Source organism: Glycine max, chromosome 6, assembly GCF_000004515.6.
Source record: "Glycine max cultivar Williams 82 chromosome 6, Glycine_max_v4.0, whole genome shotgun sequence".
Taxonomy (NCBI): domain Eukaryota; kingdom Viridiplantae; phylum Streptophyta; class Magnoliopsida; order Fabales; family Fabaceae; genus Glycine; species Glycine max.
The window spans coordinates 44805477-44872479 of record NC_038242.2 but is presented as its reverse complement, the minus strand read 5'-3'; the positions used below and the strand labels follow the sequence as shown (position 1 = coordinate 44872479).

At 31.6% G+C, this 67003-nt stretch overlaps 4 protein-coding genes and 2 long non-coding RNA genes across 13 annotated transcripts; 1 reads left to right on the top strand and 5 right to left on the bottom strand.

Moving 5' to 3' along the window:
* Positions 1-20319: 20319 nt before the first annotated feature.
* On the bottom strand, positions 20320-24523 carry LOC100786193 (disease resistance protein RPV1). Of its 7 annotated transcripts, XR_005892086.1 has the most exons (6): positions 24061-24523; positions 23928-23964; positions 22934-23457; positions 21773-22255; positions 21199-21270; positions 20320-21102 (listed from the first exon to the last, which is right to left on the bottom strand). XR_005892086.1 is itself a non-coding variant. In XM_041016679.1 (5 exons), exons 2-4 carry the CDS (start codon positions 23937-23939, stop codon positions 21222-21224), a joined length of 585 nt encoding a protein of 194 aa, XP_040872613.1. In that variant the 5' UTR covers positions 23940-23964; positions 24061-24523; the 3' UTR covers positions 20320-21102; positions 21199-21221. The 7 variants fall into 7 exon arrangements, 4 of the variants coding, with proteins under 4 accessions (XP_040872613.1, XP_040872614.1, XP_006582233.1 ...); XR_005892087.1 differs by having other exon boundaries at positions 21199-22255; XR_005892085.1 differs by having other exon boundaries at positions 20320-21270.
* Positions 24524-34646: 10123 nt separating this feature from the next.
* Positions 34647-36317, bottom strand: LOC121175077 (uncharacterized). The gene is made up of 3 exons (XR_005892083.1): positions 35562-36317; positions 35303-35395; positions 34647-35212 (listed from the first exon to the last, which is right to left on the bottom strand). It is a non-coding gene; the product is annotated as an uncharacterized lncRNA (long non-coding RNA).
* A 704-nt stretch (positions 36318-37021) lies between these two features.
* LOC100500236 (uncharacterized) lies at positions 37022-42960 on the bottom strand. 2 transcript variants are annotated; one of them, NM_001416244.1, is made up of 11 exons: positions 42611-42960; positions 40552-40656; positions 39819-40055; positions 39584-39632; positions 38800-38904; positions 38549-38671; positions 38298-38388; positions 38072-38195; positions 37788-37945; positions 37563-37683; positions 37022-37485 (listed from the first exon to the last, which is right to left on the bottom strand). In NM_001416244.1, exons 10-11 carry the CDS (start codon positions 37652-37654, stop codon positions 37284-37286), a joined length of 294 nt encoding a protein of 97 aa, NP_001403173.1. In that variant the 5' UTR covers positions 37655-37683; positions 37788-37945; positions 38072-38195; positions 38298-38388; positions 38549-38671; positions 38800-38904; positions 39584-39632; positions 39819-40055; positions 40552-40656; positions 42611-42960; the 3' UTR covers positions 37022-37283. The 2 variants fall into 2 exon arrangements, with proteins under 2 accessions (NP_001403173.1, NP_001403174.1); NM_001416245.1 differs by having other exon boundaries at positions 39584-40055.
* LOC121175076 (uncharacterized) lies at positions 40587-42735 on the top strand. Its single transcript, XM_041016676.1, has 2 exons — positions 40587-40653; positions 42608-42735. Exons 1-2 carry the CDS (start codon positions 40587-40589, stop codon positions 42733-42735), a joined length of 195 nt encoding a protein of 64 aa, XP_040872610.1.
* Positions 42961-44119: 1159 nt separating the features above from the next.
* On the bottom strand, positions 44120-47332 carry LOC106799107 (disease resistance protein RPV1). Its single transcript, NM_001416246.1, has 4 exons — positions 46671-47332; positions 45284-46400; positions 44842-45177; positions 44120-44681 (listed from the first exon to the last, which is right to left on the bottom strand). Exons 1-4 carry the CDS (start codon positions 47189-47191, stop codon positions 44349-44351), a joined length of 2307 nt encoding a protein of 768 aa, NP_001403175.1. The 5' UTR covers positions 47192-47332; the 3' UTR covers positions 44120-44348.
* Positions 47333-60752: 13420 nt separating this feature from the next.
* On the bottom strand, positions 60753-63695 carry LOC100785672 (uncharacterized). The gene is made up of 8 exons (XR_414945.4): positions 63378-63695; positions 62749-62871; positions 62197-62327; positions 62016-62106; positions 61761-61912; positions 61505-61662; positions 61285-61405; positions 60753-61207 (listed from the first exon to the last, which is right to left on the bottom strand). It is a non-coding gene; the product is annotated as an uncharacterized lncRNA (long non-coding RNA).
* Between the last annotated feature and the right edge of the window lie 3308 nt (positions 63696-67003).

Below are 67003 nucleotides of genomic sequence, written 5' to 3'. Positions count from 1 at the left end.
AAAAATTTTCCAACATGCTTCTGGCGGAGATACATATCTAATGATTAAAGTAGCATACATATATTGTTGAAGATAGAATCAGATGTTGGTAAGTTTGAGTTAAATATATAAGATCAACTAAATTAATTTATGTTAAATGATTTTGTTAATTGAATCAGGTGAGAATAGAAGGATACCTATAATCAAGATATTGTTTAATTTCATCTTGAACCTGAGTGTTGTCACCATTGCTATTGTGATGATTTCCAGGAGCAGCTGTGATACGGTCAGAACCTTTGTTGATGTATTTTAACAGATATTTAATGGATGTACTTTGATTACACCATTCCACATTTAGGTGTGTTTTATACTTTAATAAGAGTTGTGGATTGTATGGTACAACAAATCTGTTATCTAGTTCAATTCCATTTTTCATTATTGTATGTCCATCATTTCTTCTCCTATAAACTGGGAATCCATCCTGGTCAACAATTGTTGCTCCATGGAATTTTTTTGGAAAACATCTAATGCACTTTCCATTGACCATACATGGTGATTTTTTATTTGCAAACCCACATGGTCCATGCATCATATGGTTTGAGACAATTTCAAATAATTATGGCTGGGTGTGTTTGTCAGGTATTTCTGCTGAAATGATTTGATTAATATTTTCTGGATTTGGTAACTTGTTTGAAGGGTGAAGAAAGATGAAAATGTGGGCATGTGGCAATCCTCTTTTTTGTCACTCAATTGTATAAATATCTGTAATAAACTTGCATCAGTTATATTATAAACATCAATTTAGAAAGTAGGAAAAAAGTCATAGAATTTTTTATCACTTACATCCAATAATGTTACCAAAGATATTGCCATGTTTTAAGTCATCCATCAATTGATTGAGTTTTATTTTGAAAACTCGTGTGATAATATCAGGGCAATTATTGGGGGTCAGATTGGATTGTGTGACCTTGCGTTGTATTTCTGGCCATGTTGGATTACATGTCATTGTTAAGAATAAGTCTAGAAATCCAAGATGTCCACAAATTGTCATGCCATCAAAATACAGTTGCTTCATATATCTTTGACTACCAACAAAACTACTTGGCAGTATGATTCTCTTTCCTTTGTCCTTACCAAGTGTTTCAGGATGATCATTAGAGCCAGTTAAATTTATGTATTTGTCAACCCTAAGTTGTTGTTGATGCTGTCTGACATAATTTAGTTTTTGAGATTCAATCATACAATATCCATCAACAATCCATTGCTGAAATAATCTTCTGGAATGAAGTATAGTCTGTGCTTCGTTGGTTCTTGACTGTAGCCGGTAACAAAAATATTTGTGCAATGTGACTTGTTTCCTCTTTGCAGTATGTATATTGGCATGATCTTTGTGAGGTATATTTAGTTTGTAATCATCTTTTTCATTTGGGTATAAAAGTGGATATTGCAAAGGCAAATATGCAGGATGAAGTTCATGTATTCTCTTCAGAAGTCTGGATTGTTTTTCTATTATAATATCTCTTTTATCAGTTTAGTGTTCATCACCAACAATCAAAGCAACAACTTCAGTGGTAGTTGGTAAGTTATACAACCTTCCGTCTGTTTGTCTTTGACTAATCAGTTTGATCTTTAGGTCTGGAACTGCAGTAGAATGCAATTTGTCCCTTGCCATTCGAAACTTTTGGGCATAATGATTGTGATGATCAAGCATGTCTTTGATTGCAATGATAATCTGTTCATCAAGTATATCGTGCATCCTGTAAATAAAAAATTAGCCAGAACAGTATAAACATCTATTTGAATATGTAAATTTTTATATGTGTGACATAAGTATGAATACTAACGGGTTTTGTGAAAGTCTATTGATGATCTCATTGTCTGTATCATAAATATATAGTTGTGCAAACTTAGGTGGGTTATTAGGAATAGGGAGGAGGCTTCCAATAAGATGATGCGTTTGTCCATGTATACGGAAAGTTGGAGGTCCTTTTTCAGTGTTATAAGATCTGTCAAATTTGATACCAGGAGATGTGAAGGCAAACATTAGATTATATGTTCGTATGTATTGCTGGAAATTCTTAGTTTTAGGATCCTGGTTATTGAAAAGTAAGTGATTCAATGGATGGGGTGGTTCATGCAACAAAGACAAACCTTGGTTTGTTCGTTTGTTTGTATTTATTTATCCTCTCATCATACCACATCATAGCTTTACAATGTGGGCATTCCCATACAGGATCTCCAATATCAATGTAAGTACCACCTATAAATAAGGTATGAATAATAATTAAATATATCAAACACATTTGAATACATTTTATAGTTGAAAGTTCAAACCTGTATTTTGGTATGCATATGAGGTAGATAGAAAGGTCTGTTCATCATAATCATCAAGATCATCTATTGTTGGGTCATTTAATGAGTATTTTATATATATATATATATATATATATATATATATATATATATATATATATATATATATATATATATATATATATATATATATATATTGATATGGTATAACACACATCAGCCGAAAATATTCAATTTATTTATTTGATGATGGAAGAAACAAAATATAAATAAATATAAATAATGGATAAATACCTATATTAATGTTTTCCTGTGTCATATTTACATCATTATTGGTGGAATCTGAGCTGTCATCGCTGACAAATTGATCATCCTGTGTAGTGTTAGTTGGTGTCTAATGTTCATCTGCATAATAAACAGGCAATTTGGCATTCTATATATAGTTGACTGTAGAAGAAAATATGAAAAGGATGTAATAATAAATAAAATGTGTGCATGTAGATATTTGATAATAGCATAACAATAAAAATTACATGTATGAATGTCTGACTGTGTCATATTGGAATAAGGATTACTGATTTGGCATGTGGATGTAGAAGCAGTTGTTCTATTCTTTTGATTGTCATATGATGACATCAAATTTCTCTAGATGGAAGAAACATTGACTGTATATCTTTTTGAGCAATGTCCATAATCATTTATAGATAAAGTCCTGTGTGATGGTGGTGTACATTGGAAGCTTGTAGCGGGGTTATTATTATGGTTAATGGTTGGACTACATTGTGAGATACACTGCAAGTTGTCTATAACAATAGTTTTTGTAAGTATAATATAATATTAATATGATATGAAAAATAGTAATGTATAAATGAATTACAAATTACAAATTACAAATTTGTATTAAGTATTACCATTAGTAGCTGAACGTTGTCTTTTTCGTTGATGTAAAATAGTTTTCCTACGCTTCCTTCTTTCAGTATATTTGTCCATGAGTAGTTTGATTTCTGCAACAACTGCCTTATAATTGCCAAACAACACTAAAATCAAACGTTGAAATTGTGTTAAATAAGTTGCTAAATATCTATATTGATGTTTTCCTGTGTCATATTTACATCATTATCGGTGGAACGTGAGCTGTCATGGGTGACAAATTAATTATCCTGTGTAGTGTTAGTTGTTGTCTGATGTTTATCTGCATAATAAACAGACAATTTGGCATCTTATATATAAGTTGACTGCAGAATTAAATTTGAAAAGGACGTAATAATAAATAAAATGTGTATATGTAGATATATCTGATAATAGCATAACAATAAAAATTACCTATATCAATGTGAGACTGTGTCATATTGGAATAACGATTACTAGCTTGGCATGTGGAAGTAGAAGCAGTTGTTCTATTTTTTTGATTGTCATAAGATGACATCAAATTTTTCTAGATGGAAGAAAAATTGACTGTATGTCTTTTTGAGCAATGTTCAGAATCATTTATAGATAAAGTCCTGTGTGATGGTGGTGTACATTGGAAGCTTGTAGCGGGGTTATTATCATGGTTAATGGTTGGACTACATTGTGAGATACACTGCAAGTTGTCTATAACAATAGTTTTTGTAAGTATATTATAATATTAATATGATATGAAGAATAATAATGTATAAATGAATTACAAATTACAAATTACAAATTTGTATTAAGTATTACCATTAGTAGCTGAATGTTGTCTTTTTCGTTGTTGTAAAATAGTTTTCCTACGCTTCTTTCGTTCAACATATTTGTCCATGAGTAGTTCAATTTCTGCAACAACTGGCTTATAATTGCCAAACAACACCAAAATCAAACGTTGAAACTAAGTTAAATAAATTGTTGTAGTAGGTTGACTTTAAAATGATACCAACATTATAGTTATTTGCATTTGCATGAGCGAGTAAAGGATATGTATTTGCAATAGCAAAAGAAGAACAACATAAAACAATAGAAAAATTTGTATTCAAACACGCATTAAATTTCATACTCAATGGTTTAGTGTAGTATGAATAGTTTGCTGCTCTAAAATGTTAGGTTTACAAATTCTCTGTTGTCTGAACATTTATGATCATCGTCTTTCTTATTGAAGTCGTAAACATGTAATTTTTTATGAGGGAGGAAACAAAATGTTGGAAAATAAATGGTGCATTGCCAGATGAATTGGAAGTAACAAAAGTTTTTTAACAATTGTTTTGATACCAGTAATATTGATATTGATATTGATTGATCGACATCAATGGGGATTGACAAAGGCCGTCGAATGAGGGGAATAAGTTTATAGAGTTGGTGAATTCAGCTAACGAATGAAGCTTAGTTAGTGTTGCTAGTAAAGGTGTATTTATATTTGCTTCATTAAATGCATTGAGCGTGGCATCCCAAAAAATAGCCGCCTATAAAACATAGAACAATCATACCATATGTTTTTATAGCTGTACACATTAACTGCATTTGCAGATAATGAGGTTAGTAACAAAATAATAATAATAATAAGTATTGAAAAAAATCAGAGAACAATAGACGTATATTAATGCTATTATTGTCCGTGTATTGTATATTGTATATATGAATAATAATATATGAATAATAATAAATTTTGGAAGTCTGGGATACGTTAAGCATGAGTTATTTTTAAAAAATATTATTATAATATAATTATTATTATTTATTATTTATTATTCATTATAATTATTAAAATAATAATAATAATATTAATACTAATACTAATACTAATTGAATTAAAATTTAAAACCATACATAAATATATAATAATATTGATTCCAGTGTAATATGCCAACATATATGAAAGCAAAAAACAAAGAATTGTTTGTAAAACGTATAACCGTGCATTAACATTTTTGCTTCCCTGTTATATACTTGAAAAAGGAACGAAACACTACTATAAGTGTTATGCCTTCCCTGTTATATATAATTATATATAAAAACATAAATAAATATGAATATAAGAATAAAAAAAATTAAACCATTAAATGACATAAGCTAATATTTGGATATATCCCAACATTTGAATATTGAATATATAATAAAACAGTAAATATGACAGGAGGATATTTCATGAAACCAAGTATTTTGTTCGTCATACAATAGAACTTGACTTAGTAACATGCAAACAAAGCAAACCGAATCGATTTATATGTTATCGTATGGCAATTTGAATAGTTAATTGATATGGTTATATGTTATTGATTTAATAATTGTAATGGTATTCGTGATAGTAAAGAGTATGAGACGGATGAATACCAATGAAAAGTAAAACTTTAATTAAATATTATCATATATATTTGATATTAGATTGTTTATACATCATTTGCTATAAAATGATGGTGGACCGCACAAAATATATTGTCATATGTACTCAGTTAGCAAATTCAATACGATCAAATTGATGTTAAACAAAACATAGAAGCCGAATCCACAAGATTGTGGAAGCCCTAATTACTTAGCTTTGATATGTTTGTTAGTTGATAACTGATACTATGTATGCTCATCAGAATCAAAATTAGAACTGGTTTGCTGACAATTAATCCTTTTGGTTGGAGTTAAACAGGTGGAGTTTCCGGGATCGTAATCAGAAGACTGTGACAACGATGGCTGTGAACACATTTAGCAATATATATATTAAGAACAATATCATAACTAAATATTTGGCATCATGCAATATTGAAACAAAAGACCCACCGTGGGAACAAAAATTGGTGGTGAACTTTCTGGCTCAACAGCTATTGCTTTTCCCTTACTTGATTGTTCATGCATGAAAAATATTAACACAGGAGAAACACCATTTATTGTTGTTGACCTTATATTGTGATAAACTTATTTAGTTATTACCTTCAACCCAAGGGTGGCTATCAATGATTGAATATGATGGAGTTCTTCACTCACATCCAACACAGATGATTGGCGTAATTGTGAACGAAACTTAAATCTGACAGCCTAAGTTTTGGACAGGATTTCATCAACACACGTTGGAAACACCTTAATATCATCCCTAGCCTAGACAGGTGAAGTAAATGGTATCAATGACAAATCACAGAATCATTATTTAATCTATGATTGTATTGTGTAGAACATACCGCTATCAACTCATCTCGACATTCTCCAGCAGTCTTACCAAATAGCTTGATACATGTTGCATCCCAGAGAAGGAAGTTTCCTTTGTCCCTATTATGCTCCATCCTAAAATTTAATTTATACCTTGACATCCATAGAAGTTTAAGGGAAATTTGCTAAAACAGGAAAGCGTGTAAGTAAATAATTAGTACAAAAAATGATCATGGCTAACTGTGGAACTGTATCGATCACACTGGTATGGCAAGAACGACAAGCTGGGCCACCTTTTGATGGATCAAATGTGGTTGTACAGTTAGGACAACTGTCATAACTCCATGGAGCATCAATGATGATTTCGTCAACTGTTCCAACAGTTAAGCAGTAACAATCCTGTAACATGGTAAATAATAGATGAAGAAAAAAACATGTGGTAAAGCTCATATTAACGAAAGCATTGTTCAATTATTAATCTGTTTGAGATTGTTGATTTCACCTATACTGACTACCTGAGCATTCTGCAAAAAATTTTCTACCACATTACTCTGGCTAGATTGGGACTGAGAACCATCTTTATCATGGATTATCCCACCAGAATAAAATGGGACAGACAAACTGAATGGACGACAATATAAAAAATTAGAATCCGACCATTAAAGCGTATAAAAAATGCAAAGAAACTGAAAAACATGAACATTGTAGTATTCCAACACTGTAAAAATGTAAATTTAATGACAAACCTTTGACGAAATTGGTGTATCTCTGTAATGTCAGCGTTGACATACAATTTAGATCCAAATTTGATATTTTGCACGCTCAGGGGATACTTGTCTAGAATGATATCCATCAATATCATCAACAACATACATATTTATCACCCAAAGTGAATAAATCTACATAATAAAGACTAACCAACACCAGAACCACCTATAGCATCCTTGATTTTACCTAGGGTCAACATAACAACCAATGGTTCTTGAAGCAGAAGGTTTTTGTCAATAGCATCATGTAGCTGAATAGCATAGTCCTCCCAAACAGTTATTAGAATGTCACAGTTACTATGACCAAACAATCACAATCAGTATGTTAGTTGTTGCTAACCTATTCATCATATATCATCATATAAAATAATAAGGACAAACTGGAATGGTCTGATTTGGTTAGTGTGAGAACATATATATATATATATATATATATATATATATATATATATATGTGTGTGTGTGTGTGTGTGTGTGTGTGTGTGTGTGTGTGTGTGTGTGTGTGTGTGTGTTAAATTGGGAGATTTGAATACCTGTTATCCCTAAGCCCGATTGTCATCCTGTGAGGGGGATTAACTGTCTTAACATCGATCAGATCAGCAACCACACCAACAATATCTTGTCAAAGATGGCTAGGCAAGACAAATGTTAGTCTGAAACAAATATGCATATCAAATTGTTGGTTAAACAAAAAAACTAAACAAACTGACCCACTAAAGTATGGCGGGGTGCGAGGCCAGAGATTATATCAGTAAAAGGAGTAATGAGATAAATATTAGAAGGAATTTCTGGACGGTGGATTTCCTTGACAGATGTAGTTTTTAGGAAATAAACAAAATATGGAACTGGGGTGACTCTGTATTCAGATTGGTTGTCAACAATCCTCAGGTTTTGAATCAAATACAAAGAACCACACTGTAACTTGTCCTGTAATTCAGTGAACAGTTCTTGCCAGAGAGTAGCCCCAATTTTTGAACCCTGAAACACTTAAACCATAAAATGAAGTGACATGACATACAATACAAATGAGTAATAACAACAATCAGAAAGAACACAACAATAACCGTTTGGTCCATCAACACCATCTCAATTATTTGTTTACTATTTTGCTTTTGAGCTTGCCAAAGATCAGTGATACGGACAACTATTTTCCATGTTCCTTTTCTGGTGTGTAACTCAGATATCAGATTTTCTTTCTGAGACATGGCTACAACACGGATAATAAAGACCACTGGGAATGACAAAAAGAGAGACAAATACAAAGAAAATAGGAATCACATTGAACAGGAGAAAATAGTTGGAACAATACCAACATTGAAAATCTTTTTGTTATTGCAAAAAACCGCGGCAAACAGAAATGCATAACTCAAAACGTGGTTAGAACAAAACAACAGCAGACATTAGCAAACCTTTTTTATTTTTCAAACAGTGGCAAACAGGAGCAATCCGGGAAAAAAAGTTGGACGAAAATAGAAACTTGCATATAAGAGAAGAAAATAGCAACACACGTCAGTAAAGCCCAACAAAAAGGTAAAGGGTAACAGAAAAGAAGGATGGACAAAAATAGAGGAAATAAAAAAAAATCAAATACAAAGGTAATAAAAGATTTTTACACATGAATGAAAATGGACAGAAACACAAAAACCAAATACAAACCTGGAAAAAGAAGAACCAAATGACAGTTCCAGAGCTGGATATAGAAGAAGTTAAACAGTACTAAAGAAAATGAGAGTGACAATCAGACAAAGGTCACATTTGTTTTTAGTCCAAAGCAATATACAACCAAACCAAATGAAAATCAAAATGAGACAACATTTGTTTTCAGTCCAAAGCAATATACAACCAAATACAACCAAACTAAATGAGAATCAAAATGAGACAAAGCTCAAGTTTTTTTTTTCAGTACAAAGCAAATATACACAAAAAAAACCAACTACAAAGGTAAAGCTTTAAACATGAATGAAAATGAAGAGTCCAAAGCAATACACATAAAAAACAAAGACAAAGGTGAATGTTTTTTAACACATGCAAGCAAATGAACATAAAGGCCAAAACGAACCACATACAAACGTGTAAAAAAAAGAACAAAATAGAAACAGTTGTAGGCATCAAAACGAACAGAAAGACATAAACAATAGCAATGTAAATCAGAATCAGGCAAAGCTCACGCATGTTTTCAGCACTTCAGTCCAAAGGAAACCGAAAAAGGTGAACAGACAATGAACACATAACTGGAAAAAAAATAAGCAAATGCAACACAAACCAAAAGTTAAGAAAGCAAGCCCAAAGGAGAGAAATAGTGAACGGAGTGAGGACAGGAGAGGTGGAGGTACGGGATGAGAATGACAAAACAATGACAATATTGGGAAATGGGAAAAGAAGAAATGAGAAAAAAACCCCGACAGGACAGCTATAGGTACGGGCAAAAAAATGGAAAGCGGAAAAGGGAAGAAGCAAAAATGGCCAGGATGAACATAAACAAAGGGGCAGGACACGTGGACTGAAGTGAGCAATGAGTAAAGAAGCATAAAATAGGGTTTTTTATTAGACAGGTGGCAACACATGGACTGAAGAGCAAAGAAGCATAAAAGAGGGTTTATTATTGGACAGGTGGCAACACACGACAATGAGCAAAGAAGAAGCATAAAACACGACAATGAGCAAAGAAGAAGCATAAAAGAAGGCCTATAATTAGATAGGTGTCAACATGATAGGGTTCGGAAGTGGGACAGGTGGCAAAAGGACAGAGCTCCGATAGTCCGGGCCTTGCTTGTATAATAGATAGAGATTATTAAGTCAAGTCAGCTAGTGGAGTTTTCCCCTCTTTGCCATATGTGGGATCCGCATAAACCGCGTCACTTATTCAATGTGTAACTTGCCACATAGGCCCATTGCACATGCTACAAGATTCATTATCATCAATTAAAGTTATGAAAGAAAGTTCAGAGAATAGAAAGATAAAGTCAAAAGTAATAATTATCGGAATGACATTATTAGTCTATTTAAGAAAGATAAATATTCTAAGACCATGATTTCCTATTCTTCTTGCTCGTGTAGAATATTGTAAAATTCAACTTTAAAAATTCAAAATTTTTTATGTATTGTATGATAAAAAAAATTCATTTGTTATTAATGTTTTTGAAAAAAATTAATAACAAATGATAAAAGATATATTACCCTAACATAAATATAAGTAAACTTAACTGCTGGCAAATGTATGAAAGAAGAAATTCAATTAGTAATATTTAATTCAATTTTTTTTCTAAAATTAGCCTGGTTATTACAAGAGATAAAATTTTATTAAATGAAAGACAAAATAAAAATATTATTATTAAATATAATATAAAAGCTATTTAATATTTGATTATATTTAAGTCTAATTTTTTTTTTGTAGCTTAAATTTAGATATGAAGGAAATATCTGAGAACGAATAAAATTCATTTATTAGAAATTTAAAAATATCAATAAGTAAAAATAAAATTATTATTTTATTTGATACTCAAGGTAAATATAAAATTATCAAAGAATAAAAAAATTAAATATTTATTAAGGATCACAGATATATTTTAACTAAAAATTATTAGGAAAAAATATAATATTTATTAATTTATTAAAGACTAAAAAAAGTGTCAAAACACCAAAAAATAAAGCTTTTCTTTTACCAAAGAGTAAAAATAAAAAAATATAGAATTTAAATATTTATTAGAAGTTAAAAAGATATTTTATCGTAAATTCAATTTATAAGCTAAATAGTAAGACTTTATTTTCCACACATCCCTTAGAAGTTAATGTCAATTTTCAATTCGCTCGCAGAACTGTCAAGTTGGACTAAGTTTTCCTCTTTGTTGTAAAGCTAGCATGAACATTATTAATGCTAACGCGTTTTTATTGTTCGGTTTTTTCCTCTTTGTTTTTTCCATTGCCCGGTTTTTTCTAGTGAAGACAATAGATATTAATGCTAACGCGTTTTTATTTTTATTTTTAGGCATTCAAGACGAGACTCATTTATATTTAATTATATTATTATCATTATTATTAAAAATATTTAAAGTTTATGTAAATTTGGTTGTGTTTGGTCTTAGCTAGTCTTTGTAGAAAAATAAGATAAAACATTTGCAAAAAATAATAATAAATTATATTTTTGTGCCTAAACTTTTAAGATTTTTTACTTTTAGTATTTTTTATATGTTTCAACCAAGTAATTTTAAATGTTTTTGGATAGTGGTGTTAGAAGTCATTGCTATTGCAGAATCTGAAAGCGAGGACAATTACTGTCGGCTGTTGGCAGTGAAGAAATATAAAGCTAATAATTGTAGAATCTTAGAATTTTCATTCTTCAAGCCTTGTGGGTCTTAAGCTAATAATTTGTTTTTGTACACTTATTTTAGGTTTCCTATTTTTTTTGCCACTGAATATAATAATTTATAGATTGTTGCAGATTATTATTAAATCAAGTCAGCTAGACTCAAATCTTCAGTATTAACACAAGCTCTTGGAAGAAAATACTTACACATTTAGAGAACTTGGATGCTACAATTAGAGAAGATACTTACACATTTCTTATCAGTAATACATTTGATGTAGTCTAAGTTTTGCCATTCCTCAATTTGACTACACTTAATGGTCCATTACGAATAGAACCCTGAAAGTTATTATTATAATACTGCAAGGTTTATAAAAATTATTCATGCAGGAGGGAACTTGTATTCAAATAATCATCGCATCAAAAGTGTTTCCATTCCATAGAATGCAAGAGCTGAGACAAGGATGTGAAATGTGTGATGAGATCCGGTGAATGGATTATTACATATCACCATGAAGAAATTAAACTTGGGAGATGTTCAATATAATGTACTGGTTGGATCATGAACAATCTACGTATCCAATTCGACTAAAGTTTAATTGCAGTTTAATCATAAATTTAACTGTATTGGACCAATCAAACAATGATCCAGAGATCTTCTTGTATGCTTGCGTGCTAGCTTGTATAATTTATGGTGATATATTGGCAGTTTGTAGCTTAAAATAAATGGTTGATGTAGGGTCATTCTATAGGCCCAAATGCACGAACTGATTAGGCCCAAGTTACCATAATGCCCAGATGATAGATCCTCAGGCTCCTTCATTTTTCTCAAAAATCTTGCTTTCTTCCTTCATTTTATACTCCTCAGGCTCAGCTATTTTATTCCCTAATCTTTGGGTGCTTTAAATTAGGATCTTCACCAATGAAAAATTTATGTTAGATGGAGATCCCAATATCTGAGTTTGTTCACCAAAGAAAAATGTGCTCGAGGTACATATTAAGGTGCCAAGCAGAAATTGAATGGGAACAACTGTCTATTTTTAGGTGATTACCTGTAGTACAGTGCATGCAGCATCTGCAGCATATTTAAGAGCAAATAACACGAGCAGAAAAAACATTAAGATGAAACTAGCTTTCCATAAATGATATAGTTTTAGTCTCATGCTTAAGACTAAAAGCAATAACATTTGTAATTTTTACAAACTAAAAGATGATACAAAGTAGGTGCTCGTACAAGAACCTTTAATATTTAATATCAAATCAATTATCAAATATCCTGAATTGGAAGGTGAATCTTTAACATTTTCTTCCGTCCATTTTTTATCTTGCATCTAAAATTGATGGAAACCTCATTAACTGAGCACAATATTGGATTTGCTAACAGAGAATTTGCTTCGGGTGTAACATCTATTTCATTGTAAAAGCCAGGAACTTTTGGCTTTGGCAATAATTTATCATAATTCAACATTAAAATTTAAAAACACTGAAGACATGTATGACCTATCTTCTGGTCTTTGTTGCACGCACATAATAATACTACTTGTATGTATCGTATGACTTCAGAGAACATGCACTGTTCTCCTAATACTTCATCCAACAGTTCAGCTTCCTCTCTTCTCTCCATAATTTCCATGCCTAAGATGGCAAAAGTTAAAATTATTTGGTCAGAAATAACTGTTTATATAAATTAGCAACATAGTCATACCAATTTGGTTACATGTCCTAGAACGTTATTGTAGTGGTCTGGGCATGAAAATCCTCTCTTTACTCTTAAAATCTCTTCTCCTTCATGAAGAAATGCTGGCACGCAGCATACTCAGGAGGCATTTAACCATTGAATATTAATTTCAAAACAAAATAATATAACCTTGACAGAACAATATCAAAGAATCATAACCAAAAGGAAACTGACATACTATGTCCCAACAACCCTGTTTGTGTTTGTCTCAGCTTGCAATCCACACCACTTCATATTTGAACTCATCCAACCCTTATCCAGATTTGTTTGAAATCCTTTTCACAGCTAACTCTTTCCTTTCTATCAGTGAGCCCTGAAAAATAAGCATGGACTATATATATATAGCTAGAAACTTCAAATCTTTTCAAGGAAAATAAAAGTTCTAGATATCAGTTTTCTTTATCAGTTGTGTCCGCACTGGTATATACAAAGTTGCACAGAAAGATGTTCAAAATGTGAAAAAAAAGACATATATAGCAGTTATAATCCATATAAACTGTTGAGAGATTGTTTTGTAAAGAACGAAGGAGAACTAACCAGCACTATGTTGTTGACTCTTAACCACTACTCCTTGCACCCACACGGAGGCAACAGTTTTAACCAAGCCAGATTCTTCCTAATAACAACCTACAAACCTTTAACAGAGATAGTAATAAATAAAAAGACACTGTGGCAGCCTGCGTCTTAGAATTTATATATTTTGTAAAATAGAAAATAGATAGAACATGGAGTGGGGCAAACTTCAAAAGCATAAATTGGCCGATCAGTTGTTAGTGTCCCATTGCATGGTTTTGACAAACCTTTCTAAGAGAAATTATTGCTAACGATTTTCTGTCTAAATAGTTACATATCCCTCTCATTATAACATTTGCCACCTTTACATGACGGCATGTTGCAAGGTGCACCGGCAGAGCTTTTCTACAGAAATCGTGTTAACATACATTTATAGATGGTGATAGAAATATAATACAAAAATGGAAAATATATTGTGAGAAACTACAATTAAAATTCGAAAGAAAAAATACCTTAATAAAGTAATCGACATATAAAATAAGGTAATCCTTCCTCTAAATGTAAGTTGTTAAGAGTGGAGACCAGACCATATTTTCGTTGTCAAATTTGAAGCAGCAACGTAATATCAGTAAGAAACAACAACACATGCAATAACAGAAACCCTGCAGCAATGCAAAACCAGAAACAATGCAGCAACAGTATGAGACGTGTGGAGGCACATTGTCCTTAAGGATTTATTTGCATGGCGCAAGAACCCTCCAAGATTTAATAGACCCGTCTCAGCCAAGGCTCAGGTAGCAGAGCAGCAAGGAACTCTTTTTGTATAAGATATGTTGTGCCCAGGAAAATGAACCAACCAAAGCAGAAGAAAAATCAGGTTTTTGAAAAGAAAGAAGATAAAAACTGATGTGACATGATAGTCTCTGTCCTTAAAAATATAGAGCTTCTGTTTTTAAATTAAAAAACATGTATGGTACTTCAATTTTTAAATAGAAAATACATAAATAGATTTACTTGATTAAAATGACACCAAAATTAGAGAGCCTTTATGAATTTAACTAATGTCAAAATATATTTTTTGAAAATATTGTGATTTTCATCACACACATATAGGCATGCAACTAATTTTCGCTGTATGTGCATTGTTGTTAAGTTTGATAGTTGTTGATCCTGTTCATATACCCAACTATAACAATATTTCTTCACCTCAGCATGAAAATATTGATCATTGATAGAAGTGGGTCTGTTAGTAGTGAAGGTGAAGTATTGGTTAACAAAAAGAATGTTGAGCCCAAAATTTGGCGCGTGTATGAAAGAAGGATTAAGAAAGGAGTCACAAAGAAAGTGTGATAGCTGAGGTGGCATTCGGTTAGGATATTCCCTCAATAAGTAGAGTAGTGGGAATTAGTTATGGGGGAGATTATTCATTTTGCTTTCGCCCTTGTGGTTAGGCAGTTAGAGAGTTTGTTCTCTGCTGAGGAGCTTGGCTCTGGTTTGTATTTAGTTTTCCATTATTCACACATTCAATAAAATACCTTATTACAATCGTTTCATCTCTGCTCTATCAATTGGTCCGACCTACCGTTGTTGATGCCCCGAGCCCCAAAGATGGCTGATCGTGTCACAGCAGTGGAAGATCGTTTGGAACGCGTGGAAGCCAGTATTGTATCGTTACGCGAGTTCATCGGCGCCGAGATTCAGCGTGCGATGGCGAGTCGTCCTTCTCCTCCACCGGGTGGTGACTCAGTTACCTCACCCCTGGATGAATTTCGTTTATCTGCCAAGAAAGTTGAGTTGCCGTCGTTCAACGGCGACGATCCCGTGGCGTGGATTACCCAAGCTGAGACGTATTTTGAAGTGCAGCGAATTTCTGAGGAGGTGAGTATTCAATTGACCAAACTCAGCATGGAAGGCCCTACTATTCACTGGTTCAATCTCTGGCGTGATTCAACAGAGGAGTTGACATGGGAGAATCTGACGGAGGCGATGATGATTCGATTTGGCGGTGGACGTTTGGAGAACCCGTTTGAAGAACTCAAGGAGTTGAAACAAAACGGTTCGGTGGAGGAATACGTCGCGGAATTCGAACTGTACTCCTCCCAGTGTGGACGGTTGCCGGAACAACAGTTTCTGGGGTATTTCATCGGAGGGTTGCGTCATGATATTCGTTCCCGTGTGCGTACCTTCAAACCACGAAATCGTTATTTGGCGATGCAGTTGGCACGTGATGTTGAACGTGAGTTCGCTGACGTGTCGGGTCAGGGAGTCGGGTCTCGCCACAAGCCGGGTCAAGCGAGTTGGGCTCGCCCACAGAAACAGGTTTGGACCCAACGTGAAGGGGATGGAAACGGGTCATCTAATCCGGCCCAATCTGGCGGTGGTTTGGGGAAATCCAATTCAATTTCCCGATCTGTTTCTGGGTCCACTCTATCGACAGGATCGACTCGTTCATCCGCACCATCCTCCGGTTCTCGCCTGAACGCCGGTGAAGGTGGTCGTCGCAATCCCCGTGGTGTCCGTCATCTTCCGGCAGCAGAGATGAATGAGCGTCGTTCAAAGGGTTTATGCTTTCGATGCAATGAACGTTGGGATCCGCTCCATCAATGCGCTACGAAGCAGTTGCGAGTGATTATTCTGGGTGATGATGAGGCCATCAACGATGAGGGTGAAATTGTGGTGTTGGAAACAGCGGCAGAGGAGGACACAGAGTCTGACGAAATGGAATGTAAAGGACTTGGGGTGTTTGGTGTGTCTTCTACCTCTTCACAAGTTCGTACCATGAAGCTGGAGGGTGTTTTGCAAGGGGCAAACATCTTGGTTCTAATTGATAGTGGTGCAACACATAACTTCATATCTCCCAAAGTGGTGGAAGCTTTGGGTTTACAGCTGGTCCCTTCCAAGCCCTTGGGAGTCAAGTTAGGTGATGATCATCGTGTTTTGACTATGGGTAAGTGTGCGGCAATTTCCTTGGTATTGGGGGAAATGGAGACTACCATTGATGCTTATATTTTGGAGTTAGGAGGTGTGGATTTAATTTTGGGAGTAGTTTGGCTTGAAAATCTTGGCAAGGTCACTATGGATTGGAAGGAGATGTCTATGGTGTTCAATTACAACGGGAATTTGGTGAAGTTGATTGGTCAGCCCTTGGAGGAGAAAATGGCCACATTCCAGAGTGCCGTGACCACTTCCAGTGTGTTTGCTAATGAAGGGTCTCCTACTTTGATGGAAGTAAAGGGCAAGGCTGAAGCTGGGCTTAGTGAGGTGCAAAACAGAGCGCTTCAAGCGTTGCTGACTAAGTTCTCCAGTGTTTTTTGTGAAGTAATGGGTCTGCCTCCAGCAAGGAACAATAGCCATTCAATTGTGTTGTTACCTGGTGCTGGGCCTGTGAGTGTTCGACCTTATAGGTATCCTCATCATCATAAAGATGAGATTGAAAAACATATTCAGATTTTGTTACAACAAGGAGTAATTCGAAATAGCACTAGTGCTTTTTCGAGTCCGGTCATTTTGGTCAAGAAGAAAGATCATTCATGGAGGATGTGTGTTGATTACCGCGCATTGAACAAGGTCACCATACAAGATAAGTATCCAATTCCTGTGGTTGATGAATTACTTGATGAATTGCATGGTTCTGCATACTTTTCGAAGTTAGACTTGAAATCGGGTTATCATCAAATTCGAATGAAGGAGGAGGATATTCATAAGACTGCTTTTCGAACCCATGAAGGTCATTATGAGTTTATGGTGATGCCATTCGGTCTGACTAACGCTCCAGCTACCTTCCAATCTGTGATGAATGAGATCTTTAAACCTTATTTGAGAAGATTTGTCCTCGTATTCTTTGACGACATCTTAGTATACAGCGGTGATTGGAACACTCATTTGCAACATTTAGCTGTGGTGCTGCAAGTCCTCCAACAGCATCAGTTTGTGGCGAATAAGAACAAATGTGCTTTTGGCCAAGAAAAGATCGAATACTTAGGCCATGTCATTTCTAAGGCAGGGGTGATGGTTGATCCGGCCAAGGTGCAGAGTGTTTTGCAGTGGCCAGTTCCTACTAGTGTAAAAGGGGTGCGTGGATTTTTGGGTTTGACCGGATACTATCGGAAATTCATTGCCAATTATGGGAAAATAGCTAAACCCTTGATAGAGTTGACAAAGAAGGAAGGGTTTAAGTGGAATGAAGAGGCGGAAAAAGCATTTCAGACATTAAAAACTGCTGTTACTTCATCGCCTGTGCTTACCTTACCCAATTTCGAACTGCCCTTTGAAATTGAATGTGATGCCTCCGGTAAAGGTGTTGGGGCTGTGTTGATGCAGATGAAGCACCCTATTGCTTACTTCAGTAAAGCATTTACTGCCTCTAAACTATCCAAATCAGCTTATGACAAGGAGTTGATGACATTAGTTTTAGCTATTCAACACTGGCGACACTATTTGTTGGGTAGGCGCTTCGTGGTATACTCTGACCAAAAGAGCCTCAAACACTTACTACAACAACGTATCACGACGGCTAACCAGCAAGAATGGATGGCTAAATTGCTGGGCTTTGACTTTGAAGTGGTTTATAAGGTAGGAGTGGAGAATAAGGTGGCGGATGCGTTATCAATGCAACACGAAGAGGCAACAATACAGACCATGTTGTCATTTCCGATCTGGACTCAAGGGAAACAGCTGCAGCAAGAAGTTATGCAAGATCCAGTCCTCAAAGGAATCATTAAAGCTATTCAATCGGACCCTACATCGAAGCCAGGTTTCGTTTTAAAAGGTGGGGTGTTGTTCTACAAAAATAGGTTGGTCATTCCAGCTAAGTCTCCAATAATTGATGATTTACTGCGCGATTTTCATTCATCTCCTAGTGGAGGACATTCAGGGTACCTCAGAACATATAGACGAATGGCTGGAACGTTGTACTGGCAGGGCATGATGAAGAGAGTTCAGGAGTTTGTGAAGGCTTGTGATACTTGTCAAAGGCAAAAATATGCTGCCACCACACCTAGTGGTTTGCTGCAGCCCTTGCCTATTCCTGTGTTGGTATGGAGTGAAATTTCTATGGATTTTATCACTAACTTACCTAAGAGCAACGACTATGAAGCTATTTTGGTGGTAGTTGATCGCCTCTCGAAATACAGTCATTTCATTCCCCTCAAGCACCCTTTCACAGCCCGTTCCATTGCTTCTATTTTTGTGAAAGAGGCGGTGAGGCTTCATGGCGTTCCGGAGTCTATACTCAGTGATCGTGACCCTTTATTTGTGAGCATTTTTTGGAAGGAATTGTTCAAGCTGATCGGGACTGTGCTCAAAATGTCTTCAGCATACCATCCTCAAACGGATGGTCAAACGGAAGTAGTCAACCGGTGCCTTGAGGCTTATCTTCGTTGCTTCATATCTGACCAACCAAAGTCATGGGCCCATTGCCATGGGCTGAATTGTGGTACAATACTACCTTTCATATCTCTACTGGTTTCACACCATTTGAGGTGGTTTATGGCAGAAAACCACCGGTGTTGGTGCACTTCTTAGAGGGTGAAACTAGAGTTGAAGCGGTGGCTCAAGAATTGAGGGATAGAGATGAGGCATTGAGACAACTGAAATTCAATTTACAGAAGGCACAAGAGCAAATGAAGATGCAAGCTGATAAAAGAAGGAAGGAAGTGCAGTTTGACGTGGGAGATTGGGTCTTTCTCAAATTATGGCCTCATAGACAACAATCTGTGGTGCAAAGAATTCATCAGAAACTCGCTCCCAGGTTCTTTGGCCCTTACCAGATCATTCAGAAGGTTGGTCCAGTTGCATACAAGCTTAAGTTGCCGGCAACATAAAAAATTCACCCTATTTTTCATGTATCACAAATTAAGAAGGCAGTGGGTAACTACACAGTGTCTAATGACTTGCCTGCCAGCCTGGAATTGGAGAAAAAGGATGTGGTTCCTGCCAAGCTGTTGTCGTGGAGAGACAAATTTGATGCTGGAAAACATACTAGGGAATGGCTGGTGCAGTGGGAAGGCATGGATATTGGAGATGCCACATGGGAAGAGGAATTATTGTTAAAGAGTCAATTCCCAGATTTCAGCCTTGAGGACAAGGCTGTTGTTGCAGGAGGGGGTGATGATAGAAGTGGGTCTGTTAGTAGTGAAGGTGAAGTATTGGTTAACAAAAAGAATGTTGAGCCCAAAGTTTGGCGCGTGTATGAAAGAAGGATTAAGAAAGGAGTCACAAAGAAAGTGTGATAGCTGAGGTGGCATTCGGTTAGGATATTCCCTCAATAAGTAGAGTAGTGGGAATTAGTTATGGGGGAGATTATTCATTTTGCTTTCGCCCTTGTGGTTAGGCAGTTAGAGAGTTTGTTCTCTGCTGAGGAGCTTGGCTCTGGTTTGTATTCAGTTTTCCATTATTCACACATTCAATAAAATACCTTATTACAATCGTTTCATCTCTGCTCTATCAATCATCATGTATTCTAAATTCAAAATCACCAGAACGTTTCCCTCCCAATTTATATAATTCAATGAAATCTTGTCGAGTGATATAAAATAGCCACATGTGATCTGAATCATCCATGACTAGATCTCCATGGAAAAGAAGCGGAATATTATGTTCCCATTTCAAAAGACAATGAGATGGCCTTGAGCATGTGATAGTGCTTCACGTGTTAGTGTTTCATAATCACTCTCAAGTCTCAATATAATAACCTTTGAAAGCATTTATGCAAAACAACTGAACGGCTTCTTTATCCAACAACTTGACTTGGTGCACATCATCTACGTATTCCATGTGTCTTCAGTATATGTTCATCCCTAGAAATTACAATGATTCTACTCCCTCCACCTAGGCATTGCCGTAATAGAGTCTCTCTATTACCAGTAAACAAATTTAGTTGTTCAACTCGATCAACATTATCAAGTAATATTAGTGCTCTTGTATGCAAACCTCTACATTTTTTTCCTTTAGGCACTGAGAAGGCAATTGTTTTTGTACACCTGATGTGTTGAAAATGAGATAAATTTTACCCACAACGTCAATAAAACAATGAACATTATACTGATGATAGATTCTTTCATACAAAGAGTTGTCTCTCCTATTCCACCCATCCTACTAAATCCGACAACTCGAACGACATTAATTGATCTGAACATTAAAAGCTTTTCTAATTCTTCAATACGGGATTCCATCCCAACAAGATAATCATTTGGGAATGCATCCTATTCCACAGAACGTGTTGAGGTCACCACAAGTTTGTCCTGCCAATTGCTAGCTCTACCTTGAATTCTGACTTGCCGCTCAGATCCAACCAAAGCGAAATGAAGCATTGGATCTAGTCCATACTCAGGCTCAAAATTTGCAATATTTCAGTAACTAAATGTAATTAATCATCCAAACATACACTTAATGCATTTGAGTTTGTCCTGTTAAGATTGTTCAGAGCCAAAGCTATGTTTATTGAAATGTAATCAAATCCACAGTCTGGATATAACATGTAAAAATAGTAAAAAGCTTTTTACCTAGAGTAAAAGATACCCAATGATTAAAGCCTCATGATTTTGCATTGAATGAGGGTGGTCTGGCACCAGAGTCTGAGGATACAAGAGGAAATAGTTATTAAAATGGAAAAAATGATGCAAAAAAAAAAAAAAATGAAATATAGCAAGCACATATCAGTAAAATTTAGAAATTATTTTCAAGTTGTAGGTAGAAGATCCTAAAGAAAAAAAAATCAAGGACCCATGTTGCTTGAGATAGGTTGAAGATAAAGGAAAATATTCTCTTCCTCCTGCACCAACTCATGTTTTCTCAACCGAAATTTGCCACACAACAATCCCTGAAGAATTTCTTTCACTTCCTCTGGACCCTCAGGTCCTTAAATTGTACTCAATATCACGATTTCAAAAAGAGACAGTGAAACTTCACAAAAGAATCATATTCATCTTCAGTCAAGATTTCAGTAACACAAAGAATAGGAGAATGTGATAGAGATGTCGGTAGTCAAAAGCTAAAAATCACATACGAATCAAAATTAAAAAAGAACCCCATAACCCCAAACACAGAAACCCAACTGGAGCATAAATTAGAGAAAACCTTCACACTACTGTAGATCTTGCAACCTACACGCGCGTGACGATATGGGGAGGCTTTGGTGAAGTGACGGATGAGTTAAGCACCAGTTAGAGTAAGCGTGGACGGCGACAGTAGCATGTCAGAGAGACGCTAGTCGAGCTGCCAACGAAACCATGAAGGAAAGAAAAACATCGATCTGAATAGTCTCAGAACGCATGAGAAATAAGTATTGCGTGGTTTCCTTTCTCGAGTAACAAAAATAACAAGAAGCTTCTAAGTTTTGAATCTGAACATGTCTTTGATGAAGTTGTTCACATGAAGGCAATTTGTCCAGTAACAGTCTCCATGAAAATACTAGTCAAGCCCTCAAATGTAAGAGTCAAAGAACAGGGCATAGTCTGTTCAGATAAAAATCTGAAACAGATTACTTGAAAGTAGGAGACAAAGATGACTTTATCAGATTGGCTCAAATGAAGAATCCTTTTGTTTCAACTTCTCTTCATGCTGTCATGTAGAGTTAAAGATCATAATATTATACATTAATAAATTGATTCAAATAAGAAAAAGCTTATTAGACATAAATTCACAGGCTATGTTTAAGTTTCATAAAAAAGGATCAGAAATTGTATCATCCTATGGCAAACATTACATCCAAAAGAAAAAGAATGATATCTAACACAAGTATCCTATGACAACCAAAACAATAATTTTGTGCAAGTATACTTCTTTGACAATAGATTTCATCCCAACTAGATCATCATTTGGAAGACTTGAAGATTAGAAATTCAATATATTTATTATCTCTTGAAGAATTTCTTCGATCTCTGCCTGTTGTAAATGTTGTAGACTGAAAAATTAAAGAGAATGAAGAATTCCAAATCATCACCCTAGCAAACCAAAACAAAATGTACATGTGTTGGACAAGAAAATAACAGTACATTTTATGTTTTAAAATATTATTTGCATAATAAAAGTATTTCTTCTGTTATAAAATACTATTTGTATTAAACATGTGTAACATGTTATCTCTTCAATATCTCTCAAGTCTAGTTTAGAAAGGGATAGTAAATTCATGAAAACTGCATGACTGAGAAGCGAGGAAATATATGCACATGTAGATAACTTGGTGCATATATATGTAAGAAATGAATTTCTTTTGTTAAATGAGAGAGGACTACTTACTCATTTTGGATATGCAAACAAGGGAGATGTGACACTTGTTTCAGACCTTTTCTCCATCTCCATACTTGCTCCCTCTCTTTAGCTCCTCTGAATCTTTCTTCGTAATCCATAAAGGCTTTCTCATAACATCCACTCTGCTTTTGCACTTTTAATGGATCAACAACATAAAAAATGGGCAGAATTCGTCTTGTTGATGTTTCAATGTTCATGCAGATCCGTGCTAGTTCGTGCAAGCACCAAGTTGAGGAAGCATAGTTCTTTGTGAAGACCACAATGAAATTGCGAGACCCATCAATGGCCATATACAGCTCGGATTCAATGAATTCACCTTTCATGACATGTACATTATCGTTGAAGGCATCAATGCCATTCCTATGGAGAGCTTGAAGAAGAAGAGCAGCAAAATTGTTGCGTGTGTCTAAACCGTGGAAGCTCACAAACACATCATATGTCCTTATTGCATGCATGATGGTGCTAGAAGCCAATGCAATTCCAGAAGTTGAAGGAAGCAGGGACAAGTGTTTCTGGATACAAACGAAGTGGGCAGTGAAGAAATATTAGGTTAGTTAATTACTCAACTTTGCTTTCTCCCAAGCTAACATAACCATATATGTGAAGTTGATACGATTGCACCCACACCTTATTTTCCAACTTTGCTTTCTCCCAAGCTAACATAACCATATATAACATTCCCTGTTTTCAGTTTAGGCATTTTTTATTTTCTCGTTGCAGCTTTCCAATATACTTAGCATTTTTGACAAAACTAGCTTACACCCTCAATAAAACAGCAAAAATATGATTGACGCTATATTCTTTCATAAAAAGCAAGACCCATAGTTATGTTTCCTATTTGAGAAATTCCGACAACCTGAACATCATTAACCAACCCAAAATGTAAAACCTTTGCTTATTCCTTAACTCGAAATTCCATCCTAACCAGATTATATCCTTTGGAAGACTTGAAAATGTGGGACCAAATTTAATATATTGTTACCTTTCGAACCATTTCTGGAATGTGTACACAGTATGACCTGAAAAGATTTAAAAAAAAAAAAAAAGAAATATGACTAAGAGCAGATATAGATAATAAATGAAAATTCAGCATGAAATGAGAGAGGATTACTGACTCATTTCCAATAACCCAACCAGATCGATTAGCCACACGTGTGAGAGCTTCTCTCCATCTGGCTTTCCCAAAGGCTTTCCCAAAACATCCAATCTGTTTTCGCACCTCTGATGGATCAACATCATAAAAAATAGGCAGAACAATGAAACAGAAGCACTTTCCTCTATTCTTCTTCTTCTTCCTTGGAGGTCCTGGCCCTCGAAGCCAGTTTGCCTAAGCTGAGCCTATCAGAAACGGCTATATAGATTGCAATGGTGTTTAAACCATGGAAGCTCAAAAACGCATCATTCTTCGCCATGGCGTGAGATGAAGAAGCCACTGTTTGCAATTGACAAAAGTGGAAGAAAATTTGTTGAAATGAAATATAAGTCAAGTCAAGTCAATTTTAAAAAATAGCAAAAGGTGAACGTCTCTTTCTTTCCGAAACTTCTTCACACTTTCTACGGAGCTTCTTCTCAGTGAAAGCTAAGTGTTCCCGCGAGTCAAATTAGAAATTACTCAATCCATTTTTATACTGTGTTTCTTCAATAAAATAAAAATTTTATTTTTATTTTTGTCATTTTTTAACATTGCTAAATTATGGAACTTTGTTCTCTTGCAAAAATATTTCATTTTTTATTAGTCAGAACTAAACTATTTTTTTTAATTTATTAAGGAACAAATATAAAATATGTTAATTTATTAAGGATTAAAATAAAATTATTATTTTATTAGAAATTGAATGCAAAATAAAAATTTATCAAAGAGTAAATACAAAATTAAATATTTATTAGAATAAAAAAAATATTTAAGCATAAAATTTAATATAATATTATAACTAGTATATAATATGCTAAACTTCTTTAAAATATTTAATTGATATACTAATTAGTATATATTAATTTAATTATTTCTTAATTATACTATGTTTTAAAAATTTGTAAACGTCAATAAAAATGTTTTTAAAAATATCAAAAATATATTCTAAATATTTATTAATGTAAGTAATTTAATTCACAATTAAATACAATTGTTAAAAAGAATACATATCATCAATAGCTATTAGAAAGTTATGGTTTTGATCAATCCATCATTTGTTTTAATTAAGTCTCGTTTAACATAAATCTCCATATCAGCTGTTTGATTGTTTACAGTCCCTCCACTCATTGTATTATCGTTTCAGTAATTACAGGTGAGACTCCAAAAATTCCATTCTCTTTTGTTCTTTGGCACCAATGCCCAATTGTCATAAAACCGTCCACTCATCCGTGACAGTCAAATGGCAACTGGTATGGTCTATTCTGTTCAAGGATGTTCAGATCAGACCATTTCTAACAATATCTACTTGCCGTTGTTCCTTTGCTTGATTATTCTCAGATGCTTAAATTGATTATGCATAAACTTGATTATATTCCCAGGGAGGGTTTGGTAGCATCCTTTCACCATTTTGCTTTGTTCCTTCATTTTATTCTCTATGATAAAGATTTGAAGGTACAAGAGCTACCATTCACTTAATGTTAACTTGACACGTGAAAGTTAACGCTTGGAGTGATATTCCTAAATTTAGAAACCAAATAATGCTACTGGTGCTTCTCTATTGTGCATCCTTTTTTGGTTTGAATGGTGCAAATCTTGTATCCATATTCAACACTGCCTCCGATTCTTCACAATGAATTTTCATTTTTGTTTTGTCGTTTCTACTTTTTTTCTTTAATTGCCAAAAACTTGCGCTTACAAGGCATCGAATTTCCGTATTGCATCATTGTTAAACTTGATACCTGAAATATGCGGTGGTCACAACAACCTACAGCATTCATCATGCTTGTTTTGGTGGTCTGCCTAGTACCACAGATACAACTATATGTTAGTTCATGGGTTCTACACCACCAAAAGAGAGAAAGAGAGAAAGAGATGGGAGGAGGAAGAAATAATATGCGAAGAGCCAAAGACAAATTAAATGACAAGTTAGTGTTTGTGACAAAATAACTAGCTAGAAATTACCATAACAATATTGAATCTCTTAAAAAATAATAAAGACCATGAGCATATCTTTTCACCTTATTCAGACAAAGTAGAATTTACTATAACAATATTGCATCCTGTAAAGAGATGAATGGACTGTCTATCCAAAACCAGAAGTGATGGTAAAATTGATTGCTACTTGCTGCTTCTACTGTGCATCCTTTTTTGGAATGTTTGTTGCAAATAATGCATCCATATTCAACAATGCTTCCAGATCTTCACTATGACAGAAGTATAGTCGAATTGCAGTTGCTACTACCTGTTTTCTTCAGTTGCCACTACTTGTAATTTTGTTAACATCAGAATTTTAAAAAACAAATATTACTAGAAGAAACATAATATCGGTTTTTGAAAAACCAATGTTACTAACAGAAACTCAACATTGGTTTTTGGAATAACCGATATTGCTAGTATAATGTTAACATCGGTTTTTCAAAATTCGATGTTGAGTCACTTCTAAAAACAATGGTTTTATTTAAAAACTAATGTTATTAGATCTTTTATATTAATGCAAACTTTGACTGCTCCTCCACCGGGTTCTCCCTCCAGGCCATGGACTCCAGTCATATCACCCTCGTCTGGCTCCTCCTTTGATTTGAGTGCTTTGAGCACTATCGCTGTGACTGCAACATCTCCATGGGTTGGTAATGATGACATCATAACCATCAAGGCCGACGACAATAGTGACAATGTTACTTTCATGTTCAAAATCCCTAGTATGTTACCTCTTTTCTTCTGCATTCTTTTCAATTCTTGAGTTTATTTCTGATTTTGATGTCACATATTCCCTCTGTTACTAGATCACATTTTCATTTTCTTCATCAACCTTCAAAATCCTAATCCCATTTCTCTTCACCATTCTCTCACCTTGCGCACAATGCCAGTCATCGACCCCAAGCGCACATTGCGATCTTACCCTTCCTTGCCCCCTCTCAAATCCCCCTACTGATGCACCACCGCAACCCCTAATTCCCAGTGTTCACTCTCTCCTCTCTTTCAATACCCCTAATTAATTGATTTATGTTCACTCATTTACAGAAAAACAGATTTGTCGCCGACGAAAACCAAGCTAATCCAGCAGCTATGAAACCCAAGTAGAATCCCAAAGGTGAGATTTTAGATTCGTTTCTTTTCTTTCTTTCTTCTTTTTTGTTGTGGTAATTTTTATTTGTTTTTATTGTGGTAGGAAAAATAATTAGATGGTGAGCAATTGAAGAGGACAAAGATGGCACTGCACTTGTCCACTGCATTGACTTTGGTTGTGTGTCGCGCGAGGAGCAGGATATGGTTTTGGAATTGCAAGGGGTGCGTTGAGCACAAGAAGGCTGAGAGTCTCTATATATGCGGGTGTCCTGGGAAATCATTATCTATGGAGAAAGTGAAAGATAAATTACTCAATTGGGCTAAGGAGGTATGATATACTTGCTGGTTTCATGCTCTTAGTGATGTTATGGATTGATGACTGTGAACAAGTTGCATAGATATCGGAAGTTATGTTTTTATCTTTTTAATTGGATGCTAACAAAGAAGTAATGTACCTTCATAGTAACAAATTCATAGTCGCTGATGAATTAGATTATTTGATAACCAAAGACAGGATCGTTCTCCATGATCATTTCATGCTCACCACCTTTCCTTTTTCTAGATGTATGTTAATAGGTAAATTTCTTTAAAATGCAAAATTGTTCATGGCTAGTAAATCATGACCACCGGAAGAAAATTGAGTTATATGGTTGTGCCATCTTCACCTTGAATCATGACCACCGGAAGAAAATTGTCATTGTGATGCTTTGTTAAATAGTTTACTCACTTTGTGGAATAAAAAATGTGAACCAAATATTGCATTTTTTCTTGTTGAATATTATTGTTAATAACTTTTTGTTTCATCACCAGGAACTTTGTTACACTGTTTTTCAACAGCAAGTCCTGGAACTATGTGCTATGAGTCCATTTATATATTTGAAAAAATAATGAGATGCTATCATTTTTATTCTTAGGTAAAGTGCATCAAGTCCCATTTTACTATGTTTTAAATAAATTAAGGAAAAGAGGAGATTAAGAAAGTGCTATTGTAATTCATCTTGAATATAATATGGAAAGCTTAATTAGAACGGCACTTTGCAGAAAGTTGTTGCAGCTTCTAGAGACCTACGGAATGCTCTTTGTATACGCGGGTCAGTCATTTATTATTATGATAATTTGGTGCATCTTATTATTATGATAATTTGGTGCATCCAACTTATTCATCTAAAGTGTTCATTTTATTTATAGAAAAAAAGTTGAAATGAAAATTTATTACAATTCCAGACCCCATCCATAATTTTGTTGATTAAAATTAAGTCACAATATTTGAACTTGATTTTGGAACATATTTACAGGGAATTAAAACTTAGTTATAATAAAAACTGTCCAATAAATATTTCAATGTATTTGATTAGATGAAATAAATTATGCAAAAAGAAGTTAGTTAGGGGGTGGGGATGTGTGATTGAATTGAGGCTTCGGTTGGAAAATTTTCATGTTTCTAATACTGGAAGGGTTACACTTTCATTTGATTCTTCATGTATCTTGTTGATACTTAGCTAGGGATCCAGGAAGTGCCAGAATAGAAATCTTAGTTCATTTCTCTAATTTGGATCATTCTTATTAGATTGCTGTCACAATTTGCTTGTCAATTTAACAAAAGCATTGTTAACCGTGATGCTGCATTGTTGGTTAATAAGGATGATGATCCTGCCTACATTGAGATATGGAACCTTGTCTTTATTTAGGTATTATGATGATTTACAGAGTGTCTTGCTGCCTTCTTTATTCCGAAAATTTGGAAGCCTATGGACATGAAATTAGAAAAAAAAAATCATATATAAAATTTAAAAATGAATCTAATAAATGCTTAGCTTATATTTGCACTGCATTAAATTTCTAGATGCTTTGAGCTATGGCTCCCATTGTCCGAGTTGCATTACCATATATGGTAAGCCTTCCTTAGAGATATTATGTCATGCATGGCACCCGATGTACAACCTTGCTATCAACATGGCCAATTTGTTTGCTTCTGTTTTAGAGTTTGTGAAAAACACCACCTGGATGAAATATATAATAAACAAAGACAAAAGGTTTATTGTTTCAAATCATCATTTTCACGAGCCACTTTCACTCATTAATATTCATTTTTTTATATCTTTAAATAGCACATGCTTGTTAAACATTCAAAAAGAAATTAGTCTTCCAGCCACATTATCTGATTCTATAATATATATGATATGGTAATAAACTAATAAGATAAATTCATATTGAATGTCAATATAAAAAGTATTTTATGTTTATATTTTATGGTAATAAACTAGTAAGATCCCAACACCACCATTCGTGAGATTTCTCTCTTGAAAAAAAAAAACAGCACGGGAACATTATTGTTAGGTATATTAAATCTCTGCTAAGTATTTCTGAAGAATGTGTTGTTCTTCAATTGTGTGATTCATGTCTTGAGCAAGAACATTCTATGGGCGTAGAGATAGAAAATAGAAAAAATGAAAAGATTTAATGTTCGGTGATCTGACTAACTACCGGAAGCCAAGCGCTTGATGAATTGCTAGGAGGTAGCTTAACGCTGGGAATTTCTTTCTTACTGTCTTGAAATTTGACGGTGTAATATGCTATAAATATTTTGTTTTTGAAATTTTCTTTTTAAAAAGGCGGGGTTGAAACATCGGCAATTACACAATCGTTTGGAGAATTGCTGTGAAAACACAACTCATATGTTGATTCAGATAGATTCGGCTCATTTTTAATTTCATAAGTTCACCTCTGCATTGTGATTGTTTTTTCAAATGATGTCGTCCAAATTTGTGATTGTTTTTTCAACTCATATCTTGATTCAGATAGATTCCACTCATAACTTATGAATTGTGATTGTTTTTTCAACTAATGTCGTCCAAATTTTACCAATGTTTCCTGTTCATTCACAAATAACTGTAGCCGACCAGACTGAATTGTTCCCATAGCTGAGAGATTTGGCATGGATCCTGGGGCAGTATAAGTTTAGTTGGTTTCATATATATCATAATAGGTTCTGAAGGAAAGTAGTTTGGTGTTGACACCTAAACATATTCTGTTTGTGATTGTTATATCTGCTCGTGCCTATACTTATCTTTCCTATGCACTATGCAGTTTGCAATATCATGGGATATGGACAGTTGACCAAATTTATTTTTGGCAGATTGTGGATTCGGTGATTGCTCTGTTTCGAGTGGACTTCTCAAGATGGAGAGCTTGCAAATCACCAGGTCTGCCATTCACATGCACTTAAAATAAACCGCCCCTTCTCAGTATATAGATCTGTGCGAATTGGTGAAGTATTTTTATGAGCTAGCTAGGTTCTTGCGTAGGATTAGCTACTTATCTAAGGATTAAAATGTAAAAGAAGCAAAAAGAAAGAGTAAACAACTGATTTCATTTTTTAAGTATTATGTTCTTAACATAGAATGAGAGCGAGCCCTGGTGCAGCGGTAAAGTTGTGCCTTGGTGACTTGTTGGTCATGGGTTCGAATCCGGAAACAGCCTCTTTGCATATGCAAGGGTAAGGCTGCGTACAATATCCCTCCCCCATACCTTCGCATAGCGAAGAGCCTCTGGGCAATGGGGTACGAAGTTTTATGTTCTTATCATAGAATATAAATTACTTGAGCAGTTCTATAGAAGTATCAGAAATCCTCTCAGTGTAATATTGAAATGAATTTACCTGAACTTATATAAATTCTCTAATAAATTGACTTCTAATGAAACATACCAATGAGCCCAATGAGAGGGGAGAAATTTAGGAGGAAGAGAGGGCAGAAGCCTCAATGAGCATGAACTTGCTAAATAAATATCTCTCCATGGATTTTTCTATGATTCAGGTGAATGCATTTGGTTGGAGATCATAAGGGTTAAGTTTGATGATGACATTGGGCCCTTTTTATTATCTTCGAAAATTTATAGGTAGGCATGGAAGTATTCAAAGTTTCTCTTTGTTGGTAGGTACATTTGGTCGTTTTATACAGTACAATTACAAAGTGAACATTTGTGGTAGCTGCCTCTGCTCTATTTAAAGTTAAACTTCATATTGTTCTGAGAAAGTTTATCAAAGACATGAAATCTTAGAAATCATTTTGTAGGGAAGTTGTTTGAGATGTTTCCAACTTTTATCTCAATTACGTTGCTACTTATGTCCCTATTTGAATTATGTATCGCTGCCAATCATTCATGTCCTTATTTTCGCTTCAAGAAATTTCAAGCTATATGTTACTTTGTTTCCAGCATGCTCTCTCGGCAGAGCATGAACTATTTTTGGGCAATTTTGATTTTTCACACTCATGCTGGTCCTGGGGTTATCTCCAATATGTTGTGTACATTGTAACTTCTCTTAAATTTGTGACCAGTTCTTATTTCTTTTTTCATTTTCTTAAAGTGCTTATTGAAAAACTTCTCCAAACTAACTCTATATCGTTTTCATGTGTAAAGATGGATATTTTCAGGTGCTTGAGCCATCCGTAATTTCTTTATTTTGATCCTTTGTCCTACGAGACTCTTTGACTGTAGTTGTTTTAAATGCCTGTAGTTGTTTTAAAGGTGTGTCTGAAACGGTGTTGGTGGCTTGAGAGATTAGGAAGCAGGCAGTCAGAAAGCATTCTCTGGACAAAAATCTATTGGCTGTGAATCCAATGGCCTTGTTGTCTCGAACAAGGTGCAGAGCAATTTCAATAGTTTATTTTTATCTGTAATATTTTTTATTTCATGAAGAGTTTGGGATTATTTGTGAAGAAACTGTGTTTCATACTATTGATCAATAGGACTTATATTTAATTAGAGAGTTTTGAACCAAAAAGGTAAAATCTTCTAAATAACCTAAACTCTAAGGTTTAACAAGCTTAGTGCAATGGGTTTGGGAAAAGTTAAGAGTGGGATGGCTAAAACATCAAGAAAGCTTAGAATTGAAATGGTTAGTGGTTGCTGCCAAATTTTGACACCAGATAAGCTGTCTTGCAGAAGTTTGTGTGTTAAGGTCTGGCAGAGTTGGTCTTTGGTATTTTTGTGAACTTTAGATCTGGAAGTCCTCTTTGCGGACTTACTGGTTCCATAAATTTTGAAGTTTTGTAGAATATTTGTTGAATATTCTTGTCAGGTAGGTTTCAACGCCTGTTATGCAGATTTATTTTTGGCACAACTGTTGTTTTGGCTTAAATGGATGAGGTTTGACTTAAACTAATAAAGAGAAATGCTTACTCTAGTGCTAAGTAACAGAGGGAGCCTCAAACTTTATATTTTCCAGCTTATGTGAATTCTGTCATAAGAAGCCTGCTGAGGTGCTATTCAGAACATTATAATCTTGTGGAGAAGGATGGGGCCATGCTACTGGGATGGAAGGAGAGAAATTTGATTTCAGCTTCAGCTTGGCATTGATTACATGCAGACAGGAAATAATGTAGTGGTACAAACATGTTGCTGACTGAGGTTTATGTTGATTTCCAGGGCCATGTGTTAGTTATAATTGTTTTAAAGGTCACTATTTCATAAATTAGTCTATGGAGTATCATGTCATAGTGATGCAGAATTGCAGATTACTGTATACCAATTCTTTTATGAGTTGTTTAGGTATGCACAGTGTTTTGATCTACAAATATTGTACCTGTACCTGAAACTTATCCTTTGTATCCAATACAAAATTAAATGAATTCACAATAAGATTATTGACAGTTTGCTACATTCTTATCCGATACAATTTGGTGCATTACCATTTTGTATCAATAATATTAATTTTTGCATGGACGGTTAATTTTCATGTTGGGGCCGGCATGGTTGGTTTTCCATGTTCCTTTTTGGGCACCGGGATGATTGTTGTATATATATACTCGTTATTCTTTCGGGATATGTCATAACCAATACAACTAGCTATACATAACCACAATTACACACTGGTCATTTGGTCTATTTACAGTCAGAAACACAAGATAAGTACATGGAAGAAAAAGAAGGAACTTCAATGCTATCATAGAAACTTGTGATTGTAAAAGTAACTGAGCCCCTTCACTCACTATATTCTCGTTTCAGTCATTATCTGGTGGGACTTCAAAAATTCCTTTCTCTTTTGTTCTTTGGCACCAATGCCCAATTGTCATAAAACATTCCACTCATCCGTGACAGTAAAATGGCAACTGGCATGGTCTATTCTGTTCAAGGATGTTCAGATCAGATCCTTTCCAACAATATCTACTTGCCATTGTTCCTTTGCTTGATTATTCCCGGATGCTCAAATTGATTATGCATCAACTTGATTATATCCCCAGGGAGGGTTTGGCAGCATCCTTTCACCATTTTGGTTTGTTACTTCATTTTATTCTATGTGATAAAGATATATATGAAGATACAATAGCCACCATTCACTTGATGTTAAATTGGTTGGCACATGGAAGTTCACGCTTGGAGTGATATTCCTAAATTTAGAAACCAAATAATATGCAAAGAGCCGAAGACAAATTAAAAGATTAAATGACTAGTATGAAATAGTGTGAGGATGGAATAGCCAGTTTACTATCTACTTTTAAAAAATAACTAGTCAGTTACCATGTCTACGCTCGGTTGTTCCGCTTCATTCCTTTATTTTTTATTTTTGTTTTAATACTTAGATTAAAAATTAAAATATGCATAAAAGTATAAAAATTCTAAAAATAAGAGTATAAAAAAATATCTTTATTCTGTTAGACTACTTTTTGGTGAATGAAAAAAGTTGAATCCTCTACGTTATTTGAAAAAAATAGAAATATTCATTTCTATTTTTCTTCATGTAACAGTCATGCTTACGCGAAACACCTTGTCACATGTATATTTCTTGTTGTTATCTTTCTTATTCTAGTTCTTACAATTCTTAATTTCTCCATGTTTAAGCAAAACGTGTCAACGATATATGATAACTGGAGTCATGTAATTGGATCAACAATTTATTTATTCAAAAAAGAATGAAAATAAATTATAAACTTTGATAATTTTAACTTCTCTAACTATAAAATAATAAATGAAAAACATGTGCACAAATTTTATTGTCTTGTAATCACAAAGTCATCACATATGATAATTTTTTATAATAACTGTTTTATAAGTTAAAATTTTAATTTTTTTGATTGATTAATGATGCAAAAATCTTTGACGGAAATCAAACTTTAGAATTAGCTTTCATCTAAAATTTCTTATACTACTAAACTATTTTAGATATTATGGCATTTTGTCTGTAGTTTGGAAAAGGAGGTCATCCTTGGGTATTAGAAACTCTCTTGATATTAAAATGTCTTAGCAAACTTTTTATTTATTTATATACTCTTTTAAAATGAATGAAAATGACTTGTAAACTTTGATAGTTTTATTCTCTTCAACTGTAGCTTATTAAATAAATAATATGTGCACAAATTATATTTTTATTTAATCACAAAATTTTTATGTATGAAAAATCTATTAATTTTTATAATAATTAATGTATAAGTTATATTGAAATTTTTTTATGATTGATTAGTGATACAACTACCCTCGATGCAATATTAATGTGTTTATCTGTTTAATACTTTCTCAATTTTCACTCATATCTACTAAGACACTCAACCCTGATCCCTCATAATTAATGTAACATGTAATTTGTCGAATGTTAAAAACTTACGGGTTTGGGGAAAACCTGTTCTTAACTTCGTTGTCAGTATCATAAATATAAAGCTGTGCAAATTTGGATGAATTATCAGCCATAGGTTGGAGGCTTCCAATAAGATGGTGCCCTTAACCATGTATGTGAAATGTAAAAGGACCTCTTCTAGTATTATAGGTTGTGTCAACTTTGACACCAGGTGATGTGAATACAAACATTAGATTATATGAACGAATGTTTTGTTGGAAATTTCTAGCTTCTGTACTGTTGGTGTCAAATAGTAGTTGTCTCAATGGTTGTGGAGGATCTTGTAGTAGAGGAAGTTGTATTTTTCCATCACCGCAACATAATACAAACCTTGGGTTACATAATACAAACCTTGGGTTTTTGGACTGCTTGTCCTTGTTAATCCTCTCATCATACCACATCATAGCATTACAATGCTTGCATTGCCAAACTGGATCTCCAATATCATTGTATGTTGCACCTACACATTCATTCAAAAGTTTAGATTCTCCCCACGTGCAAAAGAAATGAAAAGACAACAAAATGTAAGTTGAAGTTTGAAGTTCAATACCGGTATTTTGACAATCATATGGTGTATGATGATTGCTATGATGATCAGTATCAGCATCATCCTCTATTGGTGTTGGGTTGTCAAATGAATATTCTACATGACACAAATTTGTGTAATTTAAAATGTGGTCTATTGTAACCAATTAAGTAAGTTAGAAAAGTAAGAAGTTAAATGTACATGGTGATCAATTTGACATGATGTAATTATAATCCACACGGATTTAGTCATTTTAGATGTAATAACAATAATCACATATTACCTGTATCAATGTTTGTCTAGTTTATATTGTTTTCGTCATCACTATCATATGAGATGTGAGATATTAGTATTGATTTGTGTATTGTATATCTCCCAGAATGTATATGTTGAGACATATTGGCAGATTGAATTGGAGCAGCAGGTGTGGTTGTATGTTCTGTAGAAGTTAATGGTCGTTTGAGGTTTGATGAAGTTATATTTTCTTTCCCAAACTTGTACAATAGATTTGTCTAGATGATAAAGCGTTGATGGTATGTACATTGATAGTATGCTTTCGTCGAATTTGAAATTCCCTAGTGTAATGTTGGTGGGACTGATTCGAAGAAGAAGTGATGTTTGCCAAAGGTGTGCACTGTGTATGTAGTGTAGGACTGTCATCAATAAAGTGTGGGTGACATGTTGAAATACGCTTACATTTTTTCTGCAATAACAATATTTATATTTGAATTAGTATTTATTATAATATGTACACGTCAATTGGGGGTTTGTAGTCATTGTTACCATTTGCTAAATGCTGATGTGGAGTGTCAGAACCTTGTCTTCTTTTTTGCAAAATGTGTTTTCTATTTTTCCTTTGTTGGGCAGAATTTTCCATTTGAACTTCCAGTTGTTAAAGTATTCTACAACATTTTGTGATTCTTTGAAAATAAGAATTTAGGTGCAACATATAATCCTGCAACATGTAGTATTACTTCCGTATATCTAGCAATGTACGAATAGTAGCCACATGATATTGTTTCAGAACAAATAATGGTACATGAATGGCTGTTAGAATATTAAGTATAACATATAATAAATTGTATAAATATAGAAAATTTCCTTCAGATTTAGGAGTAGAAGATATATCTTTTGTTGTTCATGTTGGAGGGAAGTTGTGATGTTGTGGAAATCTTACTTTTCGGCTTCCCATTTTGTTCATCATTTATCATCATCCGGCTTTTACCTACTATTGAATGAGAATTGATGTTGTAGAAGTTGGGTGAAGATTTTGATATTGTTCACCATTGATAGTCATGAGAAGCTAGTAAAGAAAAGGAAGAAGGGTGACTTGTGCATTCCCTCGCGTATTTTTGTTTCCCACCAAGTTTATGATTAGACATTTGTGTGGTTTAGGCTGAGACTTCTATCAACGCTACAGTAATTTGGTACCTACATTTCGTTATTTGTGTTGACAGCTTTCACAAAAATGTTTTATACAATATATTTGTTATATTTTATTGAATTTGTGTTTTGTTGAAATCTTTGGTGTGTTTGTTAATTTATTAGTCTTATTTGTGTTAAACAGGTATTATTGATAAACTTGTTGATTTCAAAATACAAAGTTTTACAAACAATGTTTATAACAAAATCTTCTTATGTACTAGATTTAAAACTTTTTGGATAGCATTGATATATGTAACAACCATTGATAGGGTTCAATGTTCTTTCGGATTGCACAAATTAATACTATATACCAATATATGAATATATCCAAAAGGAAGTTATATATTTCAACAAATAGTAAATAACCATATAGTTCTGTAACGTTGTTCAGATAGTCGTAAATACCGAAAGGAAACATTGTCTGGTAATGCTAGGTAATTGAATTACAACATAGAAGTACTTTAGCATAGACGACACATAATAATTTCACCAACAAACAATTCTAAAATAAGCTACTAAACTACCATCTTCAATTGGAGTCACTATCATCCCAAGCCAACTATTTTTTTATTATCAACTCTCATACTTTTTTATAAGGCCTAAAGTAGAAACATATCTCATCTCCAACACTGAAGGCATTGTCTCTCAAATATTGGTACCAAGGTTCAGCAACACATTGTAGGCCTTTTTGAGCATCGTGCATGGTACTAAAATCTGACAGCCCAAGTCTTTCCCAATAATTCATCAAAATAGGGAGGGAAAACCTTGATCTCATCGCCACTCTATGAATAAATAAACAAATTAAATGCAATATGAATATAGATAACATACATGGATGATTCTAATTCAGAAAACATACTGCAATCTACTCTTGGCGACATTGATCGATCGTTTTGCCAAAAATTTTGATACATGTTGCATCCCAAAAATGGAAGTTAGCCTTCTCCTCATTCTGTTCCATTTTTAGAACTAACTTATACCTAACACAACAATATTCGATCCCTTTTAATAAACACTAAAATAATATACATAATAACTCATTGGAATTGACTTTGTTGGAAATTTGGGGAGACATATAAGTTACCTTGGAACGGTGTGAGTAACTTAGTTCTAGCACGAACAAAAATTGACACCAATTTTCAATGGATCAAATGTCGTAGTACAGTAGAGATAATTATCATAACTCCATTGTGTATCAATGATGACTTCATCCACCGTACCAACGATCAACTAGTAACAGTCCTAAATTAGTACATGCAAAACATAAATGAATGAACGGTTAATCTTGATAACAGTTATTCAAATAACAGGGTCATTAATTTGAAAGTTAAACTTGTTACCTTTCTCAGTCTGCTTATTTCAACTAACCTAACCATTTGAGCATTATGCAAGAACTTTTCAACTGAGTTTCGTTGGGAATATTAGCTATATTGTGATTGAGAAACACTTCCTTCATTTGATACTCTGCCAGCATAGAACGACATACCTACATCTAATATGCATTCATCAACATGAATAAATTTTGGTTTTATTATGAGCATGCAACAAAAGATGAAGGTCAAATTTGAGTGTTCCAAAAATATATGCATTGTACCTATTATGGAATTCTTGGATTTTTGCTATATCAATGTTGACATACAACTTTGACCCATGCTTGATATTTTGGACATTGAAGGGATATTTGTCTGCAAATAATATTATAGTTACATGTAAAATGCATTCATATAATAAATAGAAGCAAATTTAAAAGAAATAGAAAACTCCATTAGAATGACCTTTAGGATCTTTGATCTTAGCAAGTGTTAACATAACCACCAAGTAAACCACAAATGAAATCGTACTTACTTTGTATGTAGAATGATTGTCAACAACTTTAATGTTCTGAATCAAATATGCAGAACCACAATGCAACTTTGCCTCAAATTCAGCAAACAGTTATTGCCATAGAGTAACGCCAATCATTGCACCCTACAAGAGTCAGGAATGAAACTCATGAATGTATCAAAGCACTAAAATGAATGTACTCAATTACAGTATATCGAATAACATCAAAATCGTCATTTGGTCCATCAACACCATCTTAATTGCTTGCCTACCATTGTGCTTGTTAACGTGCCACATATCAGTGATTCATATTGCTATCTTCCAAGCCCCTTTCTTGGTATGCAATTCAAAGATCAGGTTTTCCTTGCGAGACATCGCTACAAATAAAACACAATATTTTCTTTATAAATACAAAAGAATAATTTATAAAACACAATACACTATGGACATACAATGTCTGAAGCAAACAATGGGGAATAACAAAAGGTCTCAATTTGTTTTGCAAACAACATAGACAGGCAGAACACTTTGCAAACAACATAGCAGAGGCCATGAAACACCTAGTGGGCCACTACTACGGCACAAATGTATGATCATAGAAGGATTGGAAAGGCAAAAAAAAAACAATAATGTAGGCAAAGGGTTCTGTTTCAAGTAAGGGAATCAAAACACTTTACCTCAAACTGTGGACATACACTGTCTGAAGCACATAGTGGGGAATAACAAAAAGTATCAGTCTATGTTGCAAAGAGAACACACATAAATAAAATAGACGTTTATCACCAAATGTATATATAGACCAAGTACATAAAAACAAATGTATATATACACCAAGTAGATATAAATCCAAACAACATAGAAAGGCAGAACACTTTGCAAACAACATAGGAGATGCCATGAAACACCTAGTGAGCCACTGCTACGACACAAATATATAATCATAGACGTTTTGGAAAGCAAAAAGAAAATGTAGGTAAAGGGTTCTATTTCAAGTAAGGGAATCAGAACAAAAGGTAGATAAAAACCATAAATTAAACAAACCAAGACACGACGAACCTGTACTCATGCAGTTTTGACTTCATAATCGCAGCATAATAAAAAAATCCTAGCATAACAAATAGCAAATAAGGAAATCGTGAAGTATATATACACCAAGTAAATAAAAACCGTAAACTAAACAAAAAACTAACACATGACGTACTTGTACTCATGCAAATTTGACAAAAAAATCGCAACATAACAAATAACAAATAAGGAAATCGCAAAGTTTGGTTATGCAAAGAAAAGGAACCTGTACTTAGGGTTGTGGGTTACTTATTTCACCTTCTTCTTTCTCCTGCAAAGAAAACAAACTTGTACTCGGGTTGCTGGTGACTTTATTCACCATCCAACCACTTCCATTTCATCTTCTTTCTCATTCAAACAAAAGGGAGGTGCAGTTAGGGTTACTGGTGACTTGGTTTAGCTTCAAAACACTTGCATTGTGTGTTCTATCTCTTGCAAATTATGGTCTGAGCCCACATCCTCTCTGTCATAGAAGCGCATTGGAAATAGAAGCGCATTGTAAACAAAAGTGCAATAAAAACCCGAAGACAAAATAAAAAGAAACTACATAGCGTGATGTTGACGTTTTTGGGCGGGAACTACATGGCTTAATATTTCGACACCTCAGCAAAGTAGGGACATTTTTGACATTTCCTTATAATGTTAGGACCTTGTTTGTATAAAGATAGATGATTCACCAACAGCAAGAAATTCAAGAAAATAAATTATATGAATTTTAATAAGCTTTAAGACACTAGTCCTTGGCCAACTTTGTTTTAACACCAAAGCAATTGGCATGGCTGTTCTTAAATCCATATTTACAGAACAAAATTGGGGCATGGGGATCAATACACATCAAAAACAGGTTCTAAATATGTATGAGACTAACAATGGCATCCAATTAGACAAAGAGAGACTTAGTGCTCTAAGAATCAAATTCGCATGCAAATTGAAAATTATAGGATTAGGAAAATCCTCACCTTTTCCCACCTATCTATACTCTTCAAAACCCAAAATGATTCAAGCTCTAGCTTCTCTTTCCCTTAGAGAGAAATACATGAAGAAAGGATGGATGAAGATTATTCCTGCACCCAAATGGAGATTCTAGGAGCTTAAAAAATCACTCTTTAAAATATCAAAATACAAGGAATCTTAAAAATTACTACCTAGAACTTATATGGGTCACAACAACTTGACAGAAAAAAAAAAGAATAAAAAGGAGAGAAAATTAAAATACAGCTGATTTGAGTATTAGGAACTATCAATGAGAAGCTAATGGATATGTGAACATTGTTTTATAATTGCATGTGAGACTCAAAGTGATTTTAATGGAATAAAAAGCTTTGCCATGAAAGTGGAACTGGGAACATCGAGAGAGAAGAAGAAAAGAAAGCATTGCGGCTTTGGGGGAGAAGCAATGTCTGATAAAAATTCACAGCAATGCTAAAACATGCAATGTTGGTAGGCATTATATATATGTTATTTAATTCAATTGTGAGAATTGAAATTAATTTATAGAATTTTTCTTATATAATTTTTCTAAAAGATAAAAATTTTATAAATTATTTTTTATGAAAAAATTCTCTTATATCTTTTTTTCATCGGTGAAGTTCTCTCATATGCCAGTGCATAAGTTTATTTTATTTTTCTTTCTTCTTATCATTGAGTAGAATGTAAATTTTATACCAACAAAATATTATACAGGATATAATTTAGCCATATAAAAGTATGCGAAGAAAACAATGCGCATACGAAGAAAGAACAGAACTTCTTGCTCATGCCTAAATAGAGTTGGAGATATGATAACATGCGAAGATAATCATATATAACAGGATAGCACGTATTCAAGCAATACAAAAGAATTTATATCTTAGTGGACAAAAAATGCCATCAAAGTATAGTTTACCAAATATAATGCTACTAGACTAAACAAAATATTCATGATATGGTGGAAGTCATTATTTATTTATCTTAAAGAAAGGAATTACGTGCCTACATATTTAAGTATTTTCATCAACTAATATGATTTTAAATAAATTTTTCATTTTTTATATTATAATTAAATTAAATAAGCATATATTGTTTAAAATTATTTTTTAATATTTAAATATTTTATTTAAGAATATTATTTTTAAACAACAAAGAAAATTTGTTTTTTTTCATATAATCTCGATTTTCTTATTAACTTTGTTTAGGGACCAAATATTTACATATAAATAAAAAAATTAACAATTCAATAATTCATTAAAATAAATAGTTTTGCATAAAAAATAAAAAATCAGAATTTAAAGTTTCATAATAAAAAAAAATATGTCATCTAGTATATAGTTTCCCACAATAAATTATAAATATTAAAATAGGTAAAAGGATTTTTAAATTCAATAAAGGATAAAAAATATTTTAAAACAAATTAGTGAAAATAAATTTTGAGAAGAAAAAAAATGCTAATAACTTATAAGTTAACTGCTACTCCATGTAGCTTGAAAATAAACTATAAACTACTAAAATAAGTTTGTGTATTAAACAAATTTCATTTTGTTTAAAGTTCCACGCCTAAAAAGTTTTACTAAATTTCCTTATAATTCATAAAAATAATTTATATTACTCAATAACAACATGGAACCAAATAATACTGATAATTTAAAAAAATATTATAATCGCAAGGACATAATACGTTTATTCAACAAAATACTATAATTTGAAGGTAATAAATTAAGATAGTAATATATCTTAATAGCACGGGTAAAATCACAACAAAATTAGATAGCCTTTATACAATTAACAAATATCAAATTATATTTTCTGAAATTATTTAAATTTTCATCACACACATATATAATCGAGCAAAGGGAGACATAGAGAAAGAAATAAAGACATGTTACATAAGACAAATTAAAAAATTAAACGACAAGCAAGGAATAGTGTCTGGATAAATAAATAGTTTAATTTCTATGTTTTTAAAACTAATAACAGACCATGCGTTTCTTCTCACCTTATTATCCAAAGTTTCAAACAAAGTGAAATTTGTTTAATTTGTACCTTTTAAAGAGATGATTGTACTATTTACGCCAAAAGTCCAGGCGAACTTGATCTTGCTACTGCTGCTTCAACTCTGCATCCATATTCAAATATGTCTCCAATTCTTCACTATGAAGCAAGCCTAGCTGAATTGCAATTGCTACTTGTTTTCTTCAATTGCCAAATATTTGCGCTTCCCAGGCGACGAATTTTTACTGTGCATCGTTGTTAAGTTTAATAATTCCAGATCTTGTTTATATACCCAACGATACCAATATTTCTTCACTTCAACATACAAATCTTCATCATGAAGATCTCTGAATCTACTTTCCACTTTCAACTCATCAAAATATGGACGTTTGAAAAAGAATAGCCCCACGTGATCCGATTCCTCCGTGACTAGATCTTCACGGAAAAGAACCGGAATATGAAGATGTTCACGGTAATGAACCGGAATATGAAGATCTTCACGTACTCCCTCTCTTTGTTGGGGTGGAATAGAAGGGCCACATGTAATACTAAGAATTGAAGGTTGTTCCATGTCTGGAGGGGGCATTCTTCTTTCTTTGTGTACCACGAAGATTACACCCAACGCAATGCCTATCCTATTTTTGTAATGCTGCGTAAAGTGAGATCTGTCTATGTTTATGACATTGCCCGTGCCCACATGCTCTTTCTTGAACCACCTTGGTATTTCACTTCCTGGAATAATACTTGAAAATAATGGAAAGCTGAACAGCCCACTAAAGCCGGAAAGACTGAGGCACTGAAGTATTTGTATCATCCATGAGAAACAATTGTTGGTGCAGCAATCTCTCTCAACTAATTCTGGGCAGTTGAAAATATTTAATCCCAATCCATATTCTTCATGTTTAACAGGTGTCCAGCTCCCAGGCCAATCAGTTCGTGAAGGGAGCTCAGGCAAATATCTCAATCTCTTGCAGTGTTGTAAGTTTAAATGTAACAGTTTGGAAAGCTCCTTGAGGCTGGGTAGTCTTTCAAAATTGTTTCCCCTTAAACATAGCTTTTCTAAGCATTGGAAATTTCCAAAAGCATCAGGGATTCTAAGTAAATTGCAGAAACTTAGATCAAGTTCACGCATACATGAGAAAATAGAAAAGGAAGGCAACAAACACCTGACTGAATCTTCCGATAAATGGATATTCTGTAGGTTTGAACATCCGAAAAGGCTTAGGTATCTGAGAGAACTAAGTTCCAATATGTTACTAGGTAAGCTTACTAGACTTTTGCAATCTTTCAAATTTAAAATAGTAAGCTTCCTTAGATGACCAATGGATGGATGTATCTGCCTTAGTTGTACACATCCTTCCAGATTTAACTCTTCAAGATTTAGTTCCTCTACAAAATGTGGCAAGTTTACGAGACGTTTGCAATCTCTCAAATTTAAAACAGTAAGTTTTCTTAGATGACCAATGGATGGATGTATCTGCCTTAGTTCTTCACATCCTTTGAGATTTAACTCTTCAAGATTTAGGTCCTCTACAAAATGTGGCAAGTTTACTAGACTTTTGCAATCTATCAAATTTAAAGCAGTAAGCTTTCTTAGATGACCAATGGATGAATGTATCTGCCTTAGTTGTACACATCCTTTCAGATTTAACTCTTGAAGATTTAGGTCCTCTACAAAATGTGGCAAGTTTACTAGACTTTTGCAATCTTCAAATTTAAAGAGTAAGCTTTTTAGAGACCAATGGATGGATGTATCTGCCTTAGTTGTCACATCCTTAGATTTAACTCTTCAAAATTTAGGTCCTCTACAAAATTGGCAAGTCAGTGAGACTCTTAGACGACCAATGGATGAGGGTAGCTGTTTTAGTAGTTCACATCGTCTCAGATCTAAAATTTCAAGCTTTAGGGCCTGTTCAAAATGTGGTAACTCGACAAGACTGTTGCAGCCTCTTAAATTCAGATAGGTAAGATTTCTAGGAAAACCAACGGATGGATGGAACCGCTTGAGTCGTTCACATCTTTCGAGATTTAGCCAATAAAGATTTAGGGCCTCACCAAAATTGGGCACCTCGATTAGATATTTGCAGTAAGAGACATTCAAACGTCTCAAATTGGGTATCGGCTGCAATAAAGAGCCAATAGAAAGAGACAAAATTAAAAACAACACTTGGATCATAATTATTAATTATTCAAACAAGAATTGAATAATCAAAGATAATTTGTCTATTGATACATTCCTTTAAAGAAAATGAAAATAGGAAAAACATAAAAATTTACACTACCTGTGTGCTGTCCCATAAATGTTGGATGCTACTCCAAGAAAGATCCAACTCAAAAAGATTGTGTGGTTGAAAACATTGAGGTAGAGAGTTAAAGGGATAGCATTGCCAAATAAGATATCCTAATTCATTGGAAAGATAATTCAGGTTTCCTGAAAAAAAATCCTTCTTCGTATATGTGCAAAGCTCCTCTTCCTCATCCCCATACAAACTATCATACTCGGGAAGCTTAAGCAACTTAAGGTTTTTCATTTTTGATAGAGCATCAACTCTCATTATTGTATTAAAAAACATCCATGATTTATCATCAACAACTATGGCTTCCAGATTTTTTGCTTCCTACAACATTGCAAACAAGAAAGAAAATATTAGACCTTTTGAAGTACAAACAAATTCTAGAAAAAATGGAGCAACCGAAGATTATACATTAAAAAATTTATTATACCATATTGTTCGACATAACTTTGTAGAGATCTTCACACTCCCAGAGTCTACTCCACTTTCTTGGCTCTTTAGGTGATTTTTCTCGAACAATACACTTGCCTAAATCTCTGAGCAAGCTATGCATATAAATCCTCCCATCAAAAATGGTTATGAGTGATTTATCAACAAGAATTTGGAGGCCAATTTCAGGATTAAATCCACGAAAATCCAAGATTTCCTCCTCACAATGCTCAAAATAATCCTGATCGAAGAAACAAGCAATATCTAAAAATATTTCCCTGTCATTTTCTTCCAGATCATCATAACTTATTCGCAACACATCCATTATATCCTTACTTTTATTATCACTTAGCCTAACCAATATACCTCTCCACTGCGAAACATTTCGACCATGCAAAGATTTGCCTATTACTTCAATTGCCAAGGGATGGCCATCAGCATGTGATAGTACATCATATGTCAACATTTTATAATCACTCATAATATAGTCACATTTAAAAGCATTTTTGCAAAATAACTGAACAGCATTGTCATCTTCCAATGGCTGGACTTCGTAAACATGATGTACTCCATGTGTCCTTAATATGTGTTCATCCCTAGAAATTATAATGATTCTGCTCCCTCCACCTAGGCATTCAAGTAATAGAGTCTCTCTACTCCCTGTAAACATGCGTAGTTGTTCAACCTGATTAACATTATCAAAAACTATAAGTCCTCGTTTATTGCGTAGCCTTGTCCCTATCAAATATGTTCCCACAGAAGCATTGCAAATCTCTAGATTTTTATCATTTAGGCACTGAGAAAGTAACTGTTTTTGTACACCTAGTGAACCAGAACGTCGATAAATATAGTTTACATCATCAACAAAACAATGAAAATCAAATTGATAAGCAATCTTTTCATATAAAGCACTTGCAAGAGTCGTTTTTCCTATTCCCCCCATTCCACTAATTCCGACAACTCGAACATCACTAACCGACTCCAATTTTAAACACTTCTCTAATTCTTTAACACGGGATTCCATCCCAACTAGATTACCATTTGGAAGATTTTGAAATTTGGAACCCAATCTACATTTTATTTTTTGAACAATTTCTTTAATCATTGCAGGTTGTGACCTGAAAATTTAAAGAAAATGAGGAATGACAAATTATCAGAACCACAACATAATGTATATATGTACAGGGCAAGAGAATTTCAGAGATTTTAAACACCATTTGCATTAAAGATGTATAAATTTAGAGTCAATTTGCATGCTACGTCCTCAACTTCTATGAACTCTACTTTAGAAAGCCATAGTAAGTTTGATAAAAACAACCTGACTAAGAAATGATGAAATGTATGCACATGGATATAATATGACTGACTGCATATAAATTTGTACTTACTCATTTTGGATATCCCAGCCAGAGATATTGGCCACTTGTATCAGAGCTTCTCTCCATCTCTGCACTTCCTCCATCTTCTCTATATCTTCTCTGAATCTTCGTTCGTGTTCTGCAAAGGCAATCCCATAATAACCACTCTGTTTCCGCACCTCTGATGGATCAACATCATAGAAAATTGGAAGAACACGACTCGAGGATGGTTCAATAGTGCAGTTGCAGATGTGTGCAAGTTCACGCAAGCACCAAGTTGAGGAAGCATAGTTCTTAGAGAAGACCACAAGGAAAAGGCGAGACTCTTGAATGGCCAGTAGCAGCTCGGGTGCTATGGATTCGCCTTTCTGAAGATGTGTATCATCTTTGAAGGCATGGATGCCATTTTCAAAGAGAGCATCAAAGAGAAAAGCAGTGAAGTTGTTGCGCGTGTCTTCACCGCGGAAGCTGACAAACACATCATATGTAGTGATGATCGCATGAGATGAAGAAGAAGAAGAGCTGTATTGGATGATGGCCTTAGAAGCCATTGCAATTGCAGAAGCGGAATGCGAGGACAAGTACTGTGGGCAGTGAAGAAATATTATAAAGCTAATAATTGTAGAAAGAAACGCTTCTTTCTTTATTTTTCCAATTTGCTTTATGTAAAGTTAATAACTGTAGTTCACTCGTCAGTTTCTCATGTCACGATTGCGTCTTAGGATTTTCATTTTTCAACCTACCTTACATGTGCTGTCTGGGTTCACTCTTCCTTTATTTTTCTTTATTTTTTTAATTACTCATTTTATTTCTATCATTTATCTTTTAATCTTTATAGCTATAAAATTATTTTTTTTATAATTTATATTTTAATTTTATTTTAACATGTATAGTTTAAAAGTTATTCTTTTAGTTTTTATGATTTTTATTTTAATTTTATTTTAGTTTCTATGATTTAAAAGTGATATTTTTAATTTATATATTTTATATTTTAATTTTTTTAATCTTTATTATCAAAATATAAATAATATTATTAATAGTTTATTACAAAAATATTAACAAGTAACTCACAGCTAATTTATTATATTTGAGATAAAAAATAATTTATAATAAATTATTTATATATTTTTTTAACAAAAATTAAAAGATAATTAAAATATAAATTATAAAAATTAAAAAAATAAATTTTAAATTATAACAATTAAAAATATTATTTTTAAATATGAGATTAAAAAAATTTAATATAAATTATAAGTCTAAACAAATTATTTTTAAATTATAGGAAAAAAATATACTAATCCTAAAATTATAGAAAAAAAATGTGTAAATTTAACCTAATTTTTTTATTTATTAAAGTTAACATATATGGTTTATGGACACAAAGAAAGCATCGATAGTGAAAATGAGGGGTTTTTCTTGGCAGGTTCTTCCCCCACTTGCCATATGTTGGGGTCCGCAGAAACCGCGTCACCTATTTTGATGTGTTGCTTTTCCTCTTTATTTGTTTGGTTTTTTGTTTTTGTATTTTCACTTTATTTTTCCCTTGTTCTGTCTATTCAACTCAAGATATATAATAATGCTTTCTATTTAGTCAACTAAGATATATGGTTTATGGATACAAAGAAAGCATGGACACTGAAAATGAGGAGTTTTTCTTGGCAGCTTCTTCCCCACTTGTCATATGTTGGGATCCGCAAGAAACCGCGTCACTTATTTAAAGTTACCGTGAGACACACTGAAAGTTTCATTATCATTAATTAAAGTAATCGTTCACATGAAGTTATAAATTCAAGAGGCTGTGTTTTCATTTTTAATAAATATTTGAATGTTTGGTTTTTAATGATATTTTTTTTTATCTATATTGATTTCATACAGTAATTTTATTTTTGTTTATTAATATTTTTAATTTATGATAAATTAATGATATTTTTATTTATTTTGTTATTAATCTTTTTCAAAAGAATTAATAAAAAAAATAAAATATGTTTATGATCTCAATAAATATCTAAATTTTATATTTATTTTTTAATAAAAAAGATTTATTTTTTTATTCTTTAATAAAAAATAACAATTTATTTTTATCGTTGAAATATTTTTTTAGTTACGATAAATTAGAAATATTTTATTTGCTCCCCGGTAAAAGAAATTATTTGTTATTAATACCTTTGAAAAGTTATTAATTCCTTTAAAAAGATAAATAACATAAAAATAAATACGGGAAAAAATACCAATTTTTTTAATTTATTATGAATTAAAAAATTATTAAGAATCAAAAATAAAATTATTTTTTTATTTAGAACTCAATGTAAATAATAAAATAGCAAAAAAATAAATAAATAATTTAAATATTTATTAGAAATTATAAATATATTTTAGTAAAAAATATCAGAAAAGAAATATAATATTTATTAATTTATTAGAGACTAAAAACAAAAAATATTTTTTTACCAAAGAATAAAAATAAAAAATTATTAAAAAATATAAAAAATTAAATATTTATTAGAGATGAAAATCAATATTTTATCTTTAATTTAATTTATAAGCTAAATAGTCAGACTTTATTTTCCACGATTCCTTTATTAAGAAGCTAGTGTCAAATTCCAATTCGGTGGCAGGGCTGTTAAGTTGGACTAAGTATCTTTGTGGTAAAACTGTATGAGCACATTAACTTTTTACCATTGCCCGGCTTTTTCTAGTGAAGACTATAGATATTAATGCTAACGCGTTTTTATTTTTATTTTTAGGCATTCAAGACGTGACTCATTTATATTTAATTGTATTATTATTATTAAAAATATTTGAAGTTTATGTAAATTTGATTATATGTTTGGTCTTAGCTGGTCTCTGCAGAAAAATAAGATACAAAATTATATAGAGCATTTGAAAAAATAATAATAAACAACAATTTTATTCTCCAAATTTTTAAAATTTTAAATATTTTCGGTTGATGGTATTAAAAATCATTGCAATTGCAGAAGCGTAAAGCGAGAACAATCATTGCAAGTGAAGAAATATAAAGTTAATAATTGTAAAAAGAAACGCTCTTTTTTTTTTTTTTTCCAATTTGTTTTATACAAAGCTAATAGTTGCGTCTTAGAATTCATTCTTCAAGCCTTGTGGGTCTTAAGCGTGGTGGGTGAAGTTGCAAAAGCAGAACGCCAAATCTATTTTTTCACTCTCCTTTCTACTGAAGATAATATGAACACACTTTATTTTAGGTTTCCCTGTTTTTCTTCCATTGAATAGAATAACTTATAGATTGTTGTAAATTATTATTATTAAGTCAAGTCAGCTATACTCAAATCTTCCGTATTGACACAAGCTCTTGGAAGAAAATTAAGACACAGACACTGCCGTGTGAATAAGGTATAAGTGTGGACTTGATGCTACAATTAGAAAAATTAGAAAAAATACTTACACATTTCTCATTAGTAAGACATTTGATGTGATCTTAGTTTTGCCATTCCTCAATTTGACTAGGGTTGATATTCATGGTCTATAACATTAAAATTATTATCGGTTTTTATAAATTATTAATTATAAAAAATTAATATGATTTTCACAAATAATAAATAAATAATGTATATTATTTTTATATGAATGTTTGTTTGAGGTGTATTTTAATTTTCTTGGGAGAGAAATAAAATTATAAAAATAGAAAAACTTTTTTTTGATATAATTTTTTTAGTTTTTATAATTTATATTTATATTTTATTTTATTTTTTATATTTTGAAAATGATATTTTTAGTTTTTATATTTTATATTTTAATTTATTTTTAGTCTTTACTACTAAAATATGAGTAATATTATTCATTATAATTAACTATAAAAATATTAGCAATTATCAATTACAATTAATTATAAAAATATTAGCAATTAATTCATAAATAATTTATCATATTTATAATAAAAAATAGTTGATAATTTATAACTTATTTAAAATTAATTATTTTTATATTTTTTTAATAATGACTAAAAAATAATTAAAATAAAAATTATAAAAAAAATTACTTTCAAATTGTAAGTACCGAAAGAATGACTAAAAATATTATTTTTAAATTTTAAGGATTAAAAATAAATTTAAATATAAATTATAAGACTAAAAAAATTCATTTTAAATTATAGGGATAAAAATATCCTAATCCTAAAATTATAGAAAAAAATATGTAAAGTTAACCTAATTTTTTTTTTATTAAACTTAAGATACATGCTATATGGATGCAAAGAAAGCATGCATAGTCAAAATGAGGAGTCCGCATAAACCGCGTCACTTATTCGCACTTTATTTTAGTTTTCCCTGTTTTTTTTTTTTTTCACTGAATAGAATAACTTATAGATTGTTATAAATTATTATTATTATTAAGTCAAGTCAGCTAGACTTAAATCTTCAGTATTGACACAATCTCTTGGAAGAAAATTAAGACACCTGACACTGAGTGTGAATAAGGCATACATGTTGACTTGGATGCTACAATTAGAAAAAATGTTTACACATTTCTTATTAGTAAGACATTTCACATGCTGTTAACACAAGTAATAGATAAACAAATAACATATACTTTTTTATAAGAATTTTTTTTATGTATTTTGATTTCTTTAAAAAAAAAGAAAAAGATCATTATCAAAATAAGAAGATTATGTTTGGTATATATTTTTTAGTTTTTATATTTTAATTTCTTTTTAATCTTTACTATTGAAATATGAATAATATTATCAATTACAATTAACTATAAAAATATTAGTAAGTAATTCATAACTATTTTATCAAATTTGTAATAAAAATAATTGATAATTTATAATCAATTTATAATTATTTTTATATTTTTTTAATAAAGACTAAAAAATAATTAAAATACAAATTATAAAAACTAAAAATATTATTTTTAAATCATAAGAACTAAAAAAACTAAAAATATTATTTTTAAACTATAGGAATTACAAAAATTAAATATAAATTATAAGACTAAAAAATTGTTTTCAAATTATAGGGATAAAAATATAAGAATAATAAAATTATAAGAACAAATGAATAATTTAACTTATTTTTTTCTATTTATTCAACTTAAGATATATTGTTTATGGATACAAAGAAATTAAAGGATGGACAGTGAAAATGAAGAGTTTTTCTTGGCATCTTCTTCCCCCACTTGCCATATGTTGGGGTCCGCAGAAACCGCGTCACTTGTTCAGACTTTATTATAACTGTATTGGACCAATCAAACAATGATCCAGAGGTCTTCTTGTTTTAGTCTTTGTTCTGATTTTCAAAACATTGCAGAGAGAGAGAGAGCATTGGTTGATGTCATGACTTCCTTTTTTTTTCTGTTCTTTTTCTTAAAGAATACAAATCTTTGAAACTAGTACAGCCCCCACATATTAGAGCACATGGGATAGCTGTCTAGATAAAAAAATCTGAAATATTCAATTTGTGCTATGTACACTAGACACGAAAAAAAAAAAAAAAACTAAACTATTGTGATACCCTGTATCAAAATAAAAACCATTGTCTGTTCAATCTTCAATCTAGTTTTCAAAATATTGCATCAAATAATGTTGGGTAATGTCAGTTTTTGACATATTGTTTTGTCGTGAATCAAAATCTTTGAGACTAGTCAAACCATCATATGACAGAGGCTCGGCAATGGCTCTTTGGATCAAAATCTGAAACATTCTATTTTTTAAAGCACATATATAAAACTTGAAAATAAATTCTATTTTTAAGTCTTTTTCTTGGGGATCATCATAACTTATTTTTAACATTCATAATATTTCTATTTTTATTATCTCTTAGTCTATCCAATGTACTTATTCACTGTGAAAGATTTTGATCAAACAAAGATTTGCCTATTAATTTCTTCAATTGCTAAGAAATGGCCTTAGCATGTAATAGTTCATCTTGTGCAACTTTTCATAATCATTCATAATATAGTTACATTTGAAAACATATATGCAAAATAACTAAATAACATTGTCCCAATTCAATGGTTAGATTTGGTAAACATTATTTATTCCATGTGTCCTTAATATGTATTCATCTCTAGAAATTATGATGATTATGCCCCTCCACCTAATCATTCGTGTAATAGAGTCTCTCTATTCCCTTTAAACATATGTAATTGTTCAACCTGACCAACATTATAAAAAATTATGAGTTATCTTTTATTTTGTAGCATAGTCATACCAAATATGTTCCCTTATAAACATTAATTGCAAAACTCTAATGTTGCTTTAGTTAGTATTGAGTTGTTGATGATTTGAAATCTCATTAATTAGTAGTTACGTTTATGAATGATTACATTAATTTGTAATTAAAACACCAAAATTAAAAGACAATAATAGAAATTAATAAATACAATGTAATTATTATTAATTATAAGAAAAAAACAATTTCTTTGGCCAAAACTCTAATGTTGCTTTCATTAGTACTAAGTAGCTGATAATTTGAAATTATATATATATATATATATATATATATATATATATATATATATATATATATAGATGGTTATATGAACTCATAATCAATTAAGACATTTAATTTGATAAGGGTGCCGGTTATAAAAAATATATTAAACAGTATAGTAATTAATATTAAATAATATGAACAACAACAGGACACTCTTTTTTTTGCCAAACCCTAAAAATCTAGCCCAACGCGTCAATTTAATTAAGAATCCTTCAAAAATCTGTAGAAATCTTGTATATTTTTTTTATCCATTTTTCAATTTAGTAAAACATTTGCTCTTCAAAGTGCCTTATAATTTGTTTCTCTGAAACACCTTATTTGATTCAATTAAAATTACTCAGATATCTTTATCATTGACTAAGAGCTTTCTTTGGGCTTTTAATTCACTTTACTTTTTATATTTTCATATTCAAAAAGAAAAGAACAAAAAAAAAATACTCATTAATGTAATTCAAATATTTACATAGAATTTATATTATAACATGCCTTTTAATCGTCCTTAATATAAATAATTCATTTATTTACCCGGGCATGCGCGGATTTATTATTCTAGATCCTTTTCAGGCGTCCAATGATGATGGCCATATTTCACAAAGACGTCGTATGTCCTTATTGCGTGAGATGAAGAAGGGGTGCATTGGATGACAGTCTCACAAGGACAAACATTCATTCCTCCCACGTAACTTTCTCACAGAGTGAATAAAAATTATTTAAACAAGTTTATGTATTTTTAGAAAAAACTGATTCGTTTATTCACAAAAAAGGAAAACTGATTTGTTTTTGGATAAAAATAGTTGATCCATTAGTATGCATTTTATTTATACACTTCAAATCTAATAGTATCAATTTCAAATAATTTGTAATGAGTTGGTTGGTCATCAAAAACTCTGCACTAGCAAGTAAAGAACCAGAGAGATCATCATATCTGAAGGTCCAAGGTAATTACAAAAGCAAGAATTTTTAGTGTATATTTTTATGTAGTCACTAGTTCTAGATAATTGAACATGTCCAATTTACCAATAAAGGTGATAGATCCTTCCTTCGAGAGAAGGGAACCTCCAGAATAAGAGAAGGAAGGGGCATAAAATAAGTCTCAATTCATTGCTTGCTTTCAGTATTGATCCAGTATTGCAGTACATGCATATAACAGATAACAGACATTGCTTTGCAACTAACCATAGTAGCTATGCAAAACAAGAGCCTACACTTTTACGATTATATTAATTTGCTATAACAAACTATAACCATCTCAAGTGGTAATCCCTTTAATACCCTTAATTACAAATCATTTGTTTAACAAAATAATAGTAATCAACGGTACTAATAATGCTATATTAAGTAATAACACACTCACATAAATACATAAGACAAATTAAAAAATTAAATGACAAGTGAGAAATAATTTCAGGGACAAATAACTACTGTACTTTCTATTTTTTAAAAATAATTAATAACAAAGACCGTGAGCACTTGGTCTCGACTGTGTGCATCCTTTTTTGGTTTGATTGTGCAAATCATGCATCCATATTCAACAATGTCTCCAGTTCTTCACTATGATGGAAGTGTAGATGAATTGCAGTTGCTACTTGTTATCTTCAATTGTAAAAACTTGTGCTTCCAAGACACTGAATATTCGGTGTGCATCATTGTTAATTTTGATGCTTGTAGATCCTTTTCAGATACACAACGATACCCGCATTTCTTCACCTCAACATCAAAACCTTGCTGGTCCCTTATTTCAAATTCCCATTTCACGTCACCTCAAGATATAATAATTTTTTTATATGCAAGAATCGGATAAAAACATTTATAACAGCATTGAGGATGTCACTAATTGTTGTCATTATGAGTGAATGAGGGTTTGGACATGTATTTAACTCTATTTTCTAATGAAGGGAGACAAGAAAGTTGATATTTAAAATTGGATAAATAGTTATTTTTGTCCCTCAACGTATAATTTGTTGATAAATGTGCACAAAATTTAGTTCCTAAATTATAAAAAGTATGATAAATATATCTTGTTCTTTCCGTTACCTTTGATAAAGTAGTCTAACCTAAGTGGCACGAATGGACAAATTTATTAGTGAAATGATTGTCAACCTGGATTGTAAGCATAAGGACATATTTATCATAATATTTTCTTGATTTTTCGTCTTTTCACCTACTGACAAATGCATTCCTGAAAATATAAAAAGTACAATAAATGTATTCAGACGTTAATAATAGATTGTGAATTATTATTATTATTATTATTATTATTATTATCATTATTATTATTTGTTTATATAATTTAGTGTTTCTATTCGTTTGGTACTTATGGAATATATTTTTAAATTATCTTTTAATATATATTTTATTATTATTTTGATTTCATTGTCAAAAAATAATCTTTGCTGTTAAATTTTTTTTATCATATATCTTATAAATTTATCAAATTTTAACTAAATTTCTCATTTTTAATTTTTAAAATTATTCTATATCTCAATTCCAACTTAAGTATCCGTATATTTAGATTGAACATAATATGTTAGAGAGTTTTTAGTAGAAAAAATACAACTGACCACAATATTAAACTTATTTATTTATTTATTTAAAAAAATAAATTTAATCAACCATTTTTTTAAAAAAATCTTACAAAATTTAAATTAGATAAAGTTAAAGTGGAATTTTAAAAAGAAGTCTCACAAAATTTAATCAATTGAGTTATCATTTAAAAAAAGAAAAGTCTTTTGTTTTTTGAATTTTTTTGTTTTTTCAATTATTTATTAATCTTTGTTACGTACTCTTATAGAGTATCTCAACTAGAATGCAAAGTTGTTCTAGCATCTAAACCAACTAGAGATGCAACTTTACCTCTCAAAGACATGTAATAAACCTCTCTATACTATTTTTTGTTGAAGTTAACATCTGTATTAGTTTGAGTATTATCGTATTTTTTATTTAAATTTATTTGGATTTTTTATTTGTTAGTAAGTATTTTCATTTCATTCATATTATATATAATAAATATTGTTTTGAGTGGAAACAAATAAGGTTTATTCAAATGATTCTTTCATATTTGAGGTATATTTATACATTTTATTGATTAAGGACAAAAACTAATAATTCCACTTTAACCCTATCTAGTTCAAATTTTGTGAGAATTTTTTTAAAAAATAGTTGATTAAATTCTTTTATGAAAATAAATAAATAAACAAATTTAATTCCGCGACTGATTGTGTTTTTTCTGCTCAAAACACTCAACATATTATTTTTAATTTAAATATAAGAATACTTAAGTTGGAATTGAGATATGGAATAATTTTAAAGATTGAAAGTGAGAAATTTAATAAAACTTTGATAAAATTATAAGATATATGATAAAAAAAATTTAACAAAAAGATTAAAGTTTGACAAGAAAATCAAAATAATAAAAATATATATATTAAAAGAAAATTTAAAAAATATATTATATATAATTACTAAACGAATACAAACACTAAATTACAAAATAATAATAATAATAATAATAATAATTAGTCAACGTCATGATATATTGTCCAAATTTATTATTTTATCTTTCAGGGACATATTTGTCAGTGAAGTAGAAAGACAAAAAATAAAAATATATTATAACATATACGTTCTTATGCTAACAATCCACATTGATAATTATTTCAGATTTGTCCATTCGTGTCAACGTGGTGCCGGACGGAAGTTATCAACATGATATGTTTATCACATTTTTTACATTTTCAGAGACTAAATTTTATATTTTTATCATTTAGAAACTTATTTATAACTGAATTACACATTGAAAAATGAAAGTGATTATTTACTCTTTAAAATTTTATTTTGGTTTCTTCCACTGCCCCTGTCTCGAATTCGGGATAATTTTCCTCTTTTGTTCGATCTTGGTGTTAGAAGCCATTGCAAAAGCTGTGAATATGCAAAATAAAAAAAAAATAAAAAATCAATGGTTTATGAATAAAAAGAAAGCGTGGACAGTGAAGATGAGATGTTTTTCTTGGCAGCTTCTTTACCAACTTGCCATATGTTGGGGTCCGCATAGGCTCATCGCACATGCTACAAGGTTCATTATCATCAATTAAAGTTATCAAAGAAAGTTCATAGAATAGAAAGATAAAGTCAAAAGTAATAGTTATAGGAATGACATTATTAGTCTATTTAAGAAAGATAAATATTCTAAGACCATGATTTCCTATTCTTCTTGCTCGTGTAGAATATTGTAAAATTCAACTTTAAAAATTCGAAATTTTTTATGTATTGTATGATAAAAAAAATTCATTTGTTATTAATGTTTTTGAAAAAGATTAATAAAAAATGATAAAAGATATATTGCCCTAACATAAATAAAGTAAACTTAACTACCTGGCAAATGAATGAAAAGAAATTCAATTAGTAATATTTAATTTAAAAAATCTTTCTAAAATTAGCCTGGACAGTACAGGAGACAAAATTTTATTAAATGAAAGAGATAATAAAAATATTATCATTAAATATGATAAAAGCTAGTTAGTATTTAATTATATTTAAATTTAATTTTTTTACTTAAATTTAGATCCGAAGAAAATATCTAAGAATAAACACAAAATTCGTTAATTTATTTAAAATTTAAAAATATTAATATATAATAATAAAATTATTATTTTATTTGGTACTCAAGGTAAATATAAAATTATCACAAAATTAAAAAAAATTAAATATTTATTAAAGATCACAAATATATTTTAACTAGAAATTATTAAGAAAAAATATAATATTTATTAATTTATTAAAGACTAAAAAAAGTGTCAAAACACCAAAAAATAAAGCTTTTTTTTTTACCAAAGAGTAAAAATAAAAAAAAATTTAAAAAAATATAGAATTTAAATATTTATTAGAAGTTAAAAAGATATTTTACCGTAAATTCAATTTATAAGCTAAATAGTAAGACTTTATTTTCCACACATCCCTTAGAAGCTAATGTCAATTTTCAATTCGCTGGCAGAACTGTCAAGTTGGACTAAGTTTTCCTCTTTGTTGTAAAGCTAGCATGATCGAACATTATTAATGCTAACGCGTTTTTATTGCCCGGCTTTTTCCTCTTTGTTTTTTTCATTGTCCGGTTTTTTCTAGTGAAGACAATAGATATTAATGCTAACGCGTTTTTATTGTCTGGCTTTTTCCTCTTTGTTTTTTTCATTGTCCGGTTTTTTCTAGTGAAGACAATAGATATTAATGCTAACGCGTTTTTATTGTCTGGCTTTTTCCTCTTTGTTTTTTTCATTGTCCGGTTTTTTCTAGTGAAGACAATAGATATTAATGCTAACGCGTTTTTATTTTTATTTTTAGGCATTCAAGATGTGACTCATTTATATTTAATTGTATTATTATCATTATTATTAAAAATATTTAAAGTTTATGTAAATTTGGTTGTGTTTGGTCTTAGCTAGTCTTTGTAGAAAAATAAGATAAAACATTTGCAAAAAATAATAATAAATTATATTTTTGTGCCTGAACTTTTAAGATTTTTTACTTTTAGTATTTTTTATATGTTTCAACCAAGTAATTTTAAATGTTTTTGGATAGTGGTGTTAGAAGTCATTGCTATTGCAGAATCTGAAAGCGAGGACAATTACTGTCGGCGGTCGGCAGTGAAGAAATATAAAGCTAATAATTGTAGAAAGAAACGCTTCTTTCTTTGTTTTTCCAATTTGTTTTGTACAAAGCTAATAATTGCGTCTTAGAATTTTCATTCTTCAAGCCTTGTGGGTCTTAAGCTAATAATTTGTTTTTGTACACTTATTTTAGGTTTCCTATTTTTTTTGCCACTGAATATAATAATTTATAGATTGTTGCAGATTATTATTAAATCAAGTCAGCTAGACTCAAATCTTCAGTATTAACACAAGCTCTTGGAAGAAAATACTTACACATTTAGAGAACTTGGATGCTACAATTAGAGAAGATACTTACACATTTCTTATCAGTAAGACATTTGATGTAGTCTAAGTTTTGCCATTCCTCAATTTGACTATACTTAATGGTCCATTACGAATAGAACCCTGAAAGTTATTATTATAATACTGCAAGGTTTATAAAAATTATTCATGCAGGAGGGAACTTGTATTCAAATAATAATCGCATCAAAAGTGTTTCCATTCCATAGAATGCAAGAGCTGAGACAAGGATGTGAAATGTGTGATGAGATCCGGTGAATGGATTATTACATATCACCATGAAGAAATTAAACTTGGGAGATGTTCAATATAATGTACTGGTTGGATCATGAACAATCTACGTATCCAATTCGACTAAAGTTTAATTGCAGTTTAATCATAAATTTAACTGTATTGTACCAATCAAACAATGATCCAGAGATCTTCTTGTATGCTTGCGTGCTAGCTTGTATAATTTATGGTGATATATTGGCAGTTTGTAGCTTAAAATAAATGGTTGATAGTATGCTTTCGTCCAATTTGAAATTCCCTAGTGTAATGTTGGTGGGACTAATTCGAAGATGAAGTGATGTTTGCCAAAGGTGTACACTGTATATGTAGTGTAGGACTGTCATCAATAAAGTGTGGGTGACATGTTGAAATACGCTTACGTTTTTTCTGCAATAACAGTGTTTATATTTGAATTAGTATTTATTGAAATATGTACACGTCAATTGGGGGTTTGTAGTCATTGTTACCATTTGCTAAATGTTGATGTGGAGTGTTAGAACCTTGTCTTCTTTTTTGCAAAATGTGTTTTCTATTTTTCCTTTGTTGAGCAGAATTTTCCATTTGAACTTTCAGTTGTTAAAGTATTCTACAACATTTTTTTATTCTTTGAAAATAAGAATTTAGGTGCAACATATAATCCTGCAACATGTAGTATTACTTCCATATATCTAGCAATGTACGAATAGTAGCCACATGATATTGTTTCAGAACAAATAATGGTACATGAATGGTTGTTAGAATATTAAGTATAACATATAATAAATTGTATAAATATAGAAAATTTCCTTCAGATTTTGGAGTAAAAAATATATCTTTTGTTGTTCATGTTGGAGGTAAGTTGTGATGTTGTGGTAATCTTGCTTTTTGGCTTCCCATTTCGTTCATCATTTATCATCATCTAGCTTTTACCTGCTATTGAATGAGAATTGATGTTGTAGAAGTTGGGTGAAGATTTTGATATTGTTCACCATTGATAGTCATGAGAAGCTAGTAAAGAAAAGGAAGAAGGGTGACTTGTGCATTCCCTCGCGTATTTTTGTTTCCCACCAAATCTATGATTAGACATTTGTGTGGTTTAGGCTGAGACTTCTATCAACACTACAGTAATTTGGTAACTACTTTTCATTACTTGTGTTGATAGCTTTCACAAAAATGTTTTATTCAATACATTTGTTATATTTTATTGAATTTGTGTTTCGTCGAAATCTTTGGTGTGTTTGTTAATTTATTAGTCTTATTTGTGTTAAACATGCATTATTGATAAACTTGTTGATTTCAAAATACAAAGTTTTACAAACAATGTTTATAGCAAAATCTTCTTATATACTAGATTTAAAACTTTTTGGATAGCATTGATATATGTAACAACCATTGATAGGGTTCAGTGTTCTTTTGGATTGCACAAATTAATACTATATACCAAAATATGAATATATCCAAAAGAAAGTTATATATTTCAACAAATAGTAAATGACCATATAGTTTTGTAACGTTGTTCAGATAGTCGTAAATACCAAAAGGAAACATTGTCTGGCAATGCTAGGTAATTGAATTACAACATAGAAGTACTTTAGCATAGACACATAATAATTTCACCAACAAACAATTCTAAAATAAGCTACTGAATTGCCATCTTCAATTGGAGTCACTGTCATCCCAAGCCAACTGTTTTCTGATTATCAACTTTCATACTTTTTTATTAGGCCTGAAGTAGAAACATATCTCATCTCCAACACTAAAGGCATTGTCTCTCAAATATTGGTACCAAGGTTCAGCAACACATTGTAGGCCTTTTTGAGCATCGTGCATGGTACTAAAACTTGATAGCCCAAGTCTTTCCCAATAATTCATCAAAATAGGGAGGGAAAACCTTGATCTCATCGCCACTCTATGAATAAATAAACAAATTAAATGCAATATGAATATAGATAACATACATGGATGATTCTAATTTAGAAAACATACTGCAATCAACTCTTGGCAACATTGATCGGCCGTTTTGTTAAAGATTTTGATACATGTTGCATCCCAGAAATGGAAGTTAGTCTTCTCCCCATTCTGTTCCATTTTTAGAACTAACTTATACCTAACACAACAATATCCCTTTTAATAAACATTGAAATAATATACATAATAACTCATTGGAATTGACTTTGTTGGAAATTTGGGGAGACATATAAGTTACCTTGGAATGGTGTGAGTAACTTGGTTCTAGCACGAACAAAAATTGACACCAATTTTCAATGGATCAAATGTCATAGTACAATAGGGATAATTATCATAACTCCATGGTGTATCAATGATGACTTCATCCACCGTACCAACGATCAAATAGTAACAGTCCTAAATCAGTACATGCAAAACATAAATGAATGAATTATTAATTTTGATAACAGTTATTCAAATAACAGGGTCATTAATTTGATAGTTAAACTTGTTACCTGTCTCAGTCTGCTTATTTCACCTAACCTAACCATTTGAGCATTATGCAAGAACTTTTCAACCGAGTTTCGTTGGGAATATTGGATATATTGTGATTGAGAAACACTTCCTTCATTTGATACTCTGCCAGAATAGAACAACGTACCTACATCTAATATGCATTCATCAACATGAATAAATTTTGGTTTTATTATGAGCATGCAACAAAAGATGAAGGTCAAATTTGAGTGTTCCAAAAAACATATGCATTGTACCTATTATGGAATTCTTGGATTTTTGCTATATCAATGTTGACATACAACTTTGACCCGTGCTTGATATTTTGGACATTGAAGGGATACTTGTCTGCAAATAATGTTATAGTTACATGTAAAATGCATTCATATAATAAATTGAAGCAAATCTGAAAGAAATAGAAAACTCCATTAGAATGACCTTTAGGATCTTTGATTTTAACAAGTGTTAACATAACCACCAATGGCTTTCTAACAAAATGATTTTTCTCGATAGCATCATCAAGCTGAAAAGCATATTCCTCCTACACGGTCATGATCATCTCACCATCACTATAACAAAACAAAACATATATAGTTAAACATTAAATTAAAATATTACAAAAGAAGACTACTTCTAATGGTACCTATCTAAACATGTCTTAAAAAATAATGGCATCAACAATACTTGTTGTCTCTCAACTTGATTGTAGCTCTATATGTAGGATTAATTGTTTTATGCTCAATGACTATGACCACAACACCAACAACATCTATTTAAAAAACACAATTGTAAGTATTCTTCACAAATTATCATATTGTCCATGCCTGAAATTGACTAAAGCACATACCAACTAAAGTATCATGCGGTACTACCCCAGCAATAATCAACAAATTGAGTTATAACATGGACATTAGGAGGAATCTCAGGACGTTCAGCCTCCTTCACAAAAGTTGTTTTGACTAGGTAAACCACAAATGAAATCGTACTTACTTTGTATGTAGAATGATTGTCAACAACTTTAATGTTCTGAATCAAATATGCAGAACCACAATGCAACTTTGCCTCAAATTCAGCAAATAGTTATTGCCATAGAGTGACGCCAATCATTGCACCCTACAAGAGTCAGGAATGAAACTCATGAATGTATCAAAGCACTGAAACGAATGTACTCAATTACAATATATCAAATAACAGCAAAATCGTTATTTGGTCCATCAACACCATCTTAATTGCTTGCCTGCCATTGTGCTTGTTAACATGCCACATATCAGTGATTCATACTGCTACCATTCAGATATCAGGTTTTCCTTGCGAGACATCGCCACAAATAAAACACAATATTTTCTTTATAAATACGAACGAATAATTTATAAAACACAATACACTATGGACATACAATGTCTGAAGCAAACAATGGGGAATAACAAAAGGCCTCAGTTTGTTTTCAAACAACATAGACAGGTAGAACACTTTGCAAACAACATAGTAGAGGCCATGAAACACTTAGTGGGCCACTACTACGGCACAAATGTATGATCATAGAAGGATTGGAAAGGCAAAAAAAACCAATAATGTAGGCAAAGGGTTCTGTTTCAAGTAAGGGAATCAAAACACTTTACCTCAAACTGTGGACATACACTGTCTGAAGCACATAGTGGGGAATAACAAAAAGTATCAGTCTATGTTGCAAAGAGAACACACACAAATAAAATAGACAATTATCACCAAATGTATATATAGACCAAGTACATAAAAACAAATGTATATATACACCAAGTAGATATAAATCCAAACAACATAGAGAGGCAGAACACTTTGAAAATAATATAGGAGATGCCATGAAACACCTAGTGAGCCACTGCTACGGCACAAATATATAATCATAGACGTTTTGGAAAGAAAAAAGAAAACGTAGGCAAAGGGTTATGTTTCAAGTAAGGGAATCAGAACAAAAAGTAGATAAAAACCATAAATTAAACAAACCAAGACACGACGAACCTATACTCATGCAGTTTTGACTTCAAAATCTTTTAATTACTCATTTTATTTCTATAATTTATCTTTTAATCTTTATAGTTATAAAATTATTATTTTTTTATAATTTATATTTTAATTTTATTTTAGCATGTATAGTTTAAAAGTTATTCTTTTAGTTTTTATGTTTTTTATTTTAATTTTACTTTAGTATCTATGGTTTAAAAGTGATATTTCTAATTCATATATTTTATATTCTAATTTTTTAAATTTTTATTATTAAAATATAAATAATATTATTAATAGTTTATTACAAAAATATTAACGAGTAATTCACATTTAATTTATCATATATGAGATAAAAAATAATTTATAATAAATTATTTTTATATTTTTTAAGAAAAATTAAAAGATAATTAAAATATAAATTATGAAAACTAAAAAAATAATTTTTAAACTATAATAACTAAAAATATTACTTTTAAATATAAGATTAAAAAATTAAATATAAATGATAAGTCCAAAAAAATTATTTTTAAATTATAGAAACAAAAATATACTAATCCTAAAATTATAGAAAAAAATGTGTAAATTTAACCTAATTTTTTTATTTATTAAAGTTAACATATATGGTTTATGGATACAAAGAAAGCATCGATAGTGAAAATGAGGAGTTTTTCTTGGCAGGTTCTTCCCCCACTTGCCATATGTTGGGGTCCGCAGAAATCGCGTTACCTATTTTGATGCGTCGCTTTTCCTCTTTATTTGTTTGATTTTTTGTTTTTGTATTTTTACTTTATTTTTCCCTTGTTCTTATTCAACTCAAGATATATAATAATACTTTATTTTAACCTAATTTTTTTATTTATTAAAGTTAACATATATGGTTTATGGATACAAAGAAAGCATGGACACTGAAAATGAGGAGTTTTTCTTGGCAGCTTCTTCCCCCACTTGTCATATGTTGGGATCCGCAAGAAACCGCGTCACTTATTTAAAGTTACCGTGAGACACGCTGAAAGTTTATCATCATTAATTAAAGTAATCGTTCACATGAAGTTATAAATTCAAGAGGCTATGTTTTCATTTTTAATAAATATTTGAATGTTTGTTTTTTAATGATATTTTTTTTATCTATATTGATTTCATACAGTAATTTTATTTTTGTTTATTAATATTTTTAATTTATGATAAATTAATGATATTTTTATTTTTATTTATTTTGTTATTAATCTTTTTTAAAAGAATTAATAAAAAAATTAAAATATGTTTATGATCTCCAATAAATATCTAAATTTTATATTTACTTTTTAATAAAAAAAAATTTATATTTTTTTATTCTTTGATAAAAATAACAATTTATTTTTATCGTTGAAATATTTTTTTAGTTACGATAAATTAGAAATATTTTATTTGCTCCCTGGTAAAAGAAATTATTTGTCATTAATTCCTTTAAAAAGATAAATAACATAAAAATAAATACGGGAACAAATACCAAATTTTTTTAATTTATTAGGAATTAAAAAATTATTATGAATAAAAAATAAAAATATTTTTTTATTTAGAACTCAATGTAAATAATAAAATAGAAAATAAATAAATAAATAATTTAAATATTTATTAGAGATTACAAATATATTTTAGTAAAAAATATCAGAAAACTAAAAACCAAAAATATTTTTTTACCAAAGAATAAAAATAAAAAAATTATTAAAAAATATAAAAAATTAAATATTTATTAGAGATCAAATTCAATATTTTATCTTAAATTTAATTTATAAGCTAAATAGTCAGACTTTATTTTCCACGATTCCTTTATTAAGAAGCTAGTGCCAATTTCCAATTCGGTCTTAAGCGTGGTGGGTGAAGTTGCAAAAGCAGAACGCCAAATCTATTTTTTTCACTCTCCTTTCTACTGAAGATAATATAAATTATATATAAAAAAACCCACTAATTGTGATTTTGGGTTTTTCTTTGCAGATTCTTCACATAGCTTCCTAATAATTGCGCTTAACGACCATAAATTCAGATTCATGACTTCCGCTTTGCTTCCTGTGCGGTCTAGTCGATCGGGTTCACTTTTCCTCTTTGGTTCCATGATGTAATTTCATTGTACGTACATTTGTTATTTTCAATGAAACTCTTATTCAGTTAGATATTTTCTCATATCGTTTTGTGCACATATTTATTTATTTCGAGAAAAATCATTCGATTTAGATATAGAATAAACATATGGTTTATTCATTAAGTTGAGAGCTAGTGTTGAGAGACTTGATATATTGTGGTACATGGAAGATACTACTCATCATCAGAGGACCTATCGCCATGACTCATATATTATGTTTCTTGTTACGGTTGATGTTGGGTTAAATGGACCAAGTGGGAGAATGTTGGAAGTGCACGTTCACCTCCACGTTCTTTTAATTAATTAATTTTATTATTTTTAAAAAAATTAGTTATTTTGAATCTGGTCCATTTTTCATCCACATTCATCCCATATCTTTGCAAAATATATTTGCAACCACCTTCAGTAACAAATCACGTACCCATCATCTCACGTACTGATAACTTCTTATCTCACGTCTGATAACTCCCTATCTCACGTTCTGATAACATAACAAAGTTGAGATAACAAGTTGAGAGAGCTCTGTGATGGACAGACTCTATAAATAGGATGGGGTGCTCTCAGTTTTGTATCACCAAACTCACTTCTCTATTCAGAAAAAAATACACTTCAGAGTGAGTAAGGGTCTGGAAGAACAAAACTATCTTTCAGGTTCGTGTGTGAGCCGCTTCCCGTTCGATTTGCAATGGCTGGAGGTACGCTTGTAATTCCTTTTAATTTCCGCTGTTTGATCTAAATATGCTATTTAAATTTATTTGCATGTTTAGATCAGTGTATGTATATTTTTACATTTGGTATGAGAGCCTATTTGTACCTCTGTCTTGCTTATTGGGTCGTTCCTATGTGGAGTTTATTTTCTGAGTATATGGGTGTTATGTTTTAAGCCTCCTTAATTCAAAATAACATTAAAATTAGGAATGATGTGAGTTTTCTAATTTTTCTATGATTTAAAACGTATTTTTGGGTGTCTAAAATGCATATAATGTGTGGGTTTTTCGAAATTGAGGTAATAATATATTTTTTTTTTACCACTGCTGGAGGTTGAAGACGAAGTCTTGTGGGTTTTGTTTACTGTGTTGGAATTGTTAATATACATTTTAAATTAACAATATTAAACAAAGCACGACTTGGTCTAGTGGTAGATGT

Coding starts and splice junctions, on each gene's coding strand:
- LOC121175076 (XM_041016676.1), top strand. CDS start 40,587: ATGATTCAAGCTCTAGCTTCTCTTTCCCTTAGAGAGAAATACATGAAG. Junction 40,654..42,607: donor GAAAGGATGGATGAAGATTA/TTCCTGCACCCA, acceptor TTGTTTAATTTG/TACCTTTTAAAGAGATGATT.
- LOC100500236 (NM_001416245.1), bottom strand. CDS start 37,654: ATGAGGAGAAGGCTAACTTCCATTTTTGGGATGCAACATGTATCAAAA. Junction 37,486..37,562: donor GTCGCCAAGAGTAGATTGCA/GTATGTTTTCTG, acceptor ATTTATTCATAG/AGTGGCGATGAGATCAAGGT.
- LOC106799107 (NM_001416246.1), bottom strand. CDS start 47,191: ATGGCTTCTAAGGCCATCATCCAATACAGCTCTTCTTCTTCTTCATCT. Junction 46,401..46,670: donor GGCTGGGATATCCAAAATGA/GTAAGTACAAAT, acceptor TTAAATTTTCAG/GTCACAACCTGCAATGATTA. Junction 45,178..45,283: donor AAGTTATGTCGAACAATATG/GTATAATAAATT, acceptor GCAATGTTGTAG/GAAGCAAAAAATCTGGAAGC.
- LOC100786193 (XM_041016678.1), bottom strand. Junction 22,599..22,933: donor TGTTTGCATATCCAAAATGA/GTAAGTAGTCCT, acceptor TTAATTTTTCAG/TCTACAACATTTACAACAGG.